Here is a 67,740-nt window from a genome sequence, read left to right on the forward strand (position 1 = left end):
GGGAAATCCTCCTGGAGCTGCAGCATACATCAGTCATCCTCTTTGCACATAGGGAAAGATGGTCCAGAGTAAGGATGGGCATGGACTACTAGGGAGTGGCAAATAGCTTGGCCAGTTGATCAGAGAATGTCTAGGACATCTCTTAGTACTTCCATGCCTGGCGATGACTGTTAATGGGTAGCTACAACAACCAACAAGGGCAGGGCAACTAGGGGTCTATACCTTGGGGGAATGAAGTTCTGGATCACCCCACCAGAAAAACAACCCAGACCAGATGAAATGCTAACTAAAGGTGGGGGCATCTAGAATGAGTGGCAGAGGAGGGAGATGATGCCTCTGGATCAGTTACAACTACAAGGATTGTAGCTTTTCTCACTTATCCTCTCACCTCAGTCTTTGAGAAAGACACCCTTGACCTCCACCTTGAAGGGGGTTGTGTGACTGAGTGTAGCTCCCTTCTTGGAGAGTAAGGATGTTTCTGTTTGTACAGAACAAATGTAAGCCCTGTCTTGTAGTATAAGATCTGTATATGATGAGAAGACACAAGGGGTGGACTGTGTTGGACACAAAACTTGTACACCTCCTTAGATTCTTTTCATTGACTCCTTGGCTGGCTGCCTCCCAAACCACTTCCACTTTTTTCAGAGCCCTTTTTTGGGACCTGAGCTGGCTAGAGTCCAAGCTGAAGTCCTAGGAATGCACAGTCTTCACACCTCACCTGTTGAACCTATCTCTCTGAGTCACCTTTCCATTTCTGATTAATATCAGACACCACACCAAGGACCATCAGATCTGGCTTCCTGAGTGGATACCAAGGTACAGGGGATGCAATCTCTAAGTCGGTTCCTGTGGGACCATCTTGATCAATGGGAAGTGGGAAGTATGAGGGAGCTGGGAAGATAAGTTCCTCCTCCTTTCTCCCCTCTGTGGGTTACTCCAAGTTGTGGTTTCAGCTTGCACCCTGTCTGGAGAAAGTCCTCAAGTGAAAATGCCTGTCAAGAAACTGGATGTTTCTCTTTTCAGCTCATTTTGAAGTGGTAACCAATGCAGTAATATTATTTTGCTTTTTTTTTTTTGCTTCACTTCTCTTCTCCTCATCCTCACCACCCTGAGCTTGTACTTCCCAAATAAAGTGTCAAACTTTGAGTCTTGCATTGAGCTCTACTAAGACACTTGCTAAGCTTGTCCTGAAGACTAAATCCTGAGCTGGAATGCTTCCTCACTACAGGAGACATGATTGGGTTCATCAGTGTAGCCGTTGCTCCTCCCCATCTAGGCATGTGGAAGAATACACATCCCTGGGAGTTCCCTGGTGGCCTAGTGATTAGGATTCCAGGCTTTCACTGCTGTGGCTTGGGTTCAATCCCTGGTCAGGGAACTGAGATCCTGCAAGCCACCTGCTTTGGCTAATAATGTGTTAGCGGAAGGAGCATGTTTCACTCCCAGAGATGGGGAGAGCATTTAGGAAAGAGTGGATAACTCTTCATGCTCCTCTTCCCCTGCCACAGTGACTGTGGGAGGGTGTGTAGATATGGCAGCACCATAATGTTTAGGCAACCTGGGAGGCTGAGCCACCACCTGGGCAACAACTGCCCTGAAGAGATGCCCAGCTCTTCAGTGTAACTTGCATAGGTAAGAAACAAACTTTTGGGGCTTCCCTGGTGGCGCAGTGGTTGGGAATCTGCCTGCCAATGCAGGGGACACGGGTTCGAGCCCTGGTCTGGGAAGATCCCACATGCCGCGGAGCAACTAAGCCCGTGAGCCACAATTACTGAGCCTGCACTCTAGAGCCCACGAGCCACAAGTACTGAAGCCCATGCACCTAGAGGCCAAGTTGCACAACAAAGAGTAGCCCCCGCTTGACGCAACTAGAGAAAGCCGTGCGCAGCAACGAAGACCCAATGCAGCCAAAAATAAATAATAAATAAATTTATTAAAAAAAAAAAAAAAGAAACAAACTTTTGTTGTGTTAAGCTGCTGAGATTTTGGTGTTCTTTGTCACCTCAGCATAACCTAGCCTATACTAACTGATGTTCCACTTCCAAACCATATGAAGGAGAGGTGTTCAAGAGAATCACACACCATCATGCGAGGAGGGCTTCAAGAAGAGGACAGGGGCATCTGGCTCCCTAGTTGACGTCTGCTGAGCCCACTCTGCTTTCAGTGCAGAGCATAGTGAGGGAGATCATTCATCATGCCTTAGTCTCGATCCCATCCCTGGGGGCTGGGATCAAGGCTAAGGCAACAGTTTTTAAGGAAGGGAAGAGGGCTCAGGCAGCTCAGGGGGAGGCAAGGCTTTGGGGTATGGGTGTGGCTGGGCCAGCCGTGACTCCTGGGGGAAGTCTTTCCCTCTCAGAGCTGCTGGGGAAGTAGCTCTCCAGGCTGTCGGGACTCCAAAGTCCTTCCTGGGTGCAAGGCAGTGTGTACTCTGGCCCTGGCCCCTCCAGCTGCATAATCCACTGCTGGCAGCCCCCAAGCCAGCTTCCGCTCCAGTCACACATCCCCTGCTCCACCCTATTTCCTTTTTCCATGCAGTTGCACATGCTCATTCCTCTTCTAGAAACACCTTTCCCCACCTTCCTCAACCCTGCTCATCCTCCACAGCTCAGCTCAATCCCCTCTTCTGACATCCCAACCCCCTGTACATGCAGGCACGCACTGCACACACGGCTAGATTAGGAGCCTCTGAGGTGGGCTCCCGTAGCACCAGCCCACACCACTAACTCACCACAACCTTCTGTAAGTACCTGTTGGCAAGTCGTTTCCCCCTCTTGACATCTTGAGACAAGATCCTTTTTCTCTCTGGGCTCTCAGCACCAAGAACAGTGCCTAGCACATAGCCATGGACTGTTGGTCTAAATCACAGTGAAATTTGTAAAAGAAGATCTAGTTTCTAGTCCCAACTCTGCCATGAACATCTGAGACACTGAAAGACCCGGGCCAAGGCACTTAACTTCTCTGAGCTTCAGTTTACCCTTCTGGAAAATGGGGATAATGTTCCCTGACTCCTTCTCATTTGTGAGGATCACACGAGAGAGAAATGGGATTGGTCCTCTAGGGTGGCAGCAGATGTAAGCACACTGCAGATTTAAGACATCAGCACTAAAGTTATTAATAACAACTGCTAATAATCTTGCTGCTAATAACGACCTGCTTAGTTGAAGGAAATTTCCCCTCCCTTTCTGCGGGATGGCCTGGTTTTGTCCTAACCCAGCTCCATTCTCTGCTTGACGATGAAGCCAGGTTCCCTCTTCTCTACCCCCTTGTCTCACAGGTTTCATATGACCTCAGAAAGTCCTTCAAAAGTCTGACCCACATTCTTTCTGTTGCAGCTCTGCCCCCTCTCCTCCTCGTGTGTCCTAAGAGCACAGTCCTGCCTATGAATCTTTGATGACCCCGAAGCCCCATCACCTTATAAGGCTTATCCTTCTGAGGTTGACGTCCCCACTGCCACTGCTCAGACAGAGGGAGAGAGATGGAGAGAGAGACAAAGAGAGAGGGAGAGAAAGGGAAGCCCCAGTCTGGAGTGAGGGCGTGGAAAAGAATCACCGGAGAGATGGAGATAAGACAGCAGCAAGGACTCCCCAACACCCAGACCCACAATGACACAAATACTCACCACACCACCACCACCTTCAGCTGCCTGGCTTCCGGGGGAGGGACAATTGTCTTACGGCTTTCCATGACGTGAGTCCTCCGCGAGGGCTAGGGCTGTGGGTGAGGCGGCATTTCCTGCCCCCGGGGGCTGGGGTGAGAGCAGAGATGAGTAGCTGAGGGTGCACACCTTTTGAGAGCCCAGACGCACACCCTGCTCCAGGGGCTCCTTTCCTAGGCTGCCCCCATGGAGTTCCCCCTGGCCCAGATATGCCCCCAAGGTAAGTGTGAAGTTGGGGAATGTGGGCGGGAGGGAACATCAAGACCCCCATGACGCCTGCTCTCCTCCCTCTGGGCCTGAGCTCCCACTTAGGGGTGACGGGCCACACCTCAAGCCGGACCTGGCGGGCAGGCAGCCCACAACCCCTGCCCCTCTTCGGGGGCTCCAGGTCCACGCATCCCTGAGGATAAGGGTGACAGGGTCTTCTGAGGGCTTCTTCGAGTGGAGAGAGGAGGCAGCAGGAGGATGAAGGGGGCTGGGAGGCCGAGGATCCTGGGCCAGAAGAGGGACCTGCCCTGAAGAGATCTGCCTCCTTTCCTGGATTTCAGGACTTCCGGACCAGCCGAAGGCCAGCTGGCTTCCCAGCGCTCCTTCCTGGGGCCCAGCTTCCCTGAGAAGCCCCTCTGCACCTCCTTGGCCCCTTACTCCTCCTCCCTGAGAAATCGTGTCTGCCATCCCTCCTGCATTTCTCCTGCTGTCACAACTGTCCCTGTCCTCCAGGTCCCCAGGGAGAGGCCTATGGGGCCCCTCTGAGCCTGGGGGAGGGGTGGGCAGCAGAGGGAGAGGCAGGCCTTCACTGAGAAACTCCTCTGTCCTAACAGGGAGTCAAGAAGCCCCCACCATAACCTTCAGCACCTTCCAGCCCATAGACTTGAACCGCAGGAGCTGCCAGGGCCTGGGCTTGCTTCCAGGACCCAGACTCCAGGCCCTGAAGGCCGAGGAAGCCCAGTCCAGCCCCAGGGCCTCCGCTGAGCATGCTGCGGTGAGTGGGAACCTGGGGGGTGTTGCTCCCTCCTCTCCTCCCACCCTCCCACGGGTGAGGGCTTGCAGGGGGACAGAGGCCAAAGCAGGAATGAGCTGGGTCTGCCGACAAAGCCAGGGGCCCAGAGGGAGGGTCTGCATCTCTGTCCGTGGCCTTCATTTGCCCAGTGCATCCTCATCTCAGGCCTTCTCACTCACCCAGTCGTTAGGAAATCCTCCCTGTGAACCAGCTCAGTCCCTCCTACTGTAGGGTGAGCCCTCCCTCATTCTGGCCTCTGGCGTTCCCTTCATCCCTCAGGCCAGGGAATGTTTTTCTGTCCATCTGGAAGTCCTCACTCCCATTTAAGCACAGTTTAACAGTTCACTGCTACTGGATCAAAGGCCCACGGACCCAGATGGAAGTGGAAGGAAATTCCCTGGAAACAAAAACATTTTGACCTAAAGAAGAGATTTAAGTTACACTTTGGGAGGGACTTTCTGGGCAATTATACCCTAAAATATGCAACAGGGATGGGGGATGGGGAGCTTCCTCCGCATGTCCAGGAGGGGCCAGGTATGAGGATGAGAAGGGAGTAGCTGGCTTGAAGTCAGAAGAAGGACCACTAATCATGGCTACTTCCCCCTCCTTGAACTCTTCCCCTATCCAGGCACCTCCCCAGGCCCCAGGGGCTGCCTGCAGCCCAAAGGATATTGGGAAGGAAGAGGTGCCTAGGGAAGGAGGCATGTCCCTGCAGGCTGAGACTCAGGCTTGGTTCCAGAAGACCCAGGCCCATGAGCTCCTGCAGCATGGGGCAGCCCCTGCTTGGTTCCACGGCTTCATCACCCGGAGGTGAGTCACAGAGGAAGAAATAGGCTCAGAGAAGGGCAGGGGCCAGTCCTGGGTCCTGCGGTCAATCAGGAGCAGATTGAGGCTACAGGCCAGGCTATGACACCTGGAGGTTCCAAGGCTACTCGTTAAGGCAGCTCCCCTGGGGGAGATCATTGGAGAGGCTCTAGCCCAAACCCCCCACTCCGTGCCTCAGTTTCTCCCTTCTAGGCTCAACTTTCCCCCTGTCTCTAAGGCTTCTAGTGCTCAAGTTTCCACCTCTGCCTCAGTCTCTCTCCCTCCATCTTTATTTACCTCTGGCTCTCTCCAGCCCTCTCCTCTTTCTTCCCTCCCTTGCAGTTCCTCCCTCTTCCTCCACTTCTCAGCTTCACTTCTCCTGTATCTCTCTGTTCACATCCTCTGTTCAGCTTGTGACTTGTGAAGTCTAGAAGTCTATTACCATCCCTGTTGCTGCAGCCACTGTACTGCCCCCCTTAGTCCCCCACCCCAGGCTGCTTTTCCAGGATGAGGCCAGGAGGAGGATGCAGGGCTGGGAGGTCTCCTGACCATCCACGCCCAGTCCCTGCAGCAGGAGCGCAGTGCCCACATCCTCTCTCTCCCACCTCCACCCTTCTCTAGCCACTTAAGCCCTCTTGGTAGTGGGTAGGGGTCCCCCCATGAGAGCCAGGGAGACAGGGGGTGAGGCTGGAAGAGTCCGAGCATCTTCCGTGTCTTCTCCATCACCCACAGAGAGGCCGAGAGGCTGCTAGAGAGGAAGCCTCAGGGATGCTACTTGGTGCGTTTCAGCGAGAGCGCCGTGACCTTTGTACTGACTTACAGGTGAGGGGCGGAGCGCTGCGCTGGGCGACAGGGAGGCGGGGCTTCGGGCTAATCAGAGGGCGGGACTTGATACTAACGGACGTGTGAGGGGAAGAACTTCATGCTGACTCCCAGCAGGGGCGGAGGGGGTCTATGCTCAGCCCCCAGGCTACTAAGGAAGGGTGGGAGACACGGGCGCGGGGCGGGTAGGGGTCACTCCTCGTGCTGGTGCCCTGGCCGGGAAGAGGGAGCAGGTCTGATCCTGACTAGCGCCTCCAGGAGCCGGACTTGCTGCCGCCACTTCCTGCTGGCCCAACTCGGGGACGGGCGCCACGTGGTGCTGGGCGAGGACAGCGCCCACGCGCGGCTGCAGGATCTGCTGCGGCACTACAAGGCGTGCCCGCTGAGCCCCTACGGGGAGACGCTCACCGAGCCCCTCGCCCGCCAGGTACGCCACCCCCATCCCCGGCCCTGACACTGACCCTGACCCTGGGAACCCAGGCCAGAGCCCAGGCCGCAGGACCTCGACATCAGGCACTTTCCCATTCCCACCGACGACCCAGCCAAACCTCCCTTGCCCACACATCTCCACGCAGATGCCCTTTCAGAAAGATGCGTGCGCTGGAGGAGGGGTCCTTGAGAGACCAGCCCAGCCACACAAAGGCTGGAGGGGCTGGGAGTGGCCAGCTAGGCAGACGGGTCATTTGGGGGGGTTTTTTGTTTTTTGTTTTTTTGTTTTTTGCCTCGAAGCTTGTGGGATCTTACTTCCCTGATCAGGCATTGAACTCGGCAGTAAAAGTGCCCAGTTCTAACCACTGGACGGCCAGGGAATTACCGGGTCATTTGTTCTTTAAATTAAGAGATATTTACTGAGACAAGACAGATGGGTGTCAAACCCACAAAGCTACTTACCAGCGGCAAAGACATATAATAGGAATCAAGTGTGAGAGTGTGATGAGAGAGGAAATACAGTGGGGTGCCATTTAGCTCACGTGGTGGGGAGCCGCGTCAGAGAGTGCCTCCCTGAGGAAGTTCAGGCAGTTCTGAGGGACCGCTCTGTGCCAGGCATTGGTCCGGGCACTGGGAAAATAGCAGTAAACAAAACTGACCCAAATATCCCTACCTCCATGGAGCTTCCATTCTAGTGACAGGAGACAGACAACGAATGTGTAATACAGATAAACAGAGAATACAGAAACAAGGAGTGACAGGGTTGGGGCTATTTTACATAGGAACATCAGGGAAGGCTATTCTGGTAAGGGGACATTTGAACAGAGGCCTGAATAAAGTAAGGGAGAAAGTCATGCAGATAACTAGAGGAAAAACATTCTAGGTAGATGGCACAGCAGGTGCAAAGGCCCTGAGGCAGAAGGATCCTTGATGTGTGTGAATAAGAGTAAGAGCAGTAAGGAAGCTAGCATGGGTAGAGAGGTAGGAAATGAGACCACAGGGGTGAAAGAAAGGGGCCCAGTAAATTCTTGTATGATTTGGAATTTTATTCTGAGTGAGATGGGATGGCACTGGACAGTTACAAGCTAAAGAGTGACATGACCTGGCAAGTTTGGGAGGGACATGGGTGACCAGATGGAGACCACTACAATACTTCAGGAGCGAAGATGGCAGCCTGGACCAGATTGGTAGAGGTGAAGGGGTGAGGAGGTGGAACACTGGGTCTGTTTGGAAAGTGGAGCTGACAGAGTTTTTGCAGGATTGGGTGAGGAGTGTGAAAAGATGGAGTTGTCATTGACTGAGATGAGGAAGGCTATAGGAGGAGCAAGTCTGGGGGAGGCAGGGGAGATCACAAGTTCAGTTTTGACATTTGCGGTTTGAGACATCCATTCAATATCCAAATGGAGATGTCAAGTACGCAGTTGGAATATATGGATCTGGAGTTTAGGACAGAAGTCTAGGTTGGAGATCAACATTTGGGAGCCATCAGCATGTAGATGGATTGATTCTAAAGCCTTCAGGAGGGATGAAATCTCAGGAATGAGTGTAGCTGGAAAAGAATACCAAGTCTCCAGCATTGAGAGTTTGCAGAAATGAGGGGGAACCTACAAAGAAAACTGAGAAGGAGCAGTCAGAGAGAGAGGGGAGAAGAACCAGGAGTGTGACGCTCTAGACGCGAAGCAAAGAAAATGCATCAGGGAAGAGCAGGTGCCAGTGGGTCCAGAATTAACCACTGGATTTGGCCAACAGAAGGTCACTAGTGACCTGGGCAAGAATAGTTTCCTGGAGCTTGATTGGAGTCAGTTCAAAGAACTTGCCTTGAGGGACTGTGCCTAGGGGTAACTCTTGTGTGGAATTTTGTGAGGAATAAGGGGAGACCTGAAGATTCCCAAGCAGTTGGAACAGGGTGTAGGGAAGTCTGGTGGGGAGGGGAGCCAGCTGGAGCTGCGAGAGCCGAAGGCAGAGCTGTCAGAGACCACGCTCCATGACCGGCCCTCAGAGGGTCTTGTCACTCACGTTTTCTGGAGTTTGGGCTTTATCCTGGAGCAACGGGCAGCCACGGAAGGATTGCTAGGGGAACTTCTGCAGGCTCACTCTGCTCACGGAGTGGAGAATGGGTTAGCAGGGCAAGATGATGCAGGAGGACGACTTAGGAGGCCTGAACTGGAGTGGTAGCTGTGGGCATGGAGAAAATGTGCAGATGTAAAGATATTTAGGCAGTGGAAGGAGCAGGGCTTGTGCTCCATTAGATGTGGGGAGGAAGGGAGGGAGGTGTCCAGGTTGAGGCCTAAGGTGCTGCTGTTTCGGCAGCAGGGTAGAGGTGCTATTTTTTATTCATAAAGGGAACGCTAAGAACCCTTAGGGGGTTGAGGCAAGGAAAAAGAATTCTGATTTGAATCCATGAACTGCCTATACACCTTCAGACGGAGACATACACTTGGCGGATAGCAGAAGCATGAGAAAAGGCCTATGGCCTGAGCCTTCCAAAAGTAGTGGGCATGTGGAGAACATTCAGGAACCCAGGGATAAATGCTGAGCAAAAAGCATACCTAGCATGGGAAGGAACCCTATAAGGCTCATCTCCTCATCCCTGAGGCAGTGTCTCTGTCCCTCGAATATCTAGCTTATAGCTCCATAAAGTAGTCGCCTGGCACCTGCAGAAATAAACACAGGCACAGAAGTCTTGGAGATCTATCCCCATGCCGAAAAATTTTAGGCTAAAGACTTCTAAAGCCTTGTTGCAGTTTTACAACCACAGGTACAAATGGCGACTGGCCTGGCCCTATGTTCCAGACGAAGTTAAGTTTAATGTTAAATATGGCCTGTGACCAGAGCGACTGTCCCGCCTCCTGGTCTCCTTGCCCCCTCTTCCTCACCCAGAAACCCAGCGCCACCCAAATTTCTGTGTCGCACCTCCACCCCCGACATTATCCATATGGACGAGATTAGTTTGCGCCCCCCTGCATCACCTGCCGACTCCCACCCGCCCCTCGTGCACCAAGTCCCTGAGGCCTCCTTCCTTCCCCGCAGACTCCTGAGCCCGCAGGACTGTCCCTAAGGACTGAACAATCAGACTCTGGAAGCAAAAGCCAGGACTCACAACCTCAGTATACCTCAATCCTCAAAAAGGAGCAAAGCGCAGCCCCCACGCAGAAAGACGGGGCCGGGGAGCCAAAGCAGGTACTGGGCGGGAGGGGCGGAGAGAGGTGGTGGGGCCTGAGGGAGGGGAGGAGCCGGGAGATGAAAAGAGGGAAGGCCCTGCGGTCAGGGGGCGGGGCCAGCGGGGAGGGGGCGGGGCCTGCAGGGAGCGGAGGCTCGGGCTGAGCTCCAGCTTTGGCCCTGCCTGCGTTGCTCTGACCCACTCTCCTCCCCGCCTGCCTTCTCTCCTAGACGTCCCAGCCGCCCAAGCCCAAGCCTCCCATCCCCGCCAAACCTCAGCTGCCTCCCGAAGTCTACACAAGCCCCGCTCCGAGACCCCGCCCAACCCCGCCCCCCAAGCCCTCCAACCCCATCTACCACGAACTTGATGAACCCATAGACTTCTATGCCATGGGCCGTGGCAGCCCCGGGGAAGCCCCCAGCAACATTTATGCCGAGGTGGAGGTGAAGGTGCCTGATTCAGGGTGTGAGGGCCCGCCGTGCATCCTCAGGCACGAAGTCCTACGGAAGTGCCAGTCCAGGCCTGTCCCAGGAAGCCAGGTAAATGGGGGTGCAAGGAGGATTTCCTGAAAGCTAGATTGCGGAGGGTGGAGAAGGTGTTCAGACTGGATGCCTGGGTCAGGGTGAATGCAGGTCAGAGGTCTGAGGTGAGGTGGGAAGGACAGAGGGTCCAGGCTGCCAGCAACCCTCGTCCAGGCCCAGATTTGCTCCCTCTCCTCTGCCTGGAGTTACTGGGACCTGCCTCCCCTTTGTCAAGTCCCCACTCCCTCCACTTCTCAGAAAATAGAGGCCCCGTCAGCCTTCCCCCAACTGAGCCTGTGTCCCTCTCACCTGGCTTGTCCTCTTCAGACCCACCTGAGATTGACCCCACCCTGTGCTGGGAATCTTGACTCCACCTCTCCTCTCCTCCCCAGTCTGAACTTGGGCCTCTCTCACTCTGGCTCCCTCCCCTCAGCCTTCAGGGCCCTCCTAAAGAAGAGCACCTGGAGTCCCTTGTGTCACCTCAGATGAGCTCAGGGGAGGGGGGTACCTGCACGTCCCCTCCTTCTGCACACTCCTCCTCTCCTCCATCCTCCCACCTGCCCAGTCTTCTCATTGATCAGTTCAAGTCAGTATCTTGTTTCATGGGATGTGTTAGACCCACCAGCTGCTCCCACGCAATCCCTCTGCCTCTGCCCCCCTCCTCAGGCCCTTCCCCACCCTCCCCACCCACCCCACTGCTGGCACCTCAGGCTCCCCCTCAGCCCTTGTGCCTGCTCACACTTATCCACACCCCTGCCACCTGCTACCATCCTAGAGCTGATGTCACCAGCCCATGTCTCTATGCAAACTTCTCTCCAGGCTTCTGCTCGGCTCCCCAGCATCCCACAGCTTCTTGGACTCAGCACAACCAACACTGTTCTTACCCTACTCCCCGGATTGCTCCCTCCATTGTTCCCTCTCTGATTGGGTACCTCTCCAGTCACCCAACTATTCAAGATCGTAGGGCTGCCTTGACATCTCCCCTCTCTTCACCCTCACTCCCCTATAAGCCACCGATTCCTGCTGAGTCTCTTCCTAAATATATTTTTCCTCTCCCCAGTTTCAGCCCCCATCATCTCTCATCAGGACTTATCCAAGGGCTTCTTAACTGGTCTCCTAACCACCAATCTTGCCACTTCTGACCCACTCTGCCCCAAGAAAGTCAGAATGGTCTTTCTAAAACAGCTACCTGGCCCATGAGGCCCTCTATACTTGTGTGGGCTGGGGAACCACCTCCTCAGTCTTACCATCAGCTGCTCCCACCCTCCCAGAACTGGTCACATTTCTCCAAACACACCAAGTGGTTTCAAACCTCCCAAGGTTTTGCACATGCCAGTCCCTCTGCCTATAGCTACTTCCTGCAAGTGCACCCTCCTGCTGCCCAGCAACCTTCTAATCATCCTTCAAGACCAGCTTGCCCTTCTCCTCCTCTGCAAACACTTCCCTGACCTCACCGCAGAGGCCGTCCACACAGAGGCTTTATACACATCTGCCATGCCACTGATCATTGACAACCATCTCCCCTCTCCCCCAGCAGAGTGTGAGCTCCCTGAGGGCAGGGGCTGGGACTTGTTCATCTCTGTTTCCAGAGCACCCAGCACAGTGCCTGGCAAAGAGCAAATGCTCAGGAAATGTTTGTTGAATGAATGAGAGAGGTTTAGACCTCCTCTCTGCAGGGCAATGTCTGTTAAGATCAGACGTCTTGGCCCTTGAGGCTGCAGGTAAGCCTAGGAGGCAGAAGGTAGAGGGTGTGACCTGGGACCATCCTTCTCTCTACAGAATCCAGGTGGCCAACAACTGCATTCTGAGAACTCTGTGGCTGAACAAGGCCCTCCTGTGCCCCACAAGCCCCTACCCCGCTGGGGGCACACCCTCCCCCACAACCTTTCTAGACAGGTGCTTCAGAACAGAGGTCAGGCATGGCTCCCCCTGGGGCCTCCTCAGTAGCTGCTGAGTCTGAGCTGGGGCGGGGCGGGGCGGCGGGGGGATAACTTGGAACAGTGGGTCCAGAGACCTTCACACACACCCAGGCGCCCTTCTCAGAAAATGTGGATGGAACAAACTGTAGATGATCAAAGCTGGAAAGGACCTCAGCCATCATCCATTGCAAAGATGGCAAAAAGGTGTCACCTCGCATGCCAACTCCAATCCATTCATTGTGGCTGCCTAGAGCGCTGCATTGGAAAGGATGTTAAGGTCATATCTGAACTCAGCAGAAAAGAACTCTGTGATTGATTAGTGATGTCTGCCACAGGTGAGAGAAGGAAAAGGAGCAGCGTCTCCTTTGTCCTTACTGATCAAGTTCGACTCCCTCACTGTGCAGATAAGGAAACAAAACCAGAGGGGGATAGTGGCTTCGTCAAGGTCAAGGACTAGAACCCCAGCTTCCTGTTTAGTGCTCTGTTCCGTACCCCACATCCACTAACTCTTTACCACGGGAAATGTCAGAGATTTCCTCAGGAAATCTGGCTGCTTTCCAGAGTTCTGCCGCATGGGGGCCCGGGTGCTTGTTCCCCTCCTCCAGATCCCAGCTTAGCCCTGTTCCCCTAACTGGTTTGGGCCCCCACAAAGAAGCCTGGAGGTCAGAGGAGCAAATGTGGAGTCTGCTTCCTTTTAGGGACACACCCACTGGTTCCCTCCCAAGAGTCTCCAAGAATCCAATGGCTCAGTGCTTGCCTCTAAGGAAGTAAGCTAGGAGGGCCCTGCTGCATCCCGCTGCCCTGGTTTCTCCTCCTGGAGTCTGATTTCCTTGGCCCTCTGAGCCTTTGAGTCTGGGCCCTGGTCCAATGCTGCTGTTGTCTGAGGAACAGTTTGGCGAGAACAGATGTTAGAACTTGTTTGTTGATTCTTGTCTGGCTAATAAATCATCGCCAACCACCTCCCCCAACAGGGATTCAAGTGCTCCAGGCTCCTTCTGTCTCTCCTTCTGACTCTCTCTCTCATATTGTGGAAGGCAATTGTTGAAGGACCATTGCAATGGGGGGAGAAGGGTCGGGGGTTGAGAGACTCCTGGGCAAGGGTCACAGATCTATGGGCTGGGGGCAGGGAGACACCAAGGCAAGGGACACAGACCTCTCTCTGAAAAGTATTCTTTCCCTAACTGGGGTGGGCTGGGCAGCTAGCCAGGGGCAGAGGGGTGGCTACATCACCTGGGGGTTGCCAGGAAAGAAAGGGGCAGGGAGGGGAATGGTTGAAAGGTAGCCCCTGCACCTCCTTCCCCAACCCCCTGCCAAACACAGGACTGGGAGGGGTAGGGGGCATTGTTAGCCTATGTGTGTGAGCCCCTTAGGTGGATGGGGAGCCCCCCTGCAGCAGCTCCCAGCCTCTTGGGCTAGGCCTCCCCTGTTCCTCTTATGAGGCTTCCTCCTGTCTGCCCAGACCCACTTCAGGGCCATCTTCCTGCCTCTGTGGCCGAGCTCTGCATTCTAAGCTTCAACCACCTAGAAGAATCTGCCTTGGGTCTTATTTTTGTCTCAGACTGGAGGCTCCCTGAGGCAGGGCTGTGTCTGCACCTGGAAGGCCCTGAGGGCTCAGAATAGACTGCCCCCAAGAGCCACTCAGGGGGCTTCTGGGTGCTCCTGTGGTCCCAGCCTGTTCTTACCCTCATTTCTATGAGAGTTCAGTGAAGACAATCAGAGCCCATCGAGGTCTCTCTTCCTGCCAAGGAGCCCTGGGTACTTGCCTGAATCACAGAAGCCCCCCAGACCCCTCCCTGAAGACATATTCCCTAGGCCTAGGTGCTGCCACCACCATGCCACCCCCAGCCTGGTGCAGGGCCAGCTCCAGTGACTAGTGAATTCCCCTCCTTTCCACTCAGTGCTAATCAGCTCAAGGAGAAATATAGTTGCTGAGTCAACAGAGTGGGGTTCCACTTCCTTCTGTCTGTAGGTCTAAACTCGCTCCTGAGTAAGAGGTGGGGGAGGGGAGGGTAGCAGATGGCTTGGGGAGGGGAGGCTGAAAGTGCAAGAAAGGTCTTAGATTAGACTCAGGGAGTCACCTCATGGCTGGTTCCTCGTGGCAGGGGAGGAGGCAGAAAAAGGAGAGGCTTGCTGTACAGCAAGGGCTGGAAATCAGAGTCAGAAGATGGGATTTCCTTAGACTTCGAGATAGAACAGGATGGCGGGTTCGGGGAGAGGACAGAAATGCCTAGGGACCCACTTGGTGTTTCTGAAGGAGCAAAGCCTGCTAGAAAGGGGTGAGCAGGACCCAGGGAATCTCCCCCTCCCTCTTCAGCTCCTCACTGCTAGGGGTGGACTCACCAAAGTGGGTGGGAGGATCCAGAGGATGGATTGCCAGGAGCCCTGGGTTCCTGTTATGGCTGTTTGCTAACAAGCTGCCCAACCTTTAACAGGGGAACTTTTTTCTGCACCACTGTTCCCTACATTCCTTTGAAATGGAGATAATGCCTTATTTGCCCACAGGGATGCTGTACAGAGCAGATGAGACCAGGGAGCGAGGGGCTTGGCCGAGCAGGGCTGCTGGGACTAGAAGGGACTTCAGACCCCTTGTGACTGACTTCTTGGTTCAACCAAATCGGAAACTGAGGTCTAGAGAGGGGAGGTGACAGGGTACTGGAGATAGGACCAGATCTTGTCATCCCAGTCCAATGTTCCCCCTTATACCGTGAGGCCCTTCCCAGGCCAAAGGATAAGGCCCCGGTCCTCCCGAGGGCTCCAGCTGCAGGCCCAGCCCTGAGGCCCAAGGTGGTGGAACCTCCCTTCTCCCCACCATAGCCATAGGCACCCCTGCACCATCCTGCTGATTTCACTCCCACAGGGGCCTGGGGCTGCGGTGAGACCTCAGGATGGAGAAGTTGAGTAACTAGTACAGGAAAGGGAGCCTGGCAATTGTGCTGAGCAGGTTCCTCTGCCCCAGCAGAGACCACTCGGGCGGGGAGGGGGAGGGCATTTCCCAGCTGACTCAATCTCCCGTGGTTATTCCATCCCTCCAGCTTCCTCTAGGGAGGGCTCTCTCTGGCTCAGCCCTGTCAGAAAGAAGAGTCTCCTACCCCGAGCCCCAGATCCCCTTCAGAGCCTGCAGAAGGCCTTGCTGCAAGTGGAGGTTCCAGCTTTTTCCTCCAGTTCCAGCCCCTTCAGCACCATGGCCGACCCTGAAGTCTCTTTTTTCCTGCTCCTGTCTCCCTTAAGCTGTCCCCTTTATCCTATCAGCTCCCTCAGCTAATGCAGTAGACAGTCTCAGTAAAGTACCCTGTAACTCTGGCTCAGGGGACCAGGGCAGGGGCAGGGGGCTGAGAAGCTATTACACCCCCAACCTCAGCTGTCCCGAGTCTATAGCGCATCATTCCCCATGAACCCACTTAAGGAGGACTGGGGGCCAGTCATCACTGAGGCCTCATCCCCAACTACCTCTACTGGCCTTAGAACATGTGTCCCCACCGGAAACAAAGCTGAGCAGAGGGAGAGGGGGTAAAAAAAGGTTGGCAGCAGACAGCAGAGCCTTCCAGCACCCTTGCCACCTCCCCAAGCCCCACAGAACTTCAACCATCCCCTCAACAGACTGCGGCTTCTTGGACAGCAAGCTCAGCACCCAGCTGGGGCAAAGACCTGGCTAGGTCCCTGCCCAAGGGTCAGAGCTGAAACCCCCTTTGTGACAGCTGTGCCATCTCTGTGCAGTTCCTAAGTCTGCGTCCTAAGCCTGTTCCTTGTGGACCTCACCTTCCTCAGCTCCTCTGCCCTGGTCAATGTAGCACTGCACACTTGGGCTTTGCCCCGGCACCTCCAACACCTTCTAGGGCCATTGGGAGCCACTCCTGACCAAGGCCGTCACCTCCGGCCCCCACCAACCCCGTCCCTTGGCTGTTACTGCCATGCCAATTTGAGCCGTTATCATTCCTTATTCCTCCTTCCCTCTCCCTCATCCCTGTCTTCTCTTTCCTGTTTGTTTATCAGAACTTGAGGTTATTACCTCAGGAAGCCCTCCCAAATAAAGTCTGTCCATTTTCTAACTTGTATTTCTCTTGGTGACCAAGAAACTCTAACCACCAAATCAAATGTCATCTTTGGTAGGAGTAAAAAGTGGCTTTAAAAAAATGGCTTAATACTACCTCCAGAGAACCAACAGAGGTGGGAGGCAAGAGGAAGCTGAAAGATATCTGGCTTAACTATCCGTTCCCAGAAGACACCAGGACGATCCCTGCCCACCACGCCTTGCCTCCCAACCCAGAGCACTTCCAGCTCCATCATGATGCAGCCCCTAAAATGAGAAAGTTGAACTGCTGAATCCCAGGAGTGTGGCAACTCAGGAGGGCAGGGCTGCGTCTATAGCGTACTGAATACAGAAACAGCACTTGACTCCATGGGACCTCAGACTCTGGGGCCCTGCTGAGCCTACCTCACCACCTCACTTCACTATGACACCCCAGAGGGGCGACCTCAGCCCTCAGTGCCTCTGTGGATGGTGGGAGTGGTGGTACGGGCTAATGCTCCTTGCTGAAGGCTGGCTGGATGCACTGACTTGGACAACTACAGCCCAAGTGTCCCTGTGGGATGCAGGAGCCCTGTCTGGCTCCAACCCGAAGTAGGTCAGATTTCAGATAAGCGGGTGCTTTTCCTGTAAGTGATGAAACCCTCCTCTGCACTTAATGAGAAACAGACTCAAGTTACCCCAGCCGACAAGACCAGAAGCATGGCAAGATTCCTCACTTCCTTCTAGTCCCCAAGTCCCCACCACACACTTCTTCAAACTGCCCCTCTGGCCTTAGCCTTCCTGTCACCAGGACTGTCAAACACCAAGTCCTCCCAGTGTTTTCCCCATTCAGAACCTGCAACGACTAGAGTCAGGCATCTTCGTCCAGTTAACGCTGCTCTGCCTAGCATCTAAGGCCTTTCTTCTTGCAGGAGTTTAACAGTCCCTTCCTGCAGGAAGCCACTGCAGTTACGCCCTACTGGAGTCCTAGTACCCTCAGCAACAGGTTTCAGCAGTGTCTACAGTAGGATTTGCATGCTGCTTTGTGAACGATACCCGGTATCTTCCATCTCTACTTGAACCTCGCTCCGAGGAGGAATCATGCCACCTATCTTGTGGCTCCTGGGCACCACAGTGCCCTACAGATAACTCAAGTCACAGATCCTGCCACCTCCCTTCCTCATCCATCCACCCACCCACCCAACCTGCCCCTCGCTCTCAAGCAAAAAGCTAGGAGTCCAGAAATCTCCAAGATCTGTCTAGCCCCCAAGCTCTATGCAAAGCTTCCAAACCAGTCCAGGTCGATGACAACCAGTATAAATTTGACTCATCTTTAGGGACAGGCATTTCACCACTTTTTCATGTCCAACAACTCTTTCATGTCACAGAAACAATCTCCTTGACTTCCCCCAGTCTTCAGAGATACCCGAGATCAGCAATACTTTCCATATTTGGGATCACAGGCCCCTGTCCCATACAAAATTGTCGTACAATTCCTAGAGTCTTCAATGGCCATGACCCCAGTTTAGATGATGAGTACTCAGAAAGATGCAAAGTAATCATAAGACAGCTCATGACAGTTTGGAGGTTGCTTTACACAAAGTAAATATTGAGATCCAAGGACAGGATAACAAATGAGAAGGGTCCAAAAAAAAGAGACCTCACTTAAAAGTAGGAAAGGGTCAGGGCAGGCAGCATCTGTCAGACTGAATGTTTTATTTCAACAGACATCCCTGGTTTAAAAAAAAAAAAAAAAAGATGGAGGGGTTCAACATTTCATCACACCCAACAGGGAGCAAAACTCCCATCCAAGAACTCAGAGCCCCTTATGAGGCATCACTTGAGTCTTTGCTAGCTCCAAGACAGAAAGGAGCTGAATTTTCTAACTTTTGTTAAGAAAAATCTATCAAATATGTTCATTCTCGCAGAGGCGAGGGCTGGGTCCTCAGGGAAGGAGATCCTGGGCTTGGAACAGCTGGGGTCCCAGAGATGAAGCTGGGGGCCCGGCCAGCTGGGCAGCAGGAGATCCAGGGGGCAGTCAGATCCAGAGCCCTAGAATCCATATTTGGCTTGGGTCTGCCGGCGGCTGAGCTTGTTCTCCGACCAGGTGTTCTTCAGTTCCAGCTCCCGCTCCTTAGCCTATGCAAGGAAGAGGGGGCAGGGGAGAGTCACACAAAGGTTCTGAGAAATATTTTTCTCTTGCCTCTGTGCACTTCCCAATTTAAAGTCTTTCTCCCATCAAAACAATTATGTGGAAAAAGCAAATCCCTTGAAAGATTTAATTTTCCCTTATTCAAGCAGAAGGGGAAGACCCTGAGAAAGCAAAGAAAAACCATCTCTTTGGGGAGCTAATAGGGTTTAAGCAGAATAAAGACTCAAGAATCCTGGTCCTTCATCAGCTAGAATTAAAACTGAGATGCTCAAGTGGGCAATGGACAAATGAGAAACTGAATTTGGCGTCTGAAAGAAAGACAACTGGCTACCTTGGATACCTAACTAGCCAAGTGGGAGAGGACAGCCTCGAAGACTTGGACAGGTCAAAACAGGACACCAACCAAGTCTGGAGCCACAGTTTGCTGTTGTGTTGAATACAGTGTATATGGTACCCTAGAAATTCACACCACTTTAAAGTATAAATTGAAGCTGTGAAAAATTGACTGGAAGGAACTAGAATTAATGCTTTCTCCTCCTGACCGCGACAACTCCTGGCTCTACGTTGCATTCTGGGAAGGTACAAGCGCCACCCTAGAAAAGGGACTCCTCAACCCCACTCCCACAAGCTAGCTGATACCTGCTCATTTCCCCTGGAATGGGGTGGGGTGCTAAGGGTTTGGGTTTAAAAAAAGACCCTACAGGGGAGCAGCAAGCAAAAAAAAATAATTAATTAAAAAATAAAAATAAATTTAAAAAACTTTTGAAAGACCCTACCCTCAAATTCTTTCCCTACAAACAACAAGACAGGGTAAGGGTACAAAGGAGTCCCTGAAAAGGAATGTGAAAATATGATAAGAACAACGAAAGCAAGTTTTGCCACTGAAATCACCAACCAGCATATACACTCCCCAGGGAAATGGCCAGGAAAGAGTATTATTCCTGGTCTGTACCCTTGACAGCATTTAGTATAGTAGGTCTCGAAAAGATATTTAGTGATTCAGTGAATATTTGAAAGCTGCCAGGTCCTATCAAATAAATACCGAGACATATTCTAATTCCAGAAGATATTCTGGATTATCTGTAATTTTGAATTATTTGCACTGATGTTTCCTGCCATAGAAATGGAGAACATAAATAAAACCAACTTCCTCATGAGGTGGCTGTTTTGCTAAAAGTTGGTGAACCAATTTTTCTTTAAAGTTTTTTTAAAATTTTTTAAATTTATTTATTGGCTGCATTGGGTTTTCATTGCGGTGGGCGGGCTTCTCACTTCAGTGGCTTCTCTTGTTGCGGAGTGTGGGCTCTAGGCGCGTGGGCTTCAGTAGTTGTGGCACGCAGGCTCAGTAGTTGTGGCTCGTGGGCTCTAGAGCGCAGGCTCAGTAGTTGCGGAGCACGGGCTTAGTTGCTCCGCGGCATGTGGGATCTTCCCAGACCAGGGCTCGAACCCGTGTCCCCTGCATTGGCAGGTGGATTCTTAACCACTGCGCAACCAGGGAAGTCCCTAAAGTTTTTTAAATTATCAGATAAACTTGCTATTTGAAAGAACCCTATGATAAACCATTTCACTCCCCACTCACTTTTATGCTTTGAATATCTGAATTTTCACTTAGAGTTTATTCCAAGCACCTGTACTTGAGTCTTATCTGAAGTGAGACTGACGCAGAGTAGGCGAATTCTGAAGGACACAGCCCCACCTAGTGGCCGTATGGAGAACTGGTGAGGGTGCCTGCTGGAAGCTTCTTAGCCTAGATCTCAGCCTTCAAATCCCCAGGTTTACAGGGATCCTGCCTAGCAGGCCAGGGCCCTCAGCCCTCTCACCTGATGAATCAGATACGTGATCTGGTGTTTCCGCCGCTGCTGGCCTGTTGGCTGCTCACCTTTCTTCTGCAAGGGAAGAAAACAATTATTAACCCACTGAAAGAAAAGTGGAAGTTTCTCACATGCCCCAATGAGGCAAGGTTGGGCATTAAGAAACCAACTATACACAGCCCAAATCCTAGGGGGAAAAAGTCAGCTTGGAGCTGTTTTTATGTCTGTATACTTACAGTTATTTTTATTAAAGCCATTATGCAAAAATCCCAAGCTCAGACTACTTGCCTAAAATAGCCAGCTAACATCCCCATTAGACTGGAAATCCTGTGGGGTCAGGACTGTCTACTACATCTTTGGTAACCCCACCCCGTCCCCAGCACCAAGCATGGTGTTCTACCCACAGTGGGCACTTGATACCAGCTTTACTGCCTGCAGTCAGTCTAAAACAGCTGAAGTGCCAGGGTACAGGAGACCTTCCTCCCTCCTTTCCTCCCGCCCTCCAGACCCTCTCACCACCCCCTCTGCCCATCTCCCCTTTAGGCCCTCTTCATCTCTGTCCACCTCTCCCCAGTCAGGCCAGATGTCTAGCCTATCTCCTACCTGCTGCTTACCAAGCTCTCTCCCATCAATCACCTCTGGCTGAAACCCCACTCCCTCATTCTAGTAACTGCCAACAAACAACCTCCCTGGAATTAGATTTTCACCATCACCCCACCTCTCTCCAGTCTTCCAGCCTCCACCCGTAACTGCACTGAACCCCTAACCAAACTTTGATGCAAATGATTTACTGTCCAAGTCTATATTGGTCTGGGCTTTCATTCTGCGGTTTTTCTGTCCTCTGCCAGTCTTGTCTCAGACTAGAAGCTTCCTAATCAGCCCCACCCAACTCCCAAAACTCCTCTCTGGAGTCTCCTCAGCACTTATGTAATCAATTTGCACCATAATCATTTACACTCAAGTGTCCTTAAATCTCTTTTTCTCAACTACACTGTAAACCCCTCAAGGACAGCAACTGTATCTTTCTCTCCTTTTTTTTCAATCTAGCTCAATACAGTGAGATGATGGAAAAAAACCTTAGACCTGGGAAAATAGCAAACTCCAATTCCTTGATGCTATTTAATATCATTTAATATGACAGTTAAAGATGACAAACATAAAACATCCAGCTCCATTCCTGGCCCACAGTGAGCACTGACAACAGTAGCTATTACTATGTGATGATGCTTCTCGACCCACAGTTAGTAGAGCATGCTCTCCTAAGTGGTTTTTCCAGTAAACAATGATGGATCTATGCTGATCTAACCACAATCCTTTGCTCTGTCCTGTATGGCCGCCAACATTCAGTTAAAACAAATGGCTGGGGCTCAGATGGCCATCTGTGGCCACAGAACAAAGCAAAGAAAATGGACAGAGAAGGGAATAAAATGCCCGACCTTGGCCTTGCTGGTGCTCGGCTAGAATCCAGGGCTTCCCCACATTTTTCCCCCTGTGGCAGGCTCATAAATGTCCACATTTGCTGTACTCAGCTACTAGGTGAAGAGATGTTCATCATACTGACTGAAGAAAACTAGCAGAGAGAAGGTAGGAGTGTGGTGTGGGAAATGTGAGGAATAAAGCATCTGAAAAGACTACAGCTGGCTACAATAAATAATGGAAAGAAAGGAGAGAGAAGGACATGTACACTCAGCACCTAGGACCCCAGGGCTTCTGAGGCTCTGTTGTGCCCACACCTCACAGATGTGCTGTGCCGGGTCCCAACTTAACAGGATGGAGAGAGGGATATGATTGCAGAGAGAAGGAAGAGCAGCTATGGATCCTGTCCAGCCAGGGAAGGAGCCACACATATCAGAGATCTTCCCAACTGCAGGTTAGGAAACTGTTTCAACCATCCAATCTCAGTAACCAGACTCCACCATCCAGATGGAGAGCAAAGTGCTGCAAAATTATGAAAGGCGGGAGCTTTATCTGGGAGGCTTGGTGTACACTCCAGTACCAAAGGGAACAGGTGTTTGCTAAAGGTGCTGGGACAGTAACAATGGGGTATGGGGTCAGATTTTGCTTTGGCCACCCACTAGACCTTTCCCACTTACTTTGCTGAATGACTTCATGGTTTTCTCTTCTGTCAATGACTTGGTCATCCACTGCTGGGCCCCACTGAGCTGGTCATCACCTTTGATCTCCACAAAGTTGATCTCCTCCCTCCCTCGGTTCCTTTTGCCCTGCAGCCGCTTAAACTGGAAAAGGGGAAAAAAATTCAGGAGTGGGGGGTCTGGGTAGGGGGTCAGGAGATGTCACCAAGGATCCAGAGTTTATAGAATGGTTTTGGGCCTCCCCAATTCCACCGCACCCTTAATTCTCTCTATGCAGTATGTCCTTTCACCGTGCCACCTACCAAGTGGCCTTAAAGCCAGGTGAAAGGCTACTTCTCAGAAGTTCTCCTGGACTCAGGGAAAGGAAGGGCAAAATGTATTCCCAAACATAAGTGAGTGCAGAGAATCACTGATATGAATTTGTATTCAAATTATTTATAAATTGTATCTGCCTAAAAGGACTGCATACTATTTTCAAATTAAGGGTACAAAAAAAAAATTTTAGGATTTCTCTTCTAAAAATTGGTTCTTTTAACATGTCTGTTCCTTCTCATTGGTTCAGTATCACCAAATCAGCAGACCGCACACCAGACCAGACATTAGAGAAGGAGAACGTGGAGATGGGGAGAGAGGAAGCCTCAAAAAAAAACCTGGCAAATTTTCTAGGAGACTGCTACTCTTTCCTCCTCAAAAAAAAAAAAAAAAAAAAAAATCACACCACATGTCACCAGGAGATGTGCCTAGAAGGAGTGTGAGCAAAGGGGAATTAAATTCAAGAACACTCGGAAACCTGCAATGAAACCCAGGTTGTGGTCTGAGCATTAGCAAGGCCTCCTGGGGTCACTCTACCCATAAGAAGCTGACTTTTGCCACTGGATGAGCTCTCTGCTGCCTCCTAGGCTTAAAACAAAAAGGGCCTAACTACTGAACTTGTCAAGGAGGATATACACAGGGAAGTGGATGAACACAGTATTAACCACAGGCAGAAGTTTGCAAAGGGATGCACATCTTTCTGTGAAAAGGTGAGAAGAAAATTATTTTTATAAGAACTTGCATGCAAAGAGGTAGAATCCCCTATTTCTCCAACCCACTCCTAATAGGCTGTGACCTCGCTACAGATGGAATACTTTATCTCCTGAACATGACCAGATGGCTGCAAGACATGGGGTTTTCATCTTCCCTTGTGCTGAGTTGGGGAAAAGCTCAGCAGCAGGGAACACAGTGATGTGAAACACAGGGTTATTTACTGTGGCTGCTGTTCCCTCCCCAAATCCACTCTCCCTGTCTCCGTTAGTGTGAATGAACCCAACATTTTGGCTAGGCATATTACCACCCAACAAAAAGACTACATTTCCTTGCAACTAGATATGGCCATGTGACCAGGTTCTAGTCAGTAAGACAGAAGGGGAAGTGTTCTTAGGAACTTTCAGGAAGTCTCCTAAAAGGGGAGGTGACTTTCTTTCTCCACTCTGCTGCCTGGTATGCAGTAATGATGGCAGTGGACTTAGCTATTCTTATTCTTATCACTAACCATAAGAATAAAGGCCACAACCTAGGGATGGGCAAAGTAATGATGAGAAGGGGACTGGATCCCTGACAACTTTGTGGAGCTGCCATACCAGCCTTCACCTACCTACCTCTAGCCTTCTTTTATGAAGAAAAAAGTTAACTTCCCTTACATAAGCCAGTATTACTTGAAGTTTCTCAACTATATGTTGCCAAACCTAATCCTAAATGAATGTAGTTTAAAAAAAAAAAAAAGAAAGAAAGAATTTCCTTTAGCTTCAGCTTTGAAACCTGGTGTCCAGGGGTCAAAGATGGTCACTTGTGCTTGTTAACTTACTGCTTCGTCATCGATGAAGGAGGCATCTGGGGCAATTTCCTGTGGGGGGACCAGAGTCGGGTCCTGTGCGGGATAGTAGCCACCACTGTAATAATCCTGCAGTCAAGGAGGGAAAAAAACACACCAACTGAGGGCACAGTGGAGAGGGGACAAAGAAAACCCTCACCAAAGAGGCAGTGGTGACACCCACACCCACACTACAGACCCTCAAATGGACCAGTAAAAGCACAGATCCTAAGGACCTACCCTATAACTCAAGAACCAGAGTTTCTTCTCATCTGCACCATCCAGACAGATGGATATTTTTTAGGGAAGGGAGATAAGAAATAAAGACGTTCTCTCTGGCCTCAATTTACACCCTGCTCCCTTGGCTGCTTCCCAAGCGTGACTCCCACTCCTGACCTCTGCTGTGCCTCAGCCCTGCTCCTCCTGCTCATAAGACCCCAGTAAAATCCAGTGTGAGCAGAGGTGAGAGGGTGTGAGGCATGCCATTCCTGCTCCTCGTCCTATCTAGCACCCTGGACACACGGGATCGCCTATAACAGGCAGGGAGGTTGCAGATCTCTGATAAAAATCAACCACTACAAGGGTGGTATGGAATTTACAAAGCTGGGAACAAACCAGGTTTGCATTACCAGATTTTTAGTTCAGGAATTGATGATTCCCCTTTAGAGGTGAGCTGTCCAGATGTTGTTATGGACCCTAGAGGAAGAGGGGTGAAGGCAAGGGCAAGGCCCCTACTGTGGCCGAGTCAGGCAGCCACAGAGCTGAGAAGCTGTTTCCTCCCTGCCTGCATTTTTTCCTAATTCTTCCACCTTTGCCCCGAACTCCAAGAAATGCTCCTCTAAAAACATTCATTTTATAGTGAGCTATATGAAAAATAAGGTTTAATTCTGACTAAAAATAATACATAAAAACCCAGAGTAATTAATTTTCATTAAAAGTATTGATAATAACATACATTTAAATTGCAGGGCCCCCTACTGTATTTAAAGTGCTTTAATTTGCACAGATTACCTCAATAGTGTTTATAACTGCATACAGAATTCCAACTGATACTCATTTGCTGCAAACTAGTGGTTTCTTAGATTTTTTTTTTTTTTCCTGCTAAAGAGATCAAAACACTCATGTTCCTCCTTCCTTCTAACAACCTGAGGGGAGATGCATTGCCCCTGATCAGCCTACAGGATACAACAAGGTTTAACGGCAAATAGTTTTCAAAGTCTTTGATCAGAACAGAGTCCCTTCAAAGCCCACTACCTAGACTGTAGATAAGATTAACACTGACCATTCAGAGAATCACACTGGCTGAAGAAGACAGAAGTCTTGAAACCATCGCATGCTGGCAGGAAAACTTGCTACAGCTGCCCAGCCACAGGGCCAGCCAGAGGCCTCTGTCCCACCTCCACCACTGCTGTGAGTCCCCGAACTCCGGGAGCCCTCTCCATCTCAGGAAGCTCTGACCACTGGAAAAGTCTTTCTTAAACCTATTTACAACCTGGCCTCATATATTCTCACTCCCTGAGGCCACAGAGAACAAGTTAAACAGTTCTTCCAAATAACATGTGAATAAAAAGTTATCATAACCATTTACTGAGCATTTGCTATGTTCCAGGCACCACGCTAAACCAATGTAATTCTACCTAGCAACCCTGAAGTTGCTAGTATTCTTCCCATTTGAGAGCTGAGAAATCTGAGACTCAGAGAGGCAGTTAAGTAATAGACTCACATAGTTTGAGATTCAAACTCCAAACCACCCTCAAACCCCATTCTCTATCTCTGCCCAAACTACGGTCCTCCAGCATCTTCTTTCCAGGGACTTGACTCAGTCCCTTCAACTTCCTGTGACTCAGTCGAGGCCTCTCACCATTCTCCTAATTCCCTTTTGCATTCGACTCTCCAGATTCCCTCCTGTCCTCCGCAGTCCCTCCCCTCCCTTGCAGTCCTCAGCACTCCCCACCTCCAGAACTCTTCTCGGACTCACTGCTGTCTAGGAGTCTATGCCACAGTTCACTTATCCTCCTCACCCACATCTGCAGAAGCTACCTGGGATCTCTAAGACTAGAGACGGCTCCTCTTCCACTTTCTCCCTATACCTTTCATCAGCTCCTACAATGACATTTTGTTTTCAGAATAAATGGGTCAATTATGTGTTTCGACCTGTCAGACTTCAAGACTTAGCATAAAGGTAGTATGTTTTGAGGCCTGACAGGTACAGGAAAACCAAGACACCAGAAGATTCATTAATTCAGCCAAAGTGATGCCACAGAGGCCTTATCACTGGCTCAAAGCTCTCCCTGACGGCCATACTCCAACATTCCCTGGCCTGCCCTCCACGCCTCTTACCCACCTGATAGTAAGCACCAGTGGCATTGGCATCGCCATACGTGGAAAACTGATTGTAGCTGTAGTCATCCCCAGGCTTAGGCATCCAAGGGGCCCCACTTGAGCCTGCTGCCATCTTGAACTCTAAGGGGGCATTGGCTGCATCGTCCTGGAAGGCCGGCTCTGGTTCCGTGCCTGGAGGCAACTCTTCAGGGACAGTGGGAATGGGGTAAGGGTATGGCTCAACTCCAGGCGGCTCGGCCTTCTCAGGGAGGGAGAAAAAGTTCTCAGGGGCTACTTCCTCATCACTATCGTCCTCTTCCTGCGTGATCTGCTTCGTCACCTGCAGGGCAGCACTCTTGGCAGCAGCCTTGATAGCAGAGGGCGATGGAGTGGTGGTCGTGGTGCCCACAACAGGGGCGAGAGAAGAGGGCTTGGTCTTAGAAGCTTGTCTGGAGGGCTTAGTGTCAGAGGAGCCATCCGAGGGTTTCCGGGAGAAGGCATGGGGCAGGAGCAACCTGTTAGTCTCTTTCACAGTCAGGTTTTTAGGTTGGGGAAGCAAGGCGGACAAACCAGTCCCCTCACTGGATCCCTGGTGAGCCCAGGTTTGGGTAAGGAGGGAAGAAAGATGACAAGTGAGATGTTATGATACATACTACTGACATTAAGAACAAGCATTACAGATATGTGCTCTAGCCTAAAATCTTACCAGCCCTGTTTCCGTCTTACCTCGGCCCACTAACGTCATCCAAACTGGACTTGACTCCTCCTACCTCAGGCCATTCTGCTGTCCGCTTCTCCCAAGGTAAGATGTCATCCCTGTTTTCCTCATCCATCTCAACCCAGCTCCTCTTCCCTCTGCCACAAAGCCTTCCCTGACTCTGATTTTTTTGCAAATATGATAATACATTTGGCAAATACATCATCCTTCTTCCCAAAAAGCCCAGGGCTCTCCAGCTGATCACTGAACCTCTCCCTATGTCCTAAAGGTTCCTCTTAACATGGGTACTCCCTGCTTCCTTTGGATTGCCACTCAAAGTCAAGAGCAAGGCTATGTCCAAAAAAGACATTCATACATAACGCCAAAAGTTCCCTCCCCCACCCAAGAAAAGCCCTACAGACGAGGTATATTCAGCTTGTTTACGCCAGAGTCATGCATTTAATTTATCAATTTGTAAGCTAATTGGCTTAGCCTATCCAGTGTTCCTCAGCCCAACCAGAGTTGTTATTATTCATAAGAATCTCTGGGATTCTGCTTTCCATGTGCTACAGGGCCAGCTTGGTTGGCCTAACTGCAGGGCTGAGGGAGGTGTCAGTCTGAAAAAGGAGAATGGAATAAGGTCATTGTGTCACCGTCCTAGAGTACCCATGTACTTCAGCTCTCTCAGCCAAGAAATGCCCAGAATGAGTAAAATAAGACTTTTGAGTCAAGCAGGCCAGGCAGAACTGTTCATCCAGAAAATGGGCTCTTCTCCCTGCTGTCTGGGTTCACAGATTTGGGTCATTTCAGCCTGGTAGACCCCAGAGGTTCAGGTTCATAAAAACCAGACTGTGGTGGCAGGTGGAGCACATCCTCAGGCTACCTTCAAAGTGTCTGACTTCTCAGATACACCTGGGATCACGGCTACATCCCTTTGCAGTGCTGGGTTCCTACTCTGCCTTAACAGCTCAGAGTTTCTCTATGCACTCATCTCTTCCCACCATCTGGAAGACTGCTGTTTACTCCTGGGGTGCCTTCTGAGCCAGTGTCCTCTCATCTCTTTAGTTGCCAGTCCACGTCCTCCAGGAAGCCATTCAGATAACAGAGAACAACTGGCTTCATTCAGTCTCAGCAAGTCAGTATCTTCCATGATTCCTCCTCCATCACCCACTACAAATATGGACACAACATCACTCTTACTAGTTATCTTTCTTTCACATGACTTTGTCCTTCTAACACCTCCCAGCCATGGAAGTGACACCTTAACAGAGTCAGGAGAAGGAGCAACTTCAGCATCATATACCTAAATCATGAGACAGCAACCTTATAAAGGCAGAACTGTTTTTTTTTTGGCTGCGTTGGGTCTTCGTTGCCGCGCGCCGGCTTTCTCTAGTTGCGACAAACGGGGGCTACTCTTCGTTGTGGTGCGCAGGTTTCTCATTGCGGCGGCTTCTCTTGTTGCGGAGCACGGGCTCTAGGTGCGCAGGCCTCAGTAGTTGTGGCTCGCAGGCCCCAGTAGCTGTGGCTCGCAGGCCCTAGAGTGCAGGCTCAGTAGTTGTGGGGCGCGGGCTTAGTTGCTCCGCGGCATGTGGGATCTTCCCGGACCAGGGCTCGAACCCATGTCCTCTGCATTGGCAGGCGGATTCTTAACCACTCTGCCACCAGGGAAGTCTCAAGGCAGAACTGCTTTTGCTCTTCCTGAGGTATATAATCAACATGAGGTCAGAGAGTGTATAAATCACCGAGTGTGGAGCTGAACAGGAAGAAACTTCTGGGAGCCAGAATAAAGGCACGGGGACAAGGGGAAACAGGCAACAGCAGCGAGATCATCTCCCGACACTGTCTGGTTAAGGACTTCTGGTCTTGATGACAGAGCAGCAGCCAAATGCAGCAGATAAGAGCCTGGACTCTACAGTCAGACTGCCTCAGTCTGAACCCCAGCTCTGTCCCCACTAGTTGTCTGACCTTGGGCAAGTTCCTTAAGCTCTCGTTTTCCTTGTACGTAACATAGGGATGATAATAACGCTATGACTTAGGCACTATTAGGAGGATTAAATCAGTTAAACACTGGTATAGCACTTAGTGCCTGGTAAGTGCTATTTAAGTGTTTCTTTTCCAGGTTAAAAATGAGGCAGGGAGAAGATGGATAATTTTAAAGTTCAGATGCTCCATAACAACATTTTGACCAATCCGTTTATTCTACCATTCCTAAATAATCCTTTTACCTGAAATGTAATGAATCAAATTGAGTTCCAATTCATCTCCCTACCACGCCTGTCCTCTAGGAGAGACGCCAGTGCGCTGAAGCCAGGGAACAGCGAGGAGAGGGTAGAGAAGCACAAGGTCTGATGTTATCAGGAAAACAAAACTACACCCAAACAGGCAGTTGTCCAATACTTGCATTTGCTCTAAGCCTGACCTGGAAATTTCCCGTCTTTCAGGAAGCAATATGGGAAGAGAAGAAATGGCTTCTATTACGTCACAAAGCTTACCTGAAGGACAGTTTTCTTCTTTGTGGGTTCATCTTCCTCGGAATCTGACTGAGAGAAAAAGAAACGGAATAAGGCCTCACTGTTTAAGGACAGTGGAGAAGCACTCACATTAAATGAAGCACAAATAAAGGACTGGACAACAGGGGCCATCATCTTGTCCAAGCCCCTCCTCTGTATGAGAGGTGCACCCCCCAGAACCAGCCAAGCAAGCAGAGCTTCCTTCCTGCTCTCAAACAGCTTCAGAGAACAAGGTATGAGTTGACCACCCCTGGTCACTCATTCCCATACCCCCAGACCTGTTGCACAGCCTTCTTAGCATCAATTTCTAGTCCTTTAAATTAAGACTACTTCCTCCCATTCAGCCTTTGGTGGAAAGAAAAAGCTACACCCATTCTTCTTCCTATAAATCTGTCCACTAGAAGATGAATGGGATTTGGCCCACAATCTCACCCAATCTCAGTTTCACTTCTAAAACCACTTACATAGACTACATAACCACAGGGCTGGGGAACTCCGGTGGGATTAAGTGGTATGTTAACTACTCTTCTATGAGGTATTAAAGGTCAAAGCCATTGGAGAAATCCATTCCCTCTCCAAGTATGATCTATTGTCTGCCAGACAGAGTTGTTTGTGTCCAGGAAGAAGGCAAGCAAATGATGACTGTGAGAATTTGGAGCAAGAAGGGAGCTCATCTGCGTTACCCCTCTGACTCACCAGGATTGTTTCTAATACAAGCTCTCACACTAAAAACATCTAAACTTTTAGCTGAATACCAGTTCCTCAGCATCTCCAACTATCAGAAAGATGCAAGGCATATGAAGAGCAAGCTTTCACATTTTATTTTAAAAAATTAATATCCAAACTGAGAACCTTAAAAGTTTTCCATTTGTTCTTAGCACCTTGGTTTGGGGCATCTGTAAATAAAGGTGATTAGGCAAGAATCTAAGATCCTATTCATCTCCAAGATTCTAAAGAACTCAAATCCTCTGCCTGTCTTTCTCAACTGACCCTCATATCTCACAAGTTCCTTTCGGGATTTTTTTGTTTTTTTCTATTTTATTTTTATTTATTTATTTTTTTGGCCACACCACATGGCATGCGGACTCTTAGTTCCCCCACCAGGGATCGAACCTACGCCCTCTGCAGTGGAAGCGCAGCGTCTTAACCACTGGACCGCCAGTGAAGTCCACAGGTTCCTTTTTGGATTTGTGTGCTACAAGGACTTTTTGATCATTATTACTCAGAACCTACTGTATGCAAGACACTGTGCCAGGTACTGCAGACAGAGCTTCCCAACTGGTGTCCTATAGCTGGGTTATAGGTACTATGATGATATTGATCCACTCAGCCCACAGGGCATCAGGCAGGGCTTGGAGCAGGTAGGGTCCTGGCCCACTGGTTTCCAGAGGCACAGCCTGTACCACTTGCCCCACTGTGCTTCAAAGATTTTCTTGTGTGCCATGACATGAAAAAAGTCCCTGCCCTCAAGAAACTTACAGTCCAGTTAAGAAGAATGACAAGTACCCAAATAACTGTAATAAAGGCAGTAAAAAGATAAGGGCATCAAGTGTGGTTCCAACATCCCCTCAAAGAATTGGCTGATCCTCCATTTGTGCTTTCTTTCACGTAAGTCCCCCACCTTATTACTCCCTCTCGCCTACCTGAATCACTGACACCTCTCACTCTCCTGTCAGTCTGCACTCTGTACTTCCTGACTCGAAACTCCTAAAGTCTTCCTGAAGAAGCTCACCTTGCTCTTTTTCACTCTGTGTCCCTAAGTTATTCATTTGTCTGGGGTGGCATCATGCTAACAATGATTCATTTGTGCTTGCTCTGTAAAAATGTTACATTTTTCACGTGCGTATTCTTCCCTTTACTCCTGGCAGCCAAGGCCCTATCTTACGGTTCAATATTACCTCACAGTAGTCGGTGCACAATGATTTTAATTACTAACTGCTGCCAATCGTAGTATTAAAAAAACCTGTTAAGAGAAATCTGTCTTGGACTTCCCTGGTGGCACAGTGGTTAAGAATCTGCCTGCCAATGCAAGGGACACGGGTTCGAGCCCTGGTCCGGGAAGATCCCACATGCCTCAGAGCAACTAAACCCATGCACCACAACAACTGAGCCTGCGCTCTACAGCCCACAAGCCACAACTACTGAGCCCGTGTGCCACAACTACTGAAGCTCACGCGCCTAGAGCCCGTGCTCCCCAACAAAGAGAAGCCAGCTCCATGAGAAGCCCATGTACCGCAACAAAGAGAAGCCCCCGCTCGCCGCAACTAGAGAAAAGCCCGTGTGCAGCAATGAAGACCCAACACAGCCAAAGATAAATAAACAAAATAAATAAATATATATATTTTTAAAAAAAGAGAAATCTGTCTTAGTACTTAAATATGGAGGTAAGAGAAAGGGCAGTAAAGGACAGGACAGTCATTTGCTGAGTAGCTACTATGTGTCAGGCAATTTATTCACAAGTTTTTATTCAATCCTGAATAAAATTTCAAGGTAGGCATTATTATCTCAACTTTACAGGTAAGGAAAATAAGGCTCAGAGAGGTTAAATAATTGCTAGTACACGGCAGAACCAGGACCTGAATCAGTTTAGGCTCCCATGCTTTTGCAGCTGAGCTGTGTGCGTGTCCAGACCTGAGATCCACACTGATCAGATCCCACTAGATCCCACAGGATACAGCCGAGAGCACAAGGCACAACATCAGAAATACAGGTTTGAATCTCAGCTTTGCCACTCACTGGCTGGGAGGATCCCCAAAGAGCCATTTAACCCCCCAAGCCTCAGTTAGCAATAATACTTATCCATGTCACAACATTGTTCTAAAGACTGCATGAGCTACTATCCATGAAAATGTATATAAACTAAAATTCTTAACAGAGTTCAAGGATTACTATTCTCTTTGGTCTGCCAAGATGTCAAACGCAACCGAAGAATAAGCCTTAAGCCCCAAACACCCAAGCATTTTTGACCTTTTCTCTCTGTTCCAAACTTCCACTGCCTCAGGGGCTACTGACCATTTCCCTTGTCTTTTGACCGTGAAGACTTTTCTCCTTTCCAGCAGACCACAGAGAACCACCTCACTATGGGGTATACAAGGTTTTCATGAAGTCCCCAGGCACGTTTAAACTTTAACATCTAAGGCAATACGTCCAATGGAAACAATCTGAAAATAAAATTTTATCAAGTTTAAGGCGATTACATTTATAAAATTGTACCAGCATATTTTTATTTTTCAGATCCTGTGACAAACAGAAAGTGGCTACTTTGAAAGTGTAGGCAAACTGTCCCACGGCTAATAGAATTGAAGGCCAGATCAGCTGTGGGAAGAAAATTCAATTTTTCCTTAAATGTCAGATTGTTTCCATTACACTGTCAACCTAAGTTTAAAAGCGCACGCACACACACACACAAACTGTACAAAGACTTTAGGAACACCTTATTAATTTTGGATTTAGAGAACTACTATGGCTACTCACAATCATCCTTCTTTGAACATTTTGTACTAATCTACTGAACCCCATTATAAATCATCTCAAGATGGGCACAAAATATGACAGACTCCCTAAAACAGAACACTAAGACCCTCAAAATAAATGTGCTGAGCCCCTAAACACTTCTTAAGTCATGACTATTCATCTTTGAGGGAGGGGTAAAAATAATCTTTACCTCTTAAAGCTGACAAACAGGACTCCGAGACATTCAGTAATCTACCCAGGGCCACAGAGGAAGTCCAGGGCCATTGGGAGGGTGAGGAAATAGAATGAGAACCACCTCTTGCCCCCTGAACTAACTTTAGCCAACTAAAGAGGTTGGAAACACAGAAGTCACTGGTTCACTATGAAAAGAGGTCTAGATGCCACTCAGAATACTTATGAGCATGTGGGGGCCTGAATGAAAACTAACAGGAAGCAAAAGGAAAGCTCAGCAAGGAATTATCCAAATACTTCAAATAGAAAAATAAACTTCGGTTCAGAGTACCAAAAAGGGGGAGATGAATAAGCCAAAAGCTAAGAGATGTGCCATATATCCTCCAGTCACAGGGTAGGGGTTGGAGTTGGGGGGATACAGCTGTCTTGAAGCATTTAAAAGAAAAATTAATTCAGCTTCTATCAGGAACCAGCTAGAGGCAACGGGCTTAGCCTAAATACAGTATTTAACTAAGACACAAGAACTTCCTTAATGGTGAGAGGTACATGAGTATACTAGGTTTTTTCCCCTTATCATGGTAAAACATATATAACACAAAGTTTATCATTTTAACCATTTATAAATGTACAATTCAGTGGCAGTAAGTACATTCACAATATTGTATAACCATCACCACTATTTCCAGAACTTTTTCATCATCCCAAATAGAAACTCTGTACCTATTGAACAATAATTCCCTATTCCCCAGCCCCCAGTAACCTCTACTCTACTTTCTATCTCTGGATTTGCCTACTCTAGGTACCTCATATAAATGGAATCATACAATAGGTGTCCTTCTGTGTCTAGCTTATTTTACTTAGCATGATGTCTGCAAAGTCCATCCATGTTGCAGCATGTACCAGATTGCATTCCTTTCTAAGGCTGAATAATATTCCATTGCATGTATATACCACACTTTTGTTTATCCACTCATCTGTTGATAAGCTGGGCTGTTGCGCTGTTGCCACCTTTTGGCTACTGGCTACTGTGAGTAGTGCTGCTGTGAACACTGGCATACAGGTATCTGTGTGAGTCCGTTTTCAACTCTTTTCACCTAGGAGTGAAATTGCTGGATCATATGGTAATTCTAATTAACTTTTTGAGGACCTGCCAAACTGTTTTCCACAGGAGTATATTAAATGGAGGCTGTGGAGTCAATTCCTAGAGAATGCTAAAGACCAGTGAATGGTGATCTGAGTGGGTCTGTTTCATTAGACCCAGAAAGAAGGGTGATGCTAGAGATACGGGAGCACCCAGGGCTGGAAGAAGTACGCTGGGCCAGAACAGGCATTCCCGGGTTTTAGAGACACAAACCGGTTGTGTCTCTTAAGAAGAAAGTATTGTATTTCTTCTTGGCCTCATTAGAGCCTGAGCCTCAATGGCCACCACTGTCCTCTCTGTTCCAGCTGCCAAGAGTGACAAGACACACACACCCAGAGACTGCTGAGCAAGAACGGAAACAGGCATTTTCCATTAAGCCAGGCCCAGTGGGATCTGCTAATCTATCAGAGCCTCGTTCCCCGTGGCAGCCTCCCTCTTATCTTTCCAGGCTCTGGTCCTGACAGACTCCCTCTCCAAAAAAGCAATCACTAGTTGCCAGGGCCAGGAGCCAAGAAGAAAATCAGGGCCCAAGCACAGACTCCCCCACCCCCAGGCTCCAAACTCTAATCACTTCTACACTCCTCTCTGCTGTTATCCCAATTGGCTAGATTCATCAACTTTTCTACCCTTTGGTCTCAAATATGTTCTTACATCTGCCCTTCAGTTAGGACACCATTTTCTCTCCCACCTTTGCACTGCACATCGTATCACTTTCATAGTTCTGGTTGCTCAAGGTTTTTCTATCTTTTTGGTGGGCACTATGATAGAAAGGAACAGAACACACCTGGGTACAAATACGACTTCTGCTACTCCCAAACTGTGTGATTTTAGCTCTGTTCTCTAAATTCCTATCTCCTCACCTGTAAACTAGGGGTAACACTTAGCTTACAGAGTCGCTGAAGTGCCCAGCACAGTGTCGGACACCACGCAGGTGCCCCACAGATGTTAGTGCGCTCCTCCTTCTCTTTCTATCTAGGGCTAAATCTTAGCTAAATCCACCGCAGTCAACTCTTATATTACTTGGTTAACAGAAATGAGCAAAATTAGTGAACTCGCAATCTCACAGCTTCAAATCTTCCACTACCTGGGTAAACAATCTAAAAGGATGGGTAATACTAATCCAGGTAACCCTAAGATTTCTATTTGTGTTGTAATGCACATTACATGACAGAAAACTCTCACAGCAAACTTATTCTTCTAATTTTGTTTTTTTGGTATCCTAATTTTAGAAGTCTGCATCCCCTAAGCCCGCAAAATCAACAATAAACCACTGTTCAGAAAAAGAACAGTAAGAAGGGAAAAGGAAAGGATGATTCTCCATTTTATGGATCATTCCTAATTCCTCACATAAGTCAAAAGCTAACTGAATTTGATTTTGCAGTGCACCTGGAGAGAGAAGTTTGGTACTACCCTGCCCCCTGACTGCAGCTGATTGATGAGCTTACCCAAACCAATCATATTCTCTCCCCTGGAAAACCAGAGCTGGGACTAAGATTGTAGGTCAATCTGAGCCAATCACTAAAAGGAAGGAACTAAAAACCAAGGAGGTATGGGTGGCCATCTTTCACCTGCAACAAAAGTTAAGAAGTGGAAACTGGTCTGCAGACAAAGAAGAACGAATCAAATGTGCAAAGAGAAGCTGTGGGGGTCTCCGACAGATCTCCGATTCCTGATTCCAGGCCCTTTCCAAGGTACCTCAGTATACTTATGACACATTTCCATTTAAGCCAGCTGGGAGCAGTTTCTGATACTTGTAACCAATTAAATCTAATCCCCAATCTGCTCAGCCTCTGTATTCCCTAAATAAATGGCACCACTACCCTCCCAGCTGCCTGAGCCAAAAGGCAAGGGGTCAGCCTTGAATCCTCTCCTTCACCCACGACATCCAATCAATTCCCTAGTCTTAAAACGTCTACCTCAGAAAAAGACCTGGAGCCTCCAGCTCTCTCCATCCCCCGCTACTCCCTTATCCAGGCCGCCATCATCTCTCACACTCTCTCTGCCGGTCTTGCTCCCTCCAGACCTTTCAGCACCCTGTGATCAGAGAATTCTTGCTCAGACTTCAAGGGCTCTTCACTACCCTGGAATTATGTACAAAGGCCTTGGCATGGTATCCAAGGCCCATTATCATCTAGCCTCAGCCTCTTTCTCTCTAGCTTCATCTCTCGTCACTGCCCCGCCCACCCATGCGCTCCAGCCATGGTGCCTTACGAAAGGTTCCCCCAAAGCATTTTCATTCTCTCACCTCTGGGCTTTTGTACATTCTGTTCCCCTGCCTGATGTTCTCCTCTCCATCGCCCCTTTCTCTGGCTACCTTCTGCTCATCTGTCTTATGTCTGAAGTCTAGACATCGACTCCTCCTGGAAGCCTCCCCAACCTGTGAACTGGATTAGTGCCCCCAAAGGAGTGCTCCCATGGCACCAGCTCTATCATGGTTCTTCTCTGACTTGACCTAAAATCTATTTCCTTGTCTGTCTCCCCCCATTGACCATAAACTCCTTTTGTGACAGGATCTATCATGTTCACTACTGTACTCTTAGCTCCTGGCACAGAGAAGCAGCTCAATACTGAACGAACAAATGAATGAATGAAAATTCAGAGTTAATTACTTCTACTTCAGCACCAAACCCTAAAGAGAAATTATTTAAGGAAACCTAATTCATTCACTCAAATGTTTACTGAGAGCCCAATAAGCACAAGACACAGAGCCTGGAACCACAGGGCCTTAGAACCACAACTATTTCAAAGGCAAAGGTCACCCTCACCTAATCATCTTGGAACTCTCTTAGGCTGCGCTTCCCAGGAACTATATGTTCAGAAAACAAAAATACTAACTTGAACAGAACAAAAATGGGAAACTGAACCAGCTAAGGGCTAGGATTTGGCTTTATTTTAATTATCCACATCAGGATTCACCTCAGGAATTTAGTGAATTATACTTACAAAGGAGGGACAGTTAGAAGTCCTCAGAGTTTTCTGCCACTTCAGCCAGCCTAAATGGAAGATTCTACAGCCTCTACCAGCAACTTTTCCTAATGCTACCTTTGCAGACCTAAAAATGAGCCCTTCCGCCGTCACTATGGAGGGTGGAGGGAGGCAGGCTCAAAGTGCCATCTTCCACCATATATCACAATTAGGCTGTGAGAAAAGTTGGTGGGAAAATTGTGAAAAGAAAACACCCCAAACAACAAACCTATTTTCCTCTGTCCTACTCAGGGACTTTCCTTTGTTCCAGGTTAAATCAAGACCAAACTAAGTTTCAGTGGAGCAATACAAGGCTTTTTGGGAAGCGAAACTTAGAAATGACAAACTCAGGTGAGAAAGAAGGGGGAACCGATATGGAAAAAAGTTTGGAACATGGTAGTAAGGGAGATTCTGGAAACTCCTTCTATAAAGAATCCATATTCATTTGAGTTCATTCACTCAAAATATTTAGGTAGTACTCAGCATGTGCCAGCCTAAACCGTGAAACTGAGGCACAGGCCTGGAGTTCAGATAAACCCTTAATCTTCACTCTGCCCTTTGCCAGGTAAGATCTTGCATGCTGGACACCTGTTTCTTATCTGTAAAAATTAGAATGTTATCTCCCAGAGTTCTGTAACAATTGAAGGAAAGGGCCAGTGCCTGGCAAATGATCTGTACTCAACAAATACTCAATTTCTTCCCTAACTCCCCTCAAAAACAGAATCCAGGATTCCTATCCTTTTCGTTCCGAACCCTGATGCTTTTAAGTTCAGAGGCAAAGGAAAAGGTTAGTCCTGAATGTTCAGCAAGGGCTCAGGAATCCTGCCTCCCGTTACCTCAGGTACCAGATTTTATGCTGTTCTCAGTATAAGATAGAGAGAGGAAAAAAAACCAAAAACTGGCCTGCGGTGAAGATGCAACAAAGCGGAGTGGAACCAAGTGTCCCTAGGCCTGGGCCTGTCAGTGCCAGGTGATGGTATATGGCCCTTCTGCAGGCGAATCCAGCTTGAAGAAACCCGCATGGACAAATACCCTAACTCCCCAAAGCTGACAAACTTCAGCTCAATTAATCGCACTGTACCAGGAATCCAGCGGTCCGGAATCAACGGATGCATTTACAGGAGGGAGTCTCGGAATCTCCAGAAGTCCCTCCTACAGCTGAGCCCATGCCCAAACCCAATGGACAGTTTGGGGGTGCCCTCCTCAGATACTCACATCCCCCTTATGCAGCTCTGGCGCCGCAATCTTCACCGGCTCTGTCCTCTTCTTTGGCTTGGGAAGCCCCAGGGGGGGCCCGGCCCCGCCGATAGGGGGGGGCAGACTGAGGCCAGGGCCTCTGGGCGAGGGCAGCCCCAATCCCAGCCCCTCCCCAATTCCCGCCGCTTCAGCCGGGCTCACGCCTGGAGGTGGGGGGAAGCCTCCCAGACCGAAGGGCAAGGAGGGAGGAGGCTGGAGCCGGGGGTCTCCGGTGGGTGTGGGCAGCAACAACGGCGGGGGAAAGGCTGGGGCCAGCATCTGGGGGGACGGAGGCAGCAAGGCCGGACCCTTGGGCGCGGGAAGAGAAGCGAACAAGCCCCCTAAAGTGGGCCCAGGTGTAGGGGCCGCCGCCTCCTCCTCCTCCTCCGGCTCCGGCTCAGCCTCATCCGGCTCACTCTCATCGCTGCTGGCGTAAGCAACCAGCGACATGGCGCCTCCCGCCTTTGGGGCGCCCTTGCCGGCAGACGAGGCCTACTTGACACCGGGGATGTCCGGAGGCCTAGTGGGCCCCGCCAGTCAGCGGAGCGGGGAACCAAAAAGCCCGCCTTCTCCGTACTCTAGGGGTAGCCCCGGTAGAGGCCCATGCCCACAGTTGATTTCCACCGAATAAGCCTTCCCTCTCCACTTAAGCTCCTAGTCCCGGGCAACTACACATAGCTAATGGCCGCCGAGTCACTCCACCTCCTCCTCGTCTCACCAATACACGAACTACAACTCCCAGAAAACACTTTGGCCACAGCACCATTCTCCGCCGCAGGGAGCTCAGCGCAAGGCACGGTGGGAGTTGGAGTCCGAGGAAGGATTAAGGGGTGCGGAGAAAGACAGGAGGTAAACCCGCCTCTGACACGAGGACTCCTGGGATGAGTAGTTTTTTTGGTCTCCTGACAATTCCTAGGTAACTACAAGCCCCATCGGTCACCGCGGTAGTCACGGAGACGGATAGGAGAGCATTTCGGTACTTGAAGTTCCCTAAAACAGCTGCTTGGGCGCTAAGATTTATGGGAGACGTAGTGCTCTTAGAAACTGCAAGTGAGGTCGGGAATGAGAGGCAGTCTGGGAAGGTGACGGATTGAGGGAAAATAGCTTAAAGGGAAAGAGGTCAGTAAATGAACTGATGAAGCTTCCGAGGCCACTGAAACCCCGAGTTGGAATAAAACACCCCAAGAAGAGCCAGGGCCCGAGACACCTGTACGGAATTGGGCTGCGAGCCAGAAAGAAGCAAGACTTCAGGCCTAATTAAAAACATCTGAGGGGCTTCCCTGGTGGCGCAGTGGTTAAGAATCCGCCTGCCAATGCAGGGGACACGGGTTCGAGCTCAGGTCCGGGAAGATCCCACATGCCGCAGAGCAACTAAGCCCATGCGCCACAACTACTGAGCCTGCTCTCTAGAGCCCGGGAGCCACAACTACTGAGCCCGCGCGGTACAACTACTGAAGCCCGCGTGCCTAGAGCCTGTGCTCTGCAATGAGAAGCCACTGCAATGAGAAGCCCGCGCACCGCAACGAAGAGTAACGCCCACTTGACGCAGCTAGAGAAAGCCTGCGCACAGCAACGAAGACCCAGTGCAGCCAAAAATCAATAAAATAAATCAATTAATTTAAAAAAAAATCTGAGAGCTGAAATAAATGTGACATAAGAGGGAGTAAGTGATCTCCCTCACCTTGACCAAGGTGCATATCCAGGAGCACACCTAGCCCTTCCAACCTGGGTCCTGACTGCTCTTTGCAGTGAGACAGAAAGATGGGCAGGGCCCTGGAAGGCAGAGCCTGGCACTTGAGGTTAATCCCTTCCCCTCAGCCCAGTGGTTTAAGGGGGCCAGGTACATCTGAGCCCCCTTCCCAGATCTGAGGCATCACCTGAGTCCATCTCTATGCATATGTCCTTTGTATCTGTGTGTCCGTGCCTGGTATTCATGTGACTTTGTGTGTGACCTTGTTAATCTGTCTCTGTGAGTGCCTCTTATATCCATCCATGTTTATGTGTGTCCTTTTCCAGCTCACATATGTCTGCCCGTGATTCTGCAGCTGTCCTTCCCTGTCTGCCTGTAATTTTGTGTCCTTTTCTTTATATTCATCTTTGCCCCTTCCTGTCTGCCTGTGACTGGGTGCCCTCTACTTGTCAACTCTGTGCATGTCCTGTATATGCCAAACCACCTCTGTGTGGGCTCTATCTCTCTATTCCCAGAGCAGAAGGCTCTACTGAGCTCAGCCCATAAAGACTGTTGAGGTTTGGGGAGGAGGCTACAGAGGAAGATGGAAAGGATGACAAGGGGGGCGATGATGATGGCAACAACAGAGAGGGACAGTGAAAGCCCAAGCGTGAATTCTCCGTCAGACAGGCCTGCTATGGCCCCCTCCTCCCCACCTTCTCCATGTGTCTAAATCTCACCCTGCCTTCACCAACAAACTCATATGTTGCCTTCTCCATCTGTTTGCTTAAATCTGTTTGCTCCCTGCTCTGGATGCCCAGAGCATTTTTTCTGCCCACCAATTCTTAAACTTTATTGTGCCTAAGATCACTGGGAAAACTTCTTAAAAATGCAAATTTCTGAATTCCAGCCTAAGAGATTCCTCTTCAGTAAGTGTGGGGTGGGGCCCAGAAGTCTGAATTTTTAAGAAACTCCTCAGTTGATTGCAAAGCAGGTGCACTGAGAACCGCGTTGAGAAACTAGACCTGCCAGTCCTCCCTCGCAGCTGGTATGCTTTGCACAGTGCTGACTTCTAATACCACCTTTTCGAATCTAGGTTCCCCAACCTACTTTCTGGTGACTTTGGACAGTCACTTCTCTGAGTCTCACTTTCCTCCTTTGAAAAATGGTTAGAGTATGAAGGAACCCTACCCTACTTCTGTGAGAAACATCTGATATTAACACACAGTGAAGTGATTTAGAACCCTAAGAGAATGGGAAACTTCAACACATCTTGCTGCCCTGCAGTGAAGAGACACCCCAAAAGGGCAGAGATCTTTTTGACAAACATTTTCTAAGCAGGGTCCTCTTACTGTAAGGATTAATGATTTACCTTAATAGGTAGATACCCTGCCCTCGAAAGGTTGTTTTCGTGCAAGAAATTGAAAATAGAAACTTTAGGACAGGGATGGGAAGGGGATTGATTTCTTACTGCTTACTCCTTTATACCTTTAGAAATTTGTAACTTATGCATGTATTACCTATTCAAAAGTAGTAATAACAGTTATAAAGTCTTCCATTAAAGATAGTGAATAGAATAGACAAATCTAATTTGGTTCCCTCCTGAAATTCTACTAAAACTTCAATTAAAGGAATTTTTTTTAAGGTGTTAAAGATCATTTTGAAAAGATTTAAACCCACAAAGATGGGGACATGAGAAAAGGAGATCACAGTAACAACATTTGGAAGGTGGAGAGCAAGAGGCATCAATGGTACTGACTTGGCATATCCAAGAGAGCCAAGAAGCAAGCTGGCCTTGGGGAATGGTGAAAATGAATCTGAAGTATCTGTGGAAACCTCAAAGGGCTCAGGATTGGTGGCATCAAGTACCTCCGGAAGTGAATGAGAAGGGAAGGGAGCAAAAGTGAGGGCTGGTTACAAGCTGGTTAACAAACAGTTAGATCCCTAAATCCCCTCCCCCACTTCATGCTAGTGGAAGACTGCCTCTCCCCAATCCCAGAAAAAATAAAGGGTTTTTGTTTTTGTTTTTTTCCAGAGGGAACAAAACAGAGGGTTTCTGCTATGGGGAAAACCAGGCACAGTCAAGGGCAGAGGTATTTTACAGAAATCAAAGGAATTAAAGCAATATGCACATGGAATACTGAGACCCCAGACCTATTTCTCCAGAAGACTGGCCGCCGGCCTTTACCCTAAAGGCTAGATGCTGAGAAAAATCTCCGCAGGAAAATGTGTTCAGCCCAAGAGGAAAGATCTATGGAATCCCACATCAGAGATTCCCACTACAAATTTCCCAGCCAGATAACCCTCACATCAAGTTCTCAGTTGAGAAGCCCCAACCACATGCCCATAGGTACAAGATGTCTTTTTAGTCCTTCACTCTTTTTTAAGTCCCTCACTCTTAAACATGAGCAGGCACTCTGACATGAATGATAGAGACAAAACAAACAAGTAAAAATAGAGAAAGTGCAGGGAGAAGAAAACTTCCAAAACCTATCAATTTTCTCAAATAAGTAAGAGAAAATACTGTATACATGAAACAAGAACAGAATGCCATAAAAAAGTAACAAGCAGAAAATAAAATAGAGCTCTTGAGAAATCAAAATATAAGCACACAAATAAAATTCTCACTAGAAGAGTTGGAAGAGAAAAGTTCAGAAAATCAGAGAACCAGCCCAGAAAGTCTAATATCTGAATAATAAGAGTTCCAAAAAAAGAGACAACAGAAGAAAAACAGAGGGAAGGAAATTGTCAAAGGAATAATTACAGAAAACTTCCCAGAACTGAAGGACAAGCATTTGTTTTCAGATTGAAAGGGCCTACCCACTGCTCAGCATAATGGATAAAAATGGATCCACACCAATATGAAATTTCAGAACACTGAAGACAAAGAGAAGATCCCGAAAGTTCCCAAAGAAAAGAAACAGATCTCTTAAAATGGATCAGGACAGGGACTTCCCTGGTGGTGCAGTGGTTAAGAATCTGCCTGCCAATGCAGGGGACACAGGTTCGAGCCCTGGTCCAGGAAGATCCCACATGCCGTGGAGCAGGTAAGCCTGTGCACCGCAACTACTGAGCCTGTGCTCTAGAGCCCATGAACCACAACTACTGAGCCCACATGCCACAACTACTGAAGCCTGCACGCCTAGAGCCTGTGCTCCGCAACAAGAGAAGCCACTGCAATGAGAAGCCCGTGCACCACAACGGAGAGTAGTCCCTGTTCACCGCAACTAGAGAAAGCCTGTGCACAGCAGTGAGGACCCAACACAGCCAAAAATAATAAATAAATAAATATACTGCAAAAACCCCCAAAAAACAAAACAACAACAACAAAATGGATCAGGACAGAATGTGCAAGGGCTTCAAAAATCCAAAGGAAAAATATTTCCAACCTAGAATTCAACACCAAGCCAAACTATCAATCAAGTGGGAGGGTAGAATAAAGACATTTTCAGACATAGAAGTTCTCCAAAATTTTCCATTCTAAGCACCTTTACTCAGGAAGCTACCAGAGGATGTGCTCTATCAAAAAAAAGGGGGGGGAGGGGAGATTAACCATGAAAAATAAACACCTAGGATTTAGAAAATACAGGAGAGGGATGAAGGGAATCCCCAGGATGCTTGGGAAGGGAGATTCCAGGAGGAAAGCTGGAGACCAGACTACTCACTGCCAGCCACCTATTCATAATCAAACCTACGCCTTGCCCCCAACACTCCCTCAGGGCCTGGCACAGCACCTACCAGTGCCCTAGGAATATATGTGGGAGTGAATGAATGAAGCTTCAAGCCCGTGGCAATGTGGTGGCAGAAATGGTGGCCTTTCAGTACCTCCATTGCCATCTGTGCCCACAGAAGCCATAATCAGCTTCCTCCAGCAGAGCCAAAACTGCTGCTCTCTCTCCCTCGGTGGTGGGGAGGGGGGGCGAGGGGCAGAGAAACCACTAGGGCTCAATCTTATCATTCCAGAAAAGGGCCCTTGGCCCCTCCTCACCCAGGCACCTCCCAGGCTCCTCTCCTCCCTCGGCCTCTGTCCCTGGTGTCTCAGAGCAATGCCCTTGGTGGGAGAGGGCTGAAAAGTGTGGTCAGACACGATCAGAGCCACAGCAATTCTGTCAGCCTGACTCTGGTCCCAGACCTCATTCCTTTAAGTCTCAGGGACCAAGGGGAAAGCAGACAGACCTGGGGTTTGTGGCTGTACACAATGGAGGCTTCTCATTCAACCTTAGATGCCCCTGTCTATAATTAGCAAGGTTACTTCCAGCACTACTTGTCAGCAAACTCCTGCAAATAATGTTGCTGTGAATGACCTTTTTCATCTTGCAAATGGGAGAGAAAAATGGTGAGGATCCTCACCCATGAAAGAGATGAAATGGTACAGTTTTATTCACTACAGCATTATTGGTATTATCAAAAGAAAGGAAAAAAACCTAAACATCCATCTACAGGGGACTGATTATATCATTTATGACACAGAAATGTTGTGAACTATTATGCAATCATTAAAATGAATGGGGCCAATCCTTGTGTACTGAAATGGAAGGAGTCCCAAGATATATTGTTAAGTAAAAGGTAGTAAAGTGCAGAACGGTGTATATGAGATGCTACAATTTGTGTAAAGGAAATAGATAGCTCTGCATTTCCTTGAAAATTATATAGAGAGAATATTACTAAAAGAATACATACAAATTGGTAAATTTTTGCCTCTAAGAAGAAAATTGGGGTGGCAAGGGATAGGGAGGGGTAACATGAGATGACTTTTCACTAAATTATCTTCTTGACTTTCTAAATTTTGTATCATATACACATATTAATTACATATACAAAAATTAAGCTGAATTTTTTTAAATGGCATCTACAACTCATGGGGATCTTGAGATGCTCTGACTCCTTCCTGGTCTATGGAGGCTGAAGTTCTCTCCCCTGAGGGCTAAGGAGCCAAGGAGCCGTTGCCACCATAATTCTTGGAAGAGCAGAGAAGAGAACCCAGGAATACAGCTCCCCGGGAGCTTTCATAGCCCCTTCCACATGTGGGGTCACACGTCCCTCAGCAGAGACTACCGCTGTACCCTCTCCATGACCTGGCAACTCCAAGCCACTCCACACCCGTGCTGCCTCCAAATGAAGCTTCTAGAAGTTCACCTCTGCTCATGTTTCTCTCTTGCCTAAACACTTTAACAGCTTCCACTGTCAACCAATTAAATCTAAACTCTGGGGAGTCTGGCCCAGGCATTAGTATTTTTTAATTCTTCAAGTGACTCTAATGTACAGCTCAAATGAAAAGCCATGGCCTTGGAACAGTGCTGTCCAACAGAACTTTCTGAGCTAATGGAAATGTTCTGTATCTGCTCTGTCCAATACAGTAGCCAATAGCCACATGAGGCCACTGAATACTTAAAGAGTGGCTCATATGACTGAAGAAGGGAATATTTAGTTTTAATTAATTTACGTTTAAATAGTCAGATATGTTAAAAGAATAGCTTTAGAGAATGAATCCAATGATTCTCACTTTTTAAAAAACAGAATCCAGGAGTTCCCTGGTGGCCTAGTGGTTAGGATTCCGGGCTTTCACTGCTGTGGCCCAGGTTCAGTCCCTGGTTGGGGAAGTGAGATCCCGCAAGCTGCATGGTGGCCAAAAAAATTAAATAATAAATAAAAATAGAATCCTCTTTAAAAAAAAATATTTTTCTTATACAGAATATTATACATACAGAAGAGTTATAAAACATAAGCACTTTTAAGAAAAATAGCTAAGGGAATTCCCTGGTGGTCCAGTGGTTAGGACACCGCATTCTCACCGCCAAGGGCCTGGGTTCAATCCCTGGTCCGGGAACTAAGATCCCACAAGCCTGTTCTAAGCACCTGTTCTAAGCCTGTTCTCAACATCCCCCTTTACAGATGGAAAACTGAGGCACAGAAAGGTTGAGTAACTTGTGGCTGGTCACACGGTTGGTAAGTGGTGGAGTGGGACTCAAACGCAGGTAAATGGGTTCCCAAGCCCATGTGAACACCCACATTCATTGTAGTAGTGCCAGCTTTACCAGCTCATAAGGCTAGTACCTAGAAGCTCACTGCAAAGTAACCCATTTTCTTGAACTAAATATTATTCAATCTCATCTGATAAATACAGTGATAACTGATTTTATCAAGCATTTACCATGTTCCTGGCTCTATTCGAAGCACTTTAAGATACATTAAATTCATTCAATCCTCATCACAACCCTTTTTACAGACATGGAAACTGAAACTCACCCATTTCACAGACATGCGAACTGAGACTGGGGGCAGTGAAGTAGGTTTCCTAAAGCAATACAGTGTGTCACGGTGGTGGAGCAGGTACTTAGACCCTGTTATCTCTGACTCTTAACCACTCTGATTCCTTGTAAAATGCATAAAAGCATGAATGCTTTTTTATTTTGGGAGGCACCAGTGGGAGGGGCCAATGGAGGCGGTTTTGAAAACCACTGGTCTAAACTACCCATTCTTCTCTCTTCCATTTTCCAGAAGGGGTAACCGGGCCCAAGAAGTAGTAATGGGAGCAGGTCACACAGCGTTGAGGGCTGGGACTGGAGCCAAACCCCTCGACTCTCTCTTAGGAGTTAAAGGGAAGGAAGCTGACATTTCCTTTGAACCTAATGAGCAGGTAAGGTTTTCACTCAGATGATCTCCTTTTCAGTTTACAACCACACCATAAGGGTAGCTATTTGTGTTAGTATTTTTGCAGTGGAAGAAAATTTTGTTTAGAAATTCTAGTTAAGTCATTTGCTAAAAGTTTCAAACAAAAACAGATTGTTTCCACTAGACTACATTGTCCCTGCCTCTAGTACTCTAAATTCCACAACCCAACTGCTGTGCCAGTTCCTCCTTCTTCCTGACATGGACAGAAAGAAGTCCGCCACCATCTTCCCTGACCTTGCTCCTCCAGACTCGCTTCAGAACCCTAGAGCCAGATCTGCACCCTCAAGCCTTCTCTGCTCCAGGGCCCCAAGTCCACTGTCTGTCTTGACCTCCCTCCCACACAAATGTAGAATCAAGCACCAGCATCAAAGGAATCATTTCACTGAGACATCTGTGAATTGGTTCCAAGCTGGACTAGCAATTGGGGGCCTGTGACGAAGTGTTTTAAACCTTACTAATCAAATGGAGGTCCAAAGCAGCAGCACCTTGGGTGATGAAATAGAAATGTGGGCACCCCACAACTACTGAGTTAGAATCTGCTTTTTAAGAGGATCCCCAGGTGATTCATTTGCACATTAAAGTCTGCAAAGCGATAAGTTAGACCTGAATCCCAGGGGAAGTAGGTTTATGCCCGCCCCTGTAACTGACCCTCTGTGGCTCTTGGCTTGGTTGTTAGGGGCAGCTGTGAATTGGTTGATGATGTTATTGTAAGGAGAACTTGGATATTAAATTGCAACCAAGGCCTGGGAGATTATTGCAACAAAGGGAACCTTGGTTGTTTTATTGCAACCAGCATCTGCATGGCGGACTGAATGACAGGCCCAAGAGATTTGTTGCAAAAAGAATTTAAGAAGCCTTATTGCCATCTCCATGCAACAAAGTGGAGAAATGGATAGGAGTCTTTGGTTTAAACTAAATTGGGGTGTGCTAAATTGGAAAATAGTTTAAAAAGCATGCTTGTTGCACTGAAACGGCATATTTATAATACTGGCCTGAACACTAAATAAAGGAAACCAATTGTGACACTGGATCTACTGAAACATTTCTAAGAACTTGTGACAAGATTCTCTCCTAACAACAATAAGAACAACAAAGAAGGGTATTAGCCTGACAGAATCTGGACTATCACACTGACTGCATTTCAAACTGGAATGCATGGTAGAGTAAACACCAACTGGGATCTAGCTGCTCTGTTGCAACAAGTTTGGATTTGCTATTGAAACAAATCGACAAGTCTGTGGCTGAGGGCATGCATGAGGACCTTGCAGAGTGCCCCGCTGTGCCAGCAGCCTGGGGCCTGGGGTGCCTGTGGACAGGGCCAGAGGACTCCTATCACAAGGTGGGATTATGCTGAGAGGCCACATTTTATAAAAGCAAAAATTGTGAAATGCATTGCCATGGACATAAGGACAACCAACCGATATGAAGGTCTGAAGGGAGCAAGGTCAGGCCTCGGCTAATGATAAGCAGCCCTTCCATGTCTGTGATGTTGGCAGGAAAGTAATGTGATCCCATCTCACAGTTGAAGAAACTGAGGCTCAGGGAGAAGTTCAGGGGGTAGCCCCAGTTCTCATGACTAGTGAACAGCAGGGTAGGATGTGGATCTGGGCCTTTTGGCTTCATCCTGCACTTCTTTTTCAGGGAGACTTTGCATATGCTTTGAAGTAGGATCAGGAAACTTGTGGGAAGAAAAACACACATATTTTATCTCTTCAAACCTAGAATATTTTGTTGCAAAATTTTAAGGATCTGGACATACTATAACATAAGATCCAAATAGCTTATTTCTAAGTTACCATAGGTGTCTGGAATTTCGGCAAACCCAAGATCAACAGAGTGACAGCAAATCAAAGATGTAATTACGGCAAAGTCTTGTTTGGCTTAATGGTAAGCGACGTGAATTCAAGTTTTGGCTCTATCAGTTCTTAACATATAACCTAGTCTAAAATGTAGTCTCCGGAATCCGGCAAGATTACATTCGTCCTTTAAGGCCCAACTCAAAAGTCACCACTTTGTGAAGCCTTCCCAGATTTTCCCCCACTCTCACCGCCCCAAGAGAGCTAGTGACTTCACGTTTTATCGATGGTTTGGGATTTACTGGCATTCTACTGTCTCTTCCCACTAGAACAGAGCTCATCTTTGAGGGCTTAACTGGTGGTAAAACCCAGATCTCTTTTGCCAGGAAGTAGCAGAGAACCCAGACCTGTCTAATGCACATGGAACGTAGCCACTTTGTGCCACAACCCCTCCGAAGCTTCCTCGATACCGAATTCCACAAAGGCCTTTGTAGGGCGCAGTCCCCGACGTTTCAGGAGCCACCCCACAGACTGTAAGCACGTCGAGGTCCAGGCCAAACCTCTGTGCGCTCAGGGGCGCGGTGCCCAGCCCTCGCCCCGGCGCCCAGCACGCTGCCATGCACTGGGTGCCGAGCAAACATTCGTGGATAGGGATGGAGACGAGGGCAGGGAGACACTGCGCCTAAACGTCGACAGTTGGCAGCGCCGAAGCCGCAGTTGGGAGCGACCCGCGGGGCCGGGGGAGGGGCGCCAGGCCGCTCCGTCTTGCCGGGCGCCAGCTCCTCCCGGGCGGGCGGGCACCCACCGACAGCGGGCACACAAAGCCTACTCGGCTTGCTCGGCAATCGGCTCCTCACGCCTGTGTCGCCGCGCACCGCCAGGCGGCTCCAGGTTGGGCGCCGGGCAGTGGCAGGCACAGGGCGTCAAGAAGCCGCACTCATCAAACCGCCGCGGGAGGGAGCGCGGAGGAGGGAGGAGGAGGAGTGAGAAAGGGAGGAGGGAGGAGGAGGAGTGGGGACCGGGAGGGGGGTGGAGGAAGAGGCCTCGCGCAGCGGAGGGAGCAATTGAATTTCAAACACAAACAACTGCACGAGCGCGCACCCATCGCGCCGGAGCGTTGCCCCCGATCCGCGCCCGCCCCGTCCGTGCGGCGCGCGGGCGGAGACGCCGTGGCCGCGCCGGAGCCCGGGCCGGGGGCCACCATCGAGGCGGGGGCCGCGCGAGGGCCGGAGCGGAGCGGCGCCGCCACCGCCGCACGCGCAAACTTGGGCTCGCGCTTTCCGGCCCGGCGCGGAGCCCGGGGCGCCCGGAGCCCCGCCATGTCGCGATCCAACCGACAGAAGGAGTACAAATGCGGGGACCTGGTGTTCGCCAAGATGAAGGGCTACCCACACTGGCCGGCCCGGGTGAGCAGGGCGGCCCGCCGCCCCCTATCCACCTCCAGACTTGGGTTGCATAACACCCGGGAGGGCAAGAGCGCTCCGCGCGGAGGGGGTGGGGGTGTGGGGCGTCTGAGTCCCCGAATCTTTCCCGAGCGACTCAAGCCCACCCGCCGGTTATATAATGGTGGAGGCGGGGTGGTGGGGGTGGTGGTGGCGGCAGCGGCGAACACCTGGCCACACGGCGTCCGCGCGTGGTGGAGTGTGCGCGGCGTGGGGATCTGAGGGCGCCGGTCACTTCCCGGCCCCCGGCTCCGCGTGCTCAGTTCCGCCCCCAGCCCCCATACTCCCAGCGGTTTCGTGCGCGCTGCCTGGGTTTGGGCCAGCAGTGTAACTCCTCCCACCCACCCCCCCAGGCGCCACCGCTACCCCCTTCAGGGACCCCCTTAGAGACCCCCAGTTTCTTCACTGATTGTTACCCCCAGTTCAAACTCTCCTCTTCCTAGATTAGATGGTTAAGAAGGATCTCAGCCCTGAAAGGCTAGATGGAGGCGGAGTTCGCTTCTAGAAAACTTTGGTTTGGGGCATCCGTAAGAGGTCTGAAGTTAGGAGGGTCGAGGAATCGTTGGGGGGCGGCAGAAGAGGGGATCCGTCTAGCTTGGAAATTACCGGCTAGTACCCTTCACTCCTCAGCCCCACAAAAATATTTCTCCGTATGCTGCCGACTCAGATTGGGGACTGACGGTGGCAGAGCCCTTGTTGGGATTGGGAAGTCCAGTCCAGACTGCCCTGCCTCTCAGTGGAGGTGGGGGGAACCCGAGTTGCTTCTCCTCCCCATTTCTGAGCCTCTCCCGCCAGAACGGCCCAGTCTGCCATGTGGTTGATTCAGCCCGCCAATGTGAGGCGCCCACCCTCCCCACCCCCCCAGCACCTGGCCAGGTGGGAGGGTGGGGCCCAAATGCCCAGCCTGGCGCATTCATCATGTTTCCCCTAAGAACTGAGACAGGTGAAGTAAGGAGTAAGGGAGGTTGCCAGAGGGTGCTGGAGGAGGTTGGGGGTGTCACAGGGGACAGTGTCTCTGGCACTTTATTTCAACGTTGGTGTAGAGAGAGGCCTTTGGTATCGGCCCTAGAGTATAGGACTCCTGTAGAGTGTAATCCAAGGGCAGAGAGGAGTAGAGGGAGAGAGTCTTCTGGGCAAGGGGGCCAAGTGCAGAACTGCCTTATGGCTGTGGGTTGCTCTTTTCCACATGAGTCTGTGTTTTCATCTGGGCCAGACCCTGCTCTGAGCTTGGGAAGTTGCCCCAGGCTCCCTTGGGTCTTGTTCAGAGTGTCCAGACCAACTTTAGGGCCACTCCGAGAAGGTCCAGGAGACCCTTCCTCACTCAGTACCCTCTCCTGAGGAATACACCTAATCCCATATGGCTTGAGCTCCTTGTTCCCTGAAACTTCTAGATGTCTGGCCTCTGGAATGGGAGTGAAGTACAGAGTGAAGCAGGGCTCTCCCAGCCTCCAGGGCCTCCTAGGGGACTTGGGTTTGGGGGGTGGGGGGCAGTGTGAGGAAGCAGCCACAGACAGCCTTGTGTGTGCATGTATGTGTGTGGTGTGTGAACACTCATGTACTTTACCCTGCACCTTTGATCCATCTGGCTTCTTGGTCCAGATGCCAAGGTTCTGGTGGACAGGGCAAGAACTGAACACAGGTCTCTACTGCTCCTACCTCCTGGGGGTGGGACAAAGTCCAGAGACTGGGGAGGGGGCTCAGCTGGAATGGGGGTTGTAGGGAACCCCTTCAGGCTGCAGGGAAGAGAGAAAGGGGGGCCCATGCAGACCCACATTGGCCCCTGTGAAGAAGACCTTCAGGTTTCTGGTAGCCTTTGGAGTGAGGGCAGCGCCTGGGACTGGGGATGCTGTCCATTTCCTCTGTTCACCCTGGGCCTCCAGGACAGAAGGGCAGGACAGGGAGGCAGTCTCTTGCTCTGTTGAGGCCTGGGCCCTTTAGATAAAGTTCGGGTTGGGGGAGGGAGATCAGACTGGATCCCAAAGAGATAGGACCCCACCCTTTGCCTGTGCTCTGGGTCTTGATTCTGAAAATTGGAGGGAGTGGTACACCCAAGGTTGTTATCTTCCAAATACATTCTCCTTGAGCACCGAAAGAGCAGACAAATCTGAGTCTCCTCACCATCCTTGGGTGTTGTCTTGGTCTTTTGAGTGGCAGAGCCTGACGGGGCCTGGCTCCTCCTGAGATGGAGGAGTAGGGGGGCCTTGCTGACTGCTCCATCTAATAGGCAACCAGAGTCCTCAGCCATGGTGAAGGCCACTGTGTGGGCTTTCCTTCCTCAGCCCCTGCTTCTGGGGAGGATGGCTGACTCTGGGTGAGACTGGAACAGCCCAGTGCTTGGAGAGTTCAGCCAGAGGGACCACGTGGTAGGCAAGACCTGCCTGGAAGGATGGTGTGACTCCATCTTAACCTTCTCCTTTCCTCTTCCTCCTGCCTGACTTCCTGGGGGATCTCCAAGCACTTAACAATTAACCTCCAAGACTCAGGGATTTTCCCCCTTAGGTTCCTTCCTCCTCTCTCCACTTCCTGTTTCACAGTCCCAGAAAACCTGAGCAGCCAGAGGGCCTCACCCATCTGTCCTCCCTCTGCCCTTCCCCCACATCCAGGCACCACCTTCTCTTTTCTGCCTCTTGGGCTTGCCACACTTTCCTGGCCCCAACTGTCTCCTGCCCCAGATTTTATGATTCCTGGGTCAGGTTGGGCCTGGGCCTTGGGTGTGGTGGTCAGAACCCTGGCTGGCAGTCAGGGTGGGCTTAGCCTTCTCTGCTGCCTTTCTATGTGCTGAGCTGGCGCCCCTGGGCCTGGATTTGGTATGAGGCTGGGGGAGAGGTGTTCAGTCCTCTCTCCTCACTCCTCGCCTGGGTACTTCAGGCCTTAGAAGGTGTCCTGGGCTCTGGGAGGATGGGACTTCTTGTGCTCAGGCCTGTGTGATGGAATGAGGCATGTGCAGAGGGCAGAGGGCGGGGGGGGCGGGGGTGGGGGGGGGTGGGAGTGAATGAGCCCTGGCGGGCCGAGGGAAAGTAACTTGCCAGGATTCCCGGAATGGCTGAGAAGTAGCAGAGCCCCCTCCCCTGTTGGCCAGTGGAGGAGGTGCAGTGGGGTACCCAGCACTCATCTGGCCCCACCCTGACCCACTTAGCTTTGACTCACTTGTTCTGAGTCACAACCTGGATATAAAGGCACCGCCTGGGAGACACATGTCTGTATTGGGAGTACAGGCCTCCCCTGAGACCTCATATCCTCTACTGTCGTCGTCGACGAAGAACCTCCCTTCACTTCCAAATGCAGAAAGACATTTCCTTTGTGGCTTGAAGGATGAAGGGTCCACTAGAGAAGGAATGGCTCCCCTTTTTGGGGTGAGGGGTTGGGAATTCCATTAAGTAAAAAGAGCACACCTCTCCTGGCCCTTCCCCCTCGGGTGCCTACACTCGAGGTGAGGTGGGATTGGGGTGGCTTTATGCTTTGGAGGTAGATGCCCATCTGCCCAGGCCCCTGGCCTCCCTCTTTCCTCTCGACCTACCCTTTATCTGGCTAGAAGTCAGCAGGGCGGGTATATCTGGTGTGTCCCGTTCTGTCTATTTTTAATTCCCATCCATTCTTTGGTTTCTCCCCCGCCCCTGAGGCTGGGCAGCTGGTGGCCTCCTGGATCCCCTGTCACAGCGTTCAGCTACCTCTCTTGGAGTTTGCTTCCCACGGGAAAGAGACTGATGGGCAGAGCGCTGCTTTGCCTGGTCTGAGCTCCTTGAGAGGACCTCATGTCTCCTGTTTCTCACCCCTTCACTCACCACCCCCCCTTTCCTGAGCCTCAGTTTCTCCCTTTTCATCACATGTTTCCTACAAGCCTGTTAATGTCCTCGCTCAAGTGTGGCACTGATAAACGCAGAGCCCAAAGTAGTTCCCAGCTGGGACCCTTAGATATTCCCCCCCAGCCCCCCACCCCCTGCCCTCTTTCCTGGTGCACAAAGATCCACCAAGAAGAGGCTTAGGAAAGAGCTTTTGCTATTATTGTCCTATGCCTGTCTCCTGGGATCTCTAAGCCCTGGAGCCCCTCATTTTATTTTTTGCTTCCCCCGCTGAGAGGAGGGTGGGGAGCTAGCAACAGGACCCAGGTATCCTGGCAGAGGACTGGCTCCTCCTTTGCCCACACCCCAGCTCTGGCTTCCTGAGAAGGGCCCCCAGCCCTCAGCCCTAGCTGTGGTTTCAGGCACAGCCAGGGACCCAGGTGCCAGACTCCAGGCTTGGGGGTGGGGTGTGTGTTAGTGTCCCCTCCTCCCCAATCTGGAGAGAGGGCCTGGGGGGGAGGGGCAGTCACATTCCTGGTTGCTGAGTGGCCCCGGGGGCGGGGTTGGGTTGTCATGGCGATGGGGATTGAGCTGGGGTGGGGGACAGCGTGCCTTTCCACCCCCAGCTCTCACACCCCAGTGTCTCCCGGTTGTGGGGAGGGCCCAGTTTGTGCTGGGCCTTCCTGGGGGGGAGGGGCTGGACCTCTGTCCCCAGAGGCCACAGGGCAAGGGGGGAGGTGCTCAGGAGCTTGAAGACTCCATGTCTGGAGCAAGATGCCCCTCAGATTCTTGCTCAGGTTCCACCCCATCTCCTGGGTGTGTCTCAGCTTATTTCCATCCACCTAGCCTCCCTGTCTCCCCAGGCCCCCAGTCAGGCACTCTGTCCTAGTCTCTGTGTGTTTAATCACTGCCTTGGCCTGTCTGTCTCTTTCCTATCTGCACCCCGGGCCCCAGCCAACATGGCCACCTGGCCTCTGTCCGGTGGGAAGCCCGGCCGCTAGGGCTGCTGCAAGTGTTGCTGGGAGTTGTAGTCCTCTTCCCCCGTCCCCCACACCCCCTCCCCCCCAGCTCAGCTTGGCCTGGGCTTCCAGGGCCTGATCTGGGAGAGGCTATCTGGGCCACTGCCTCTCACCATTTCCCTGACAGACCTCTACACCTTCTCCACCACAGCATCCCTTATGCCCCCAGGACATTTGAGGCAGAGGATCAAGTCAGGAGCTCTAGTTCTGAAATCTGGCCCTCACTAACTTGTCCTGTCATCTTGGGCAAATCACTTTTCTTTTCTGGGCCTCAGTTTCCTTGTCTGTAAAATGAGAGAGTCTGACTGCATCACATGACTTTCAGAGAGTTCTCCAGAAGTCTTTTGGAGCTGCTGCTGATGGTGGATATTGAATAGGCAGCCCCTTGGCCTCACCTCTCCACTTCAGTCAGAGCAGGCTGCTTTTGTCTGTTTCACAGAGTCATTCAGCATATCTTCACTGTGCATCCACTGGGTGCTAGGCACTGTGCTGGACTTATAAACAGACCTCTCTGTTCTCGGGGCAGGTATAGTCCACGTAGACATTAATCAAATGGTAATATGAAGAACTGTAAAATTGGAATTGTGAAAAGCACTGTGAAGGAGAGGTGCTGAGAGTTATCTGGGAAGCCGACCAGGTTGGGAGAGATGGGGAAGCTTTCTGGAGGAAGTGATGATGGGGCTGAGGTTGGAAGGCTGATCAGGAGTTAGTATAGGAGACTGAAAGATCAGTGTGGCTGGAGCAGAGAGCAGAAGGGCAGTGTACTGGGGAGAGGATGATGATAACAAGCACGTATGCGGGACGTACTGCATTATGGTCATTTAATCCTTACAGCGCTATGGCTTAAGTACTATGACCATCTCCATTTTATAGTTGAGAAAATTGAGATTCTGTCAGTTGCCCAAGCTCATACAAATACTGTTGGCAGCATTGGAATTCAGACCTTGACATTACGGAGAACGGTGAACAGGTGGGCCCTAGAGTCCTGAGAAGCCACCGAAAGGTTTCTAGCAGGGGGAATGGAATGCTCAGACCCGCACTTGGAAAGGCCCCCTCTGGCTGCAGTGTGGAGAATGGGTTGTACTGGGGCAAGAATGGAGGCTGAGAGAAGAGAGGGAGGCTGTGGCTTTAGTCCAGGCAAGAGGGGACAGTGGTTGGACCAGGGTGACGGCCAAGACGTGGAGCTTTATGGACAGGATCTGTTTATGGATGCTGTTTGGTTTGTGAAAGAGAGGCGGGGATTCTGCTGGGCTTTTATGCCTGACTTCTTTTGAACAAAGTTACACTGCTAAAAATGGTTCAGAAACCCCTTTGGTGAACTCCTGGGTCCCTCTCAGTCTGATTTTTCACAGATGTGCCTTAGAGATCAGCCCCTTAACCCCTACCCTCCGGCCCCAAATTCGTGACCTCAAGACTCCAGCTCACGCTCACTTTACTCATCTTGCTCTCAGATTGACGAGATGCCTGAGGCTGCCGTGAAATCAACAGCCAACAAATACCAAGTCTTTTTCTTCGGGACACACGAGACGTGAGTGAGGGGGCAGAGGTGGGGAGGGCCACGGGGGGACCACTTTGGGGAAAGAGCAGTGGTGACGGCACGCCTTTCCTATCGGGCTGCGCAGCTCAGATGCAGTGAGGGACTCGAGAGCACAGTCTCCCATCTCTCACCAGGGCATTCCTGGGCCCCAAAGACCTCTTCCCTTACGAGGAGTCCAAGGAGAAGTTTGGCAAGCCCAACAAACGGAAAGGGTTCAGCGAGGGGCTGTGGGAGATCGAGAACAACCCTACCGTCAAGGCTTCTGGCTACCAGGTGAGCTGCCATCCGCCCCAGAGACCTCCTGGAAAGCAGGTGTGGCCATAGGTGCCGGGAGCCCCTGGGCCCACATGTGATGCTTCAGGAACGGGGGGCTCAGACACCAACACCAGGGCTTTCAGAGTAGGAGCTCATGGGGTGGGGGCTTGGGGGAGGCTTTCTGCAGAGGGGAAGGGGTTCCGGGTGTGTGATGTAGCTGTGGTCAGGGGCCACCTGTTAGACAGCGCCTGGGGGGGCAAGAACAGGATGGAGGCGGTAAGTGGGGACAGGCCTTTGGCAGGCCCAGTGTGAGTATAGGATGTGGCCTTAACTCTTTCCACAAAGGCTTCCAGGAGGAGGTGCTCGTGAGCCGGGCAGGATGAGGCGGGAGGGTGGGGGGCGGGGGTTGGCGGGGAAAGGGTCCCAGCTCCCTTTGGGAGACGTTGACCCGAGGTTTTGCCTCCTGCTCCAGCCCTCCCCCCTCCTGCACAGAGCCCTGCCTGCCCGGCCAGTGGGTTTACCCCGGGGCTAATCCGACAGAGGTGGGTCTCAAATCACTTGTGAGACTGGGCACCTGGGTGGGGGCGGGGGAGAGGTGGGAGAAGGAAGGAGTGAGTGGCCGAGGGAGGGGTCTGGGGAGGGGGCCCAGCGTGGCAGTCGCTGGTGCCACTCAGCCTCTGCTGTCTCCGCCGCAGTCCTCCCAGAAAAAGAGCTGTGCGGAAGAGCCCGAGCCCGAAGCCACCGAGGGTGATGGCGATAAGAAGGGGAATGCCGAAGGTAGCAGTGATGAGGAAGGGAAGCTGGTCATTGATGAGCCGACCAAGGAGAAGAATGAGAAGGGGGCGCTGAAGAGGAGAGCGGGAGACCTGCTGGAGGTAACTGCCCCCTGGCTGGGGCCCCGGAGCAAGGCTCCCAGGCTGAGGAGGGAAGTTACGACTTTTTCAGGGAGTGCCCATCTGAGTGACAGACTCGGCCCCTAGTCTTGGGGAGTCCCTTGCTGAGAAGATGGGACACAGGAGACATCTCAGCTAGCAGAGGGCTGGAGGACTGTGGGTCTGCCTAGGAAGGAGAGCCTCTGCGGAAAGGAGGGGGAGGCTGGTGTCCTCCCCCTCGAGCCTCAGCCCACCTCATCTCTGCTAACCCTGCCCAGGACTCCCCCAAACGTCCCAAGGAGACAGAAGACCCCGAAGGGGAGGAGAAGGAAGGGGCCACCTTGGAGGGTGAGAGGCCCGTGCCAGTGGAGGCGGAGAAGAACAGCACCCCCTCTGAGCCGGGCTCTGGCCGGGGGCCTCCTCAGGAGGAAGAAGAGGAGGAAGAAGAGGAAGAGGCTGCCAAGGAAGATGCTGAGGCCCCGGGCATCAGAGATCATGAGAGGTGAGTGAGCCCCCTGCCCCTTGGCAGCTGGGCTGGGAGGGCCCAGCCACCTGCTGAGAGGAGGAGGAGGAGGAGGAGGGCCTGTCGCAGTCAGCCTCTAGGGAGGCAGGGTGGGCTCTCCCAGGAGACCGGCACTGGCTGGCCACACCATTAACCCTTCTCCCCTCCAACCCTCCCCCGCAGCCTGTAGCCACCAATGTTTCAAGAGGAGCCCCCGCCCCGTTCCTGCTGCTGTCTGGGTGCTACTGGGGAAACTGGCCATGGCCTGCAAACTGGGAACCCCTTCCCCACCCCAACCCACTCTCCTCTTCCACTCACTCTCCCCCTCCTGAGCTCAGACCCTGGAGATTGACCCGGATGGGGCAGGCCACCTGGCCCTCACCTCCATGTCCCCACACCCCTGTGACCTGAGTCAGGTCCATGTCTTCTGCTCTGTGGGATGAGATGAGGCCACTGTGTCGCTCCCTGCCTGGAGCTGTTTCCCAGTGTATTTGTTAGGGCCTGGACCGGCTATTTCCATCTTCTGACGCCCCTCTCGCCCTTCCCCGGGCATTCTAGACCTCTGGGTTGGTTGGGATCAGGGCTATGAGTGGAAGGGATGGAGAATAAGTAGCACGGTGGGCTTCTGGGGCCTGGGAGGGGCAATCTTCAAATTGGGGTGGGGAAGTGGGCAAGAGGATGGCATCCTGTCCCTTCCTCCCACACCTGTTCTCCCAGCTACCTGGATTCAGGGAAAGTGGGACAGCTTGTGGGAGAGGGGCTCCCTTCCATAAATCCTGGATGGTTGACAATGCCCATTCTCTTACGCCAACCCTAGGTGTTATGGGAGTTACAGTTTATCATCAAAAGATTTGGGGTCTTCCAAGTTCTTTGGGTCAAGGACCTGAGATCTGAAGGGTTGACTTCACCCAGCTCGGATGGGAGTGTTGAGGAGTATCCATCCACCTTTAGACCTCAGGCCAGAGATGGGATGCCCTGGGGAGACCCTTAGCTGCCCTTTTCCCTCTCCCCACAATGCTCAAGGCCAGCCTACAGTCACATACGTCACCCAGACATAAAGGATAAGACACATTTTTTAGGAAATGTTTTTAATAAAAGAAAATTACAAAAAAAAAATTTTAAAGACCCCCCCATCCCTTTGTGTGCCCCCCACTCTGCTCCTTTCTTCCCCACTGTTGCCCCCATTTCTGAGGTGCACTTGGAGGCTCCCCTTCTGTTTGGGGCTTGATGACTTTTCTTGTTGTAGTTGGGGCTTTGGTGTTCCTTCTGGTGTCGTTTCCCATCCACATACCCTCACCTGGTCCCCTCAGTGTTGTCACCAGATCCAATTTGTAACCCACTGAGAGGCCAGAGGGAAATAAGCGCCCTCTCCCAACCTCTTTCTAGTGGTCTATTTGGCTATTCCGTCTCTTGTCTCTTTCACCCTTGCCCCCCTCCCTTGGGCTCTGATGAAAAATTGCTGACTGTAGCTTTGGAAGTTTAGCTCTGAGAACCGTAGATGATTTCAGTTCTAGGAAAATAAAACCCGTTGATTACTACATTGGATTTTGACTGATTCTTTGGGGGTGTGTTGGTTAACTGATGGTGCAGGGGAATGGGAAAGGGAATGCAAATGATTTCAAAATCCACTTTTCAGATTGAGGTAAGGTGTGCCAGCCTTCTCCAATACTGTGCCCAGTATTCTACTTCTGCCCAGCCACTGTTTAACACAGTTTCCCCCATAAACACCTGGGAAAGTTTTTTTTAAAGTTTGCACAAGAAGTAGGGTGTGGGACTTCCCTGGTGGTCCAATGGGAAAGACTTCCCGCCCCCAATGCAGGGGACCTGGGTTCGATCCCTGGTCAGGGAACTAGATCCCGCATGCATGCCACAACTAAGAACTCCGCATGCCGCAAGGAAGATCCCACGTGCTGCAACTGAGATATGGTGCAGCCAAAATAAATAAATAAATATTAAAAAAAAGAAGAAGAAGTAGGGTGTGAGAGGTGACAATATCAACCACAGCTCACGATAGCCAGGGAAGTTAGGGTGTTGGGGCTGGTTGTAGAAACAACTTTGACCCTCAAGGAGAAAGCTAGGGATGCCCGGTACTGATAACTGGTGATGAGGGTCGGGGAAGTTGATAGCATGGAATCCTCCCAATACTCCTGAATTAAGTGAAATGGCTGGATTAGATCCTCTCTGAGGTTTCTTTCACTCTGACATTTTGTGAGTAGATCATCGACTGGCATTGGAAGGGCCCACGTTTCATCCCTTAGTTTAGAAAGCCTATGACACTTTCTTCATCTGCCTTGGCTCCCTCCAGCAGAGGGCGGGCGGGGAGAGTATTGACTGTAGCCTCACTAGAAAGAGAGGCCCTCTGCTTTGAAGAAGCCGCAATCACCTAGAAAATGGAGCCGTCGTCTCTAGTAACTACAATTCCCAGCGGCCTCCACGCAGAGCACGTGCAGGAATGTGCCAGGCGCGATAGCATATTCCGCTTTGCCTTCAACTCCCGACGTGCTTCACGGTGCTCTTAGGCTTCCTTGATTTCCTACAAGGCCAAATTTCCTGTTTCTCGCTTGCTTTGCAGCAGCGGACTACAACTCCCAGCATGCAGAGAGGCTAGATTATCGTTGTTGCGCGTCCATTGTACCATTAGACTACTTTTCCCAGAAAGCCGGGGGACGCGGTGGGGCGGGGCTTAGGTCCCACGTGCAGAGGGGACTAGCGGAGGCTCCGGGGCTCAGCGGGAAGCGGAGGTGAGGACAGCGTGGCCCGGAGGTTTTGGCAGCTCTGGGCTGGTCCGGGAGTGGGAGCGGGAAGGGCCTTCCTGTACCCTGGCATGGCTCAGTCGCCTCGTCCGGGGTCTCCCTGCTTCGGAAGCTCGGAGCGGGTGGTTGCTGAAGACTGCTGGGAGATGGACATCACCCATACCTAAGATGGGGCCGGCGGGGCCTTTGGGGTCGGGGTCTGAGGGAGCAGACGCTCTACCTCACTACCTAGCACGGCGCCCCAGAGCGCGCCATGAAAGCCCCACTGCTGAAGGGCACCAGCCTCTCCAGGGTTTGGAGGGAAAAAAGGAAAAGATCTAGGGGGCTGGCTTTTTTTTTTTTTTTTTTTTTGGCCGCACTGCGCGGCCTGCGGAATCTTTGTTCCCCCACCAGGGATGGAACCCGTGCCCCCTACAGTCCGTCATTGGTAAGCGCAGAGGCTTAACCACTGGACCGCCAGGGAATTTTGCTTCTATCAAGTCATATGAACTAGGGCAAGTCACCAGCTCTCAAGGCCTTGGTTTCCTCGTCTCCTGTCAACCTCCCGCGGAGAGCAGTGTGAAGATCAAATGCTGGGAATCAAATGCTGGAAGTTCCCAGCATTAGACCTGTCGCATAGTAGTCCTCCTTAACCGTTTTTTGATTCTGAATGGGAACACCAAGGCCCTTAACATTCATCCAGCATTAATTAAAAATAATATTAGGTCTTTTCCATATTGAAAAGTATAGAGAAGAAAAATGACCTGATATCTCACTGTTCAGATAAACCAGTTGATGTATTATTTTAAAGGTACGTGGTTATAAAATGCAAACGTTATGGAAAGGAACAAAATGGAAAGTAATAGCCCTCCCAAACTTCCTCATCTCCAAAACAAGTACTTTATTTGTTCCCTGTTGCCTTCTTGTAAATATTTATGTCTGTGATAGAATATATATTTTTTAATTTACCCAAAAAAGGATAATAGTATCCACATGATTCTGTACCTTGCTTTGTTAAAATATTAAAAATAACTCGAATGACAGAAACAACCCTGTAAAGTTTTATGGATGATGAAACTGAAGCTCAGAAGTCAAGTTGCCTAGGGTCACAGAATAAGTTGATGGTGGAGCAGGGACTAGAACCCAGGTCGTCTGATTCCCAGTCCAGAGCTTTTAATGTCATTAGAGTGCACTTTAATTGTACTTTGAAGTTAGGTTTCATTCTTAGCTATGAAACAAGGTTAATGGTACCTCCTTCATCAGTTGTCCTTGGGCTTAAATGAGATGATACAGGAAAGCACTTAGCATGGCAACTGGAAGGTAGCAAGTGCTCAACAAACTGAAGCACTTATTATTTTTGCCCTCAGTTGTCTCACCGCCCTATTGGTTTAGTACATTATCCAAAATTGGGAGGCTTAGAGTACATACTTAGTTTGGAAATGTAGGACTCTATAATCCTAGAGTCTGGCTCTGGGTCCTTTTCCTTTAGAAAAGAAACTATCTTAGGGAGAAGTGGTTATTTCCTGATTGCGATTAGGAATTGGACGTTGTGTAGAGACATTTTAATCCCAGTTTTTATCTCTGCCACCTGTTTGTTTGTTTTACCTTATAACTGCCTGCTTTTTGGCTTTATGCCAGTGTTTTGTCCATTACTTGTTTTCTTTCCATCTTGCTTTTGGTGCATTTATTAAATAACTTTTTATTGAGTACCTACTACATGCCAAGCCCTACTGGGATCTGCTGGATTCAAGGGTGATATAGATAACATGGTCCCTGGCCTCAATGAATTTTTGGACTTTGAAGTCAGATATATGTGGCTTTGAATGCTGATTCTCCCACATAGTAGCCTTATGACCATTGACAAGTCACTTAACTTCTCTGAGTCTCTATCGTCATCTGTAAAGCGAAGATAATATCTTGTGAGGATTCAGTAAGATCAAGTCCATTGAGCCATGAAGTAAGTGCTTAAGAAAATGTTGCTTCCCTTGTTTCTTTGCCCCCTTCTTTCTGTCCTATCCCAGAGCTGACTAGGCAGATTTCTGGGTCTTTCGCCGGCCAGGGGATTTCTCACAGCCTCCAGCCATGCGGCTCTCTGCTCTGCTGGCCTTGGCATCCAAGGTCACTCTGCCTCCCAATTACCGCTATGGGATGAGCCGCCCAGGCTCCTTGTCAGACAAGAAGAAGAACCCTCCAGGGACTAGGCGGCGCCGGGTGGCTGTGGAACCTATCTCTGATGAAGAGTGGCATCTGTTCTATGGGGACAGGGTGAGAATCTCAGATGGGGTAGGGTGGCGGGGTGCTCCTGGGCAAGGATCTCCCTCCCTGACGGTCATCTCTTCCCACAGGTAGAGATCCTAGAAGGCAAGGACGCTGGGAAGCAAGGCAAAGTGGTTCAAGTTATCCGGCAGCGAAACTGGGTGGTCGTGGAGGGGCTGAATACAGTAAGTGAAGAGTGAGGATGGTGACGCTCAGGCAGCCTGTGCCATCCGTCCCTGTCCATTAAGAGCAGCACAGGGAGGCCAGAGACTGGCTGAGGGGATGGTGAGACAACTGAACCTTTTACTTTTCAACTTGGGCTGAATGCTGTGAGTTGTGGTAGACAAGCCTCCTTCACATCTCCTGGGTTCTGATAGCCCCCTCCTCTTTTGGACAGCATTACCGCTATATTGGCAAGACCGTGGATTACCGGGGAACCATGATCCCCAGCGAAGCACCCTTGCTCCACAACCAGGTCAAACTTGTGGATCCTGTGGACAGGCAAGCACATGGGGCTGTGGTCCGAGCGTTTCTTGCCCTCTGAGTCCACACAGCTGTTAACCATATTTATCCAAAGGGAATGGTGGGTTGGATGTGCTGGAAATTGAGAGGGGCCATCTCATGGACATGACCCCCCCATAGGAAACCCCAGTGCAGGGGTGGCAGAGAAACAAGATGGTGACCTTAGTGTTTTTAGTCACTGACTTTCGGGTTGGAACATAGGAGGGAGACCTAACTCCCTGACTGGCCTCACTTCTTCTATCCCCTAGGAAACCCACTGAGGTGGAGTGGAGATTCACTGAGGCAGGAGAGCGGGTACGAGTCTCCACAAGATCAGGAAGAATTATCCCTAAACCTGAATTTCCCAGAGCTGATGGCATCGTCCCTGAAACATGGATTGGTGAGGCTGGGTGAGGCGGCAAGAAGAGGGGGGTGGGAGGAGTGGGAGTGGGAGAAAGGGATGTTAAGAAGCCCTCCCACCCATCTTCTTTCCTCTGGCTCAACAGATGGCCCCAAAGACACATCAGTGGAAGATGCTCTAGAAAAAACCTATGTGCCCAGTCTAAAGACACTGGAGGAGGAGGTGATGGAGGCGATGGGGATCCAGGAGACACGGAGACATAAGAAAGTCTATTGGTATTGAGTCTGGGGAGAGCTGCTTCTCCACTCCTTGTCTTAGCCTTGAAGGTTGGGGCCACTTCTTCTTCAGACTCTAATAAAGAGCCTTGGGTCCTCTGTGTGCAGCTGCTGTGTTCTGGTAGACTGGCACCCCAACCCCTGTTTCAGGGATTGAGGGAGGGAGCATCTGTCCTGATGTTATGACAAAACCTGGATAGAAGTTAGCCAGCCTTAAGGTGGTCCTCCCAAAGGGCAGGGCCTGCAGATTCTGGGATGGAGATCTAAGGGAGAGACAGCTTCCCTCCATGGAGACCTCTGAGTAACAGGGTGCTACCTGTTAGGGAAGACAGTGGGGATTGGGGATGTGAGACCTAATGTAGCACCCCTGCAGGATTTGGTAGGGAGGGTGCATGTCTGTCCTTTTCTATACTTAATAAAAATGATAGAGAAGTAAAGATTTCAATTTTTTAATAAATTAAAAATAAGTTTTTGCATAATATTACATAACACACAGAGGGAGAGAAAGGGTATGAAGCTGAAGGTTTGTAGGGAACCAGGATTCCACGGAGGATGCTGGTTCTCTGGCTGAGGAGGTGAAGACTCTGCCACCCAGTGTGGTACCTGGCAGTTTCAGATGGGGTCGGAGATATGCCCTTCCTCAGGCTGTGTCAGCTGTCTTCAGTCTCCAGAACAGAGAAGGTCTCACCCAGAGGCCTTTTGGTGGCCACCAGAACCAGGTTTCTCGGAGAGAGTTCGGGGCTGAAGATGGGCAGGAGCTCAGCATGGAAGCCTATGAGAAAGGCAGGGCTACTCAGAAGGGGAGAAATGAAACAAACTCTTAGCCACTTCCTGCTTAGCCTGTAGGCATAGCCCCTTTTCCCCATGGGGGAGGCTGGAGGGGGTCTAAGGAGACACAGCTCTCTCCAGGAACATGAGTGCCCAAGACACTGACTCGGGAGGAGGCAGTCTGCAGCACATTGTAGATTCTCAGTGCCTGGGATGCTGGCTTAAAATGCACCTCAGGGAGGTACCACCACAGGCTGATTCAGTAGGAATTTGCATTAACAAGTTCCCCTCCCCCCATCTGACTCTGAAGCAGCTGGTCTGAGAATCACCACAGCGAGGAACCTAGTCCTGGCAGGTGCAGGGGCCGGGACCTGAAGGAGAGCCCTAGAACTCCAGCCCCTCTGGCCCTGGGTCCCTGCTTTGGCCACCCTCACCCTGCTCCTGAAGGTAGAGCAGCCGGTCCAGTAGAATCAGTGTCTCCACCAGCGGGGCCAGCAGCAGGGCCAGGCTGAAGAAGGCCACCACACGGTTCTCCTGGGCCTGGTGGGCCCGAAGGGCAGCCAGATTCAGCGGTAGGTGGGGGTCAAGCCCCACCCGCTGTAGCCCCCGCTGCACGTATCTGTGGGGTCAGCCACAGACAGCACTTAGTTTGGTTTTAGAACCCTCCTCCCCCATTCAAACTGTCCATTCCTAATTCAATTCCAGCTGTAACAGATTTGCCACCCTAAGGTGCATTTTTAAATGTTTTTCTGGCTGTGAGCTTGTCTGTCCAATAGCAAAGCAATCCAAAAATTTGTTTTCAGCCAAATCTGTCCAATTATTTAGCCATATTTTTAGCATTTCAAAAACTTGATAAAAGAGTGACAACTGCCTTTTAAAGAAAGTCTGAAGCTGCCTCAGAACTCAAAATCACTCCCCTCCTCCCAGCACATTTAGATTTTCTTCAGGACATGCTAACAGTTGAGGGTGGGAGGGGAATCATACCTCCAGTAGGTGATGCCCCCCTCCTCACGCCCCCCCAACTCCCCAGCCTCACTCTTCAATCTTGAGCTCGTGGACCCTGGGGATCCCCTGCACGCCTGGCCGACGGAGCTCGGGCCGGGCACGCCGGATGACCGTCTCCAGTGCTGCCCGGTAGCAGTGGGTTCGGAGGCCAGGGCCTGCTTTCTGCAGCCGCTCAGCGTATTCCTCCAGGGCGTGGCAGGCCCCCTCCCGTAGCCTGTAGGGCAGTTCACGGCCGGGCAGCCCAGCCACCCACTGACTCAGTGGGTAGCCACCGGGGTCACTCAGCTTCATGTAACAGCAGCCCACTGAGGCCAGGGCCGCCACCTCGGGGCAGCAGGAGAAGTGCCTCAGCAAGGCAACACTCAGGTCCCCACAGGCATGGAGGCCTGTCAGCAGCAAGCGGGCCTCACTCTGAGGTGAGCTCTCCAGTGGAAGCAGAAGCTCCTCACACAGGGCCGTGGGGTCTACCCACCTAACCACGTGGTGGGGGCGGTGGCGAGGGCCAGTGTGGACCACCTGTGGAGGCAGGACAGAACAGAGGCAGATGGGAAGCCGGTTTCCCGTCCCCGTGCCACCTCAAGCCACGGGAACGGATCTGTCCTCTTGAGTTCCTTCCCAAGGAGGAAGGTGGGAGAGAAACTGGGGCAGAGGAGAAAGTGGGACTTTAAATCAGGAGATGGGATAGATTCTGGGTCTGTCGTTAGTAACTGCAGGTCTTTTCGTCTCTGAGCTTCCTCATTTGGCCACTTTTTACAGGTGGCTGTGAGAAGAACGTTATCGGTGTGGAAAGCACTTTTTAACTAGAAGGTGCCTTTAAGATATGAGGAGGCTTCGGTGAAGGAGGGACCTTGGGAAAGGGGTAGCAGAAATAGGGACACGCCATCTCAAGCTGAGAAACTTAAAAGAGGGAATTCAGCCTTGGTGCCCAATTCCAGCCAAGCAGACCCTGCTCTCACGGTCCTGGCTGCAGGAAGGGCTGGTCTACCTGTGGGTTCCTCTTCTCCTCTTTCTGCAGAGCCTGCAGGAGCTCCTGGTCTAGGCGCTGGGCTCTCTCCACCAGTCTCTGATCCCCTTCAATGCTCTTCACCATCAGCCCCAGCCCCAGGGACATGAAGCGGGAGAGATGGCCCTGGAGTCCCGAGAGGGAGGGTGGAGACAGCCCCGTTCAGCGTCCTCTCCACTGTCCCCCTCCCTATCTGTGGTTTGGACGCCTGGGTCCTAGGCCCCCAGAAGGCTTTAATTCTGCCCAGCTTACTTCTACCACTCCTTAGCACCTGCCTCCCTGGGCCTGTGGCCTGATAACCTGTCTTCCAGCTGTTCTATCCCCATGACAGAAAACCAGAACATTAGGGGTCTGGCTCACCTGGCCTGAGCCTACATCCACAACTTGGGTGCAGCCTGTGAGGTCACTCAGCTTCTTCACCAACTGAAAGAGGAGGGAACAAAGGTCTCCTGGCCATTGGTGTTGGCTCCCAGGGCAAACACCCATAATGAGGGTGGAAGAGCTGAAGATGGCAGAGGAAGATGGGTAGAGGGAAGAGACAAGAGACATGGAAACCAAAA

At 50.6% G+C, this 67,740-nt stretch overlaps 5 protein-coding genes across 11 annotated transcripts in view; 3 read left to right on the forward strand and 2 right to left on the reverse strand.

Moving 5' to 3' along the window:
- The first annotated feature begins 3,841 nt into the window (after window positions 1-3,841).
- SH2D2A (SH2 domain containing 2A) lies at window positions 3,842-12,338 on the forward strand. 3 transcript variants are annotated; one of them, XM_061185889.1, is made up of 8 exons: window positions 3,842-3,875; window positions 4,477-4,637; window positions 5,284-5,465; window positions 6,192-6,281; window positions 6,540-6,708; window positions 9,741-9,890; window positions 10,101-10,409; window positions 12,171-12,338. In XM_061185889.1, exons 1-8 carry the CDS (start codon window positions 3,842-3,844, stop codon window positions 12,336-12,338), a joined length of 1,263 nt encoding a protein of 420 aa, XP_061041872.1. The 3 variants fall into 3 exon arrangements, with proteins under 3 accessions (XP_061041872.1, XP_061041873.1, XP_061041874.1); XM_061185890.1 differs by having other exon boundaries at window positions 4,477-4,558; window positions 5,277-5,465; window positions 6,162-6,281; XM_061185891.1 differs by having other exon boundaries at window positions 4,477-4,558; window positions 5,277-5,465.
- A 5,668-nt stretch (window positions 12,339-18,006) lies between these two features.
- On the reverse strand, window positions 18,007-39,438 carry PRCC (proline rich mitotic checkpoint control factor). The gene is made up of 7 exons (XM_061185892.1): window positions 38,716-39,438; window positions 29,733-29,780; window positions 26,566-27,132; window positions 24,216-24,311; window positions 22,373-22,516; window positions 20,289-20,354; window positions 18,007-18,455 (listed from the first exon to the last, which is right to left on the reverse strand). Exons 1-7 carry the CDS (start codon window positions 39,184-39,186, stop codon window positions 18,369-18,371), a joined length of 1,479 nt encoding a protein of 492 aa, XP_061041875.1. The 5' UTR covers window positions 39,187-39,438; the 3' UTR covers window positions 18,007-18,368.
- A 10,454-nt stretch (window positions 39,439-49,892) lies between these two features.
- Window positions 49,893-59,817, forward strand: HDGF (heparin binding growth factor). Its single transcript, XM_061183281.1, has 6 exons — window positions 49,893-50,279; window positions 56,565-56,641; window positions 56,785-56,923; window positions 57,601-57,780; window positions 58,056-58,279; window positions 58,463-59,817. The coding sequence occupies exons 1-6, from the start codon at window positions 50,193-50,195 to the stop codon at window positions 58,467-58,469; spliced, it is 714 nt and encodes a 237-aa protein (XP_061039264.1). The 5' UTR covers window positions 49,893-50,192; the 3' UTR covers window positions 58,470-59,817.
- A 1,113-nt stretch (window positions 59,818-60,930) lies between these two features.
- Window positions 60,931-64,507, forward strand: MRPL24 (mitochondrial ribosomal protein L24). 2 transcript variants are annotated; one of them, XM_061183290.1, is made up of 6 exons: window positions 60,931-61,020; window positions 63,033-63,276; window positions 63,357-63,452; window positions 63,665-63,768; window positions 64,038-64,168; window positions 64,275-64,507. In XM_061183290.1, the coding sequence occupies exons 2-6, from the start codon at window positions 63,094-63,096 to the stop codon at window positions 64,409-64,411; spliced, it is 651 nt and encodes a 216-aa protein (XP_061039273.1). In that variant the 5' UTR covers window positions 60,931-61,020; window positions 63,033-63,093; the 3' UTR covers window positions 64,412-64,507. The 2 variants fall into 2 exon arrangements, with proteins under 2 accessions (XP_061039273.1, XP_061039272.1); XM_061183289.1 differs by lacking the exon at window positions 60,931-61,020 and adding an exon at window positions 61,438-61,459.
- A 348-nt stretch (window positions 64,508-64,855) lies between these two features.
- The window catches only part of METTL25B (methyltransferase like 25B), a 7,322-nt gene continuing 4,437 nt past the window's right edge, over window positions 64,856-67,740 (reverse strand). For 3 of the 4 annotated variants that reach the window (XM_061183285.1, XM_061183284.1, XM_061183283.1), the window contains exons 4-8: window positions 67,541-67,603; window positions 67,163-67,306; window positions 66,209-66,693; window positions 65,607-65,791; window positions 64,857-65,176 (exon numbers count right to left, since the gene is read on the reverse strand). In XM_061183285.1, the coding sequence (XP_061039268.1) occupies window positions 65,055-65,176; window positions 65,607-65,791; window positions 66,209-66,693; window positions 67,163-67,306; window positions 67,541-67,603 (999 nt within the window). In that variant the 3' untranslated portion in view covers window positions 64,857-65,054. Of the gene's footprint in view, window positions 65,177-65,606; window positions 65,792-66,208; window positions 66,694-67,162; window positions 67,307-67,540; window positions 67,604-67,740 lie in introns of all 4 variants that reach the window. The other variant, XM_061183282.1, reaches the window with a different exon arrangement.

The sequence above is a fragment of the Eubalaena glacialis genome, chromosome 3 (genome assembly GCF_028564815.1).
Source record: "Eubalaena glacialis isolate mEubGla1 chromosome 3, mEubGla1.1.hap2.+ XY, whole genome shotgun sequence".
Lineage (NCBI taxonomy): Eukaryota > Metazoa > Chordata > Mammalia > Artiodactyla > Balaenidae > Eubalaena > Eubalaena glacialis.

What these genes read in the sequence shown, in the direction of transcription:
- HDGF (XM_061183281.1), top strand. Translation starts at nt 50,193, where the DNA reads ATGTCGCGATCCAACCGACAGAAGGAGTACAAATGCGGGGACCTGGTG. An exon ending in TTCTTCGGGACACACGAGAC is followed by an intron (nt 56,642 to 56,784) that starts GTGAGTGAGGGG and finishes ATCTCTCACCAG; the next exon opens with GGCATTCCTGGGCCCCAAAG. An exon ending in TCAAGGCTTCTGGCTACCAG is followed by an intron (nt 56,924 to 57,600) that starts GTGAGCTGCCAT and finishes TCTCCGCCGCAG; the next exon opens with TCCTCCCAGAAAAAGAGCTG.
- MRPL24 (XM_061183290.1), top strand. Translation starts at nt 63,094, where the DNA reads ATGCGGCTCTCTGCTCTGCTGGCCTTGGCATCCAAGGTCACTCTGCCT. An exon ending in ATCTGTTCTATGGGGACAGG is followed by an intron (nt 63,277 to 63,356) that starts GTGAGAATCTCA and finishes CTCTTCCCACAG; the next exon opens with GTAGAGATCCTAGAAGGCAA. An exon ending in CTTGTGGATCCTGTGGACAG is followed by an intron (nt 63,769 to 64,037) that starts GCAAGCACATGG and finishes TCTATCCCCTAG; the next exon opens with GAAACCCACTGAGGTGGAGT.
- SH2D2A (XM_061185889.1), top strand. Translation starts at nt 3,842, where the DNA reads ATGGAGTTCCCCCTGGCCCAGATATGCCCCCAAG. An exon ending in GGCCCAGATATGCCCCCAAG is followed by an intron (nt 3,876 to 4,476) that starts GTAAGTGTGAAG and finishes CTGTCCTAACAG; the next exon opens with GGAGTCAAGAAGCCCCCACC. An exon ending in GGCCTGTCCCAGGAAGCCAG is followed by an intron (nt 10,410 to 12,170) that starts GTAAATGGGGGT and finishes TTCTCTCTACAG; the next exon opens with AATCCAGGTGGCCAACAACT.
- PRCC (XM_061185892.1), bottom strand. Translation starts at nt 39,186, where the DNA reads ATGTCGCTGGTTGCTTACGCCAGCAGCGATGAGAGTGAGCCGGATGAG. An exon ending in AGAAGAAAACTGTCCTTCAG is followed by an intron (nt 27,133 to 29,732) that starts GTAAGCTTTGTG and finishes TGGGCTCACCAG; the next exon opens with GGATCCAGTGAGGGGACTGG. An exon ending in CCATGAAGTCATTCAGCAAA is followed by an intron (nt 20,355 to 22,372) that starts GTAAGTGGGAAA and finishes CTTCCCTTGCAG; the next exon opens with AAGAAAGGTGAGCAGCCAAC.